Source organism: Bos javanicus, chromosome 16 (genome assembly GCF_032452875.1).
Source record: "Bos javanicus breed banteng chromosome 16, ARS-OSU_banteng_1.0, whole genome shotgun sequence".
In the NCBI taxonomy this organism is placed as follows: Eukaryota; Metazoa; Chordata; class Mammalia; order Artiodactyla; family Bovidae; genus Bos; species Bos javanicus.
In genome coordinates this window covers 54,710,009-54,782,097 of record NC_083883.1, presented here as the reverse complement: position 1 = coordinate 54,782,097, position 72,089 = coordinate 54,710,009, and the positions used below count along the sequence as shown (strand labels likewise).

General features: G+C 43.6%; 1 protein-coding gene across 2 annotated transcripts; it reads left to right on the top strand.

Moving 5' to 3' along the window:
* The first annotated feature begins 34,792 nt into the window (after positions 1–34,792).
* Positions 34,793–69,906, top strand: PDPN (podoplanin). Of its 2 annotated transcripts, XM_061383225.1 has the most exons (6): positions 34,795–35,144; positions 58,550–58,668; positions 60,289–60,457; positions 66,618–66,656; positions 67,203–67,311; positions 68,087–69,906. In XM_061383225.1, the coding sequence occupies exons 1-6, from the start codon at positions 35,078–35,080 to the stop codon at positions 68,091–68,093; spliced, it is 510 nt and encodes a 169-aa protein (XP_061239209.1). In that variant the 5' UTR covers positions 34,795–35,077; the 3' UTR covers positions 68,094–69,906. The 2 variants fall into 2 exon arrangements, with proteins under 2 accessions (XP_061239210.1, XP_061239209.1); XM_061383226.1 differs by lacking the exon at positions 66,618–66,656 and having other exon boundaries at positions 34,793–35,144.
* Positions 69,907–72,089: the final 2,183 nt, after the last annotated feature.

Sequence of the window (72,089 nt, the reverse complement as noted above, 5' to 3'; positions counted from 1 at the left end):
CCCAGGGACGGGGGAGCCTGGTGGGCTGCCGTCTATGGGGTCACACAGAGTCGGACACGACTGAAGCGACTTAGCAACAGCAGCAGCAACTCACCTACTGCCACCAGAATTGGAGAAGCCTACAGGCTGGCCCCACCGGTGCCCTACCCAGTACCCTCCTCCCCACCAGGACCAGGAAATCCTTTGTATTTCCGGTGTCCTGCAGAGTGCCTGGCACATGATGGTTTGTGCTCAATAACCAGTTGTCCAGTGCGTGAATGAACTTAATTCATGTTTAAAAAAAAAAAAAACAAGGCCCTGCTCCAACCAGGCAAATCTGAGCCTAGACCTTGACCTGAAAAAGAAGGCTTCTATTTCCAAACCCAGCATACTTCCCTCTCATTAGATGTCTTTTAAAAAAAAAAAAGAGAGAGAGAAAAGAAATCAGAAAAGGAAAGAGGAAAAGCTGACATCCGAGACTGCAGCACCCAAATTACAGCCTCTGACTACTGTTTATGCTATATTTGCCCTGTTTACAGGCGTCATCGTGGGGGACAAGGCTTAACATGCCAAATGGTCCCTCTGGCAGCAGCATTCCCAGGAGGAATGCTGCCCTCCTGCGCCCTCTCGTGGCCAGAATGCACACTGCATATGCTCCAAGCAATTTTTCCTAAGACAAGGAAGAATCAGGATGGTTTTGATGATGAAAACTTAGGAGGGGTGGGCTGCCAGAGAGGCCTGGGAGCTGAGCGTCTCTTGGGTTGGTGGCCTCCATTAACCCACAGCACGCCAGGCTCCTCTGTTCTTCACTATATCCCAGAGTTTGCTCAAATTTATGTCCATTGAGTCAGTGATGCTGTCTAACCATCTCATCCTCTGCCACTCCTTCTTCTTTTTCCTTCAATCTATCCCAGCATCAGGATCTTTTCCAATGAGCCAGCTCTGCGCATCAGATAGCCAAAGTATTGGAGCTTCAGCTTAAATGTCACTCTTTGCAATGAATATTCAGGATTGATTTCCCTTAGGATTGACTGGTTTAATCTCCTTGCTATCCAAAGAACTCTCAAGTCTACTTCAGCACCACAGTTCGAAAGCATCAGTTCTTCGGCACTCAATCATTTTTACTGTCCAGCTGTCATCCCCCAATCTCAGGGCTGCCCAGCTGTACATGGGTTGGAGGACAGCTCTCCTGGACAGGGAATAACAGCCCTTGCTGAAGGAAGACAGACACACTGAATCTTTACATGGTTTCTTCTGGTCTCTTCACAGAGCTGTTTTATTTACTCGCTGCATGGATGAGGTCTAGGAAAAACCCAGATCCACCATATAATTTGAAGCTAAGTACATGATGGATGCCCAGAGATTTAAAATTAGCCAAGTAAACTTAATACCGGGGCATTATGCTTGCTTTCAAGCGCCTGGATGTCTGTTAGGGAGGCATCAGTAGGGAAGGACTCTTGATAAAATAATCAGACTCTATCCTCCCTAGAAATTAAAAACAAGGACCCACTCTAAAGGGTATCAGTTGTCCCAAATGTCCTTCAACCAAAGCAATGAGTAGAGTTGGTTGTCCATGTGAGACTATTTTGTGGTTTGCACAAATTAAAGTGAGGTTTGGGGTGATTTCCAAAAAACAAATATGTATTTGCTGTTTTATAAACACATCCAACTCAGCTTTCAAAACTGAAGCTAGCTCTCCCCTGTGCTCTGGTAGGGGAGGTGATACATGGAGTGGGGCAATGAAGAGGCTTGACTCATGGCACCTCCTCCAAGTTCATGATAGGAAAAGAGATGATATCAATTCACATTAGAAGCTGGCATATGAGGGACTTCCCTGGTGGTCCAGTGGTAACGAATCCCCCTTCCGATGCAGCAACTCAGATTGGGGTTCTAAGATACTTGACTGGGGAGCAGAGATCCCACACGCTGCACATGAAGGTGAAAGGGAAAGTCGCTCAGTAGTGTCTGACTCTGCAATTCCATGACTGCAACTGTGCAGTCCATGGAATGTTCCAGGCCAGAATACTGGAGTGGGTAGCCTATCCCTTCTCCAGGGGATCTTCCCAACCCAGGGATCAAATGCAGATCTCCCACACTGTAGGTGGATCCTTTACCAGCTGAGCCGCAAGGGAAGCCCAAGAATACTGGAGTGGGTAGCCTTTCCCTTCTCCAGTGGATCTTCCCAACCCAGGAATCAAACTGGGGTCTCCTGCAATGCAGGCAGATTCTTTACCAACTATGGGGCAAATAAGCCCTTGTACCACAACTACTGAGCCCATGAGCTCTAGAGCAGGGGTCCCTAACCCCCAGGCTACACAGCAGGAGGTAAGTGGGGCAAGCAAGTGAAGTTTCATCTGTATTTACAGACACTCCCCATTGCCCACATTACCAAATAATCCCAATGAAGTAGTAATAGAAATAAAGTGCACAATAAATGTAACCTGCTTGAATCCTCTCAAAATCATCTCCCACCCCACACCCACCCCAGTCTGTAGAAAAACTATGTTCCATGAAACCAGTCCCTGGTGTCAAAAAGGTTGAGGGCAGCTGGTCTGGAGCACTTGAGCCACAACTAGAGAAATCTACATGCTGTAATGAAGACCCAGCACAGCCACACACACAAAAAAATGCCTAGAATATTAGGGAATGCTTATTCTTGTGCTCTTTATTTGCATTTTTTCATTTACTTCCTACAACTTAATGAGGCAGGTCTTATTATCTCCACTTATTATCTCCACTAAATGAAGAGGCTGAGCCTGGTTAGGTCACATGACCATGATCATGCAGGAGGAATAATTGCAGAACCTGGATTCAAATTCAGGTCTGCAGAATGGATGCACTATCATCCTGCACTATTTTATCCCAGAGTAGAGTGGAATCTGTCTTCACCGGGAGCTCAGCTGGTAAAGAATTCACCTGCAATGCAGGAGACCCTGGTTCAATTCCTGGATTGGGAAGATTCCCTGGAGAAGGGATAGGCTACCCACTCCAGTATTCTTGGGCTTCCCTGGAGGCTCAGACAGTAAAGAATCCACCTGCAATGCCAGAGACCTGAGTTCGATCCCTGGGTTGGGTAGATCCTCTTGAGGAGGGCATGGCAACCCACTCCAGTATTCTTGCCTGGAGAATTTCACGGACAGAGGAGCCTGGTGGACTATAGTCCATGAGGTCACAAAGAGTCAGACATGACTGAGCAACTAAGCCCAGCACAGAGTGGAATTCACCAGGTGTTACACCCCAGATCCTGCTCTCTGATGGAACTGCAGGGAGCCAGTCAATCACATCTTTTATTGCCCTTTCTAGTGTGGAAACAAGTGAGAAGTAGATTGCATCTGTAGTCTGTCACTGTATAACATGTGCTAAGTCACTTCAGCTGTGTCTGCCTCTTTGCAACCCCATGGACTGTAGTCTGCCAGGCTCCTCTGTCCATGGAATTCTCCAGGCATGAAGACTAGAGTGGGTTTCCATGTCCTCCTCCAGGGGATCTTTCTGACCCAGGGCGCAAACCCAAGTCTCATGTCTCCTGCTCTGGCAGGTGGGTTCTTTAACACCAGTACCAAACCTATGCCCAAATGTAGCAGCTTTAAGCAACAATGAACATTCAGTGCCTCACAGTTTCTGAGGGTCAGCTATCTGGGACCGGATGAACTGAATGACTGCAAGGCAGAGCTTCTTATGAGGTTGCAGTCAAGAGGTCAGCCAGGGCTGTGGTCAGCTCAAAGTTCATTTGAGGCTGGAAGATTTGCACCCAAGTTTACTCACTTGGTGTTAGTAGGAGGTCCCATTCCTTGCTATGTGGGTTTTTCCCTAGGGGGGCACTCATTATATGAAGGGTGGCTTCCCCACCATAGAGGAAGTGGTGGGGGACCAGGGGCTCAGAAGTGGCATAGAATTATTTTTCCATATTCTTGTGATCACAGAGACTACCCTGGTACAATATAGCACTATACTAGGGCACAAATGCCAAGAGGTACGGATTACTGGGCACCATCTTGGCCGCTGCCTATCATGTCAACAGAGAAGCTGGAAAGATGGAGAACAAAATGCTGGCTTTAAAACTGGAAAAGCTGTATCAAAGGATGCGGCATAAGGGACTTCTTAATATTTCATCTCTAAAATAAACAAACTTAGCCACCTGGTCACGGGTGTGACAGGAACCACAGTTCCCCTACACAAGTACGGTCAGTCAGTTCAGTCACTCAGTCGTGTCCGACTCTTTGCGAGCCCATGAACCGCAGCACACCAGGCCTCCCCATCCATCACCAGCTCCCGGAGTTACCCAAACTCATGTCCATTGAGCTGGTGATGCCATCCAACCATCTCATCCTCTTTTCAAATGAGTCATCTCTTATCATTAGGTGGGCAAAATATTGGAGTTTCGGCTTCAACGTCAGTCCTTCCAATGAACACCCAGGACTGATTTCCTTTAGGATGGACTGGTTGGATCTCTTTGCAGTAAGGGGACTCTCAAGAGTCTTCTCCAACACCACAGTTCAAAAGCATCAATTCTTCTTTCTTTACAGTCAGCTTTCTTTATAGTCCAACTCTCACATCCATACATGACCACTGGAAAAACCACAGCCTTGAGTAGATGGACCTTTGTGGACAAAGTAATGTCTCTGCTTTTTAATATGCTGTCTAGGTTGGTCATAACTTTCCTTCCAAGGAGTAATCATCTTTTAATTTCATGGCTGCAATCACCATCTGCAGTGATTTTGGAGCCCCCCAAAATAAACTCTGCCACTGTTTCCACTGTTTCCCCATCTAACTGCCATGAAGTGATGGGACCGGATGCCATGGTCTTTGTTTTCTGAATGTTGAGCTTTAAGCCAACATTCACTCTCCTCTTTCACTTTCATCAAGATGTTCTTTAGTTCTTCTTCACTTTCTGCCATAAGGGTGGAGTCATCTGCATATCTGAAGTTATCGATATTTCTCCCAGCAATCTTGATTCCAGCTTGTGCTTCATCCAGCCCAGCGTTTCTCATGATGTACTCTGCATATAAGTTAAATAAGCAGGGTGACAATATACAGCCTTGACGTACTCCTTTTCCTATTTGGAACCAGTCTGTTGTTCCATGTCCAGTTCTAACTGTTGCTTCCTGACCTGCTTATAGATTTCTCAAGAGGCAGGTCAGGTGGTCTGGTATTCCCATCTCTTTGAGATTTGCTACAGCTTATTGTGATCCACACAGCCAAAGTCTTTGGCATAGTCAATAAAGCAGAAATAGATGTTTTTCTGGAACTCTCTTGCTTTCTTGATGATCCAGCAAATGCTGGCAATTTGATCTCTACAGTAGGGACGCTGAACATGTGAAGGAGCAGAGTGTGCATGCTGAGAACAAGACACTCTGCAAAGAGAATGGGCTGAGCTGGGCAGGCTTAGCAACATCTCCTCACTGCCCAACCCAGGGCATTTCTCCTTACCCAGGAGGCTGGGAATGATATTCTAGTAGACTTGCCCTCACATTAACACATACTCAGAGAATGCCTTTGTCACTAATACCATCACTGGTCCAATAAGCACTCCATTCCACCACTGCCTGTACATCTCATGGATGTTTTATGGATGTTTGTAGGCAAAGAATGTTTTTTCTTGTTATTTTGTTTGTTTGTTTCTGTCCATGCAGCTTGCGGGATCTTAGTTCTCTGATGAAGCCCTGGCCCCAGCAGTGGAAGCATGCAGCCTTAACCACTGGACATCCAGGGAATTCTGCCTCTCCTTGATTTCAATGTCCCCAAAACCTAATGTGACCTGTGCCATCATCACCATCATCACCATTATCATCATCTGTGATTGGGTATCTAGCATGTGCCAGGCAGGGTACTGATTCCTTCACAGGAATGACCCCTATTCCATCACCACAACACTCTGCTGCAGGTACCATAACTACCTCCATTTAATGGAAAAGGCAGGTCGGCTTTAGAGAAGTCAATAATATGCCCACAGTCACACAGTTAACAGATGGCAGACATGGGAAACTGGAGCAAGCTAGTCTGACTCAATAGCCTCGCTCTTAAACCCCATGCCAAAGGCCATTCAGTTAATATTTATTGAAAGAGATGAATTCAAAAGTAACTTCTGATTTATATAAAGGAATGAAAGCCTGAATAAGTAAAGTTGGACCATAGCAAGTTTTAGAAAAAACGTAATCCCCACAGTAATTAGAGGGTAAGTAGTAGAATGGGGTTTCCCAGGTGGCGTAGTGGTAAAGAACCCACCTGCCAATGCAGGAGATGCAAGAGATGCAGCTTCGATACCTGGGTCAGGAAGATCCCTTGGAGGAAGAAATGACACCCACTCCAGTATTCTTGCCTGGGAAACCCCATGGACAGAGGAGCCTGGTGGGCCACAGTCCATGGGGTTGCAAAAGATTCAGACATGACTGAGCTTGTATGCAACTCCTACAGTGTTTTTTCTGGGTCGTAAGAATAAACTTAGGGTTGAAGAAAGGAACAGCATCTTGCAAAATAAATAATTGGTTTCCAGGAGGCAGAAGCTTAGGTCAGGACATGGCTTCCATTTCAGCATAAGGCTGCTTCTCACTCCCATTCACTTCTGTAGTTGCTGCTTCTGTGGCTAAAACAAGGGCTGTGCATGAGATCTGAGCAAGGCAAGAGTAAGTTGAGAACTTTGCTCCCCTAAATGTCCAGCACTGGAGGCTAGCACAGTGGTCAGTGCAGATGGCTTGTTGGCTGTCAGCTCCAGGAAGTGGGGTTGGGTTCATATTGTACTTCCCAGACCCAGAGTTTGTTTGCTTCTGAGACAAAAAAAATGAAAGGCCAGGAGACAAGATGCTTGGAGACTTAGTGCTTCCACTCAAATTGTTGGGCTGCCTGGGAGCAAGGGCCCACTTGCTGGTGTCTCGCCTGCCTCTGAGGCCACCCCCACTGCCCAACAGCTGTGGCCCTCTGGCTACATCAGCTCATTTCAATGTCCAGTCCAAACTAGAGACTAACAGCTACAAGAGCACCAGTTATGCATCAGACCCAGGGCAGGGCTTATGGAGAGACATGGAAGACAAGGAGAGGCAAGGTCTGCTGGAGAGATAAAAAGGACACTGTTCTGCCCTCAAATTAATAAATGATGGGTTTGTATTCAGTTTAAAAAAAAAAAATCTGACGGGGAGAGACTTCCATGGTGGTCCGGTGGTGAAAACTTCGCCTTCCAATGCAAGGGGTGCAGAGTGCACTGGTAGAGTACTGAGCACAGCTGCCTTCCAATGCAAGGTGTGAGGGTTCAATCCCTGATCCAGGAGCTAAGTAAGATCCCACATGCCTAGCAGCCAAAAAACCAAGACTTAAAGCAGAAGCAATATTGTAACAAATTCAACAAAGACTTAAAAAAAAATAATCTCATGGGGACACAAAGAGATGTAAGGGAACATCTACCCTGTGGGAAGTTGGTGTGGGTTTTCATTTGTCCTCAATGTGCTTGCTTCAGTCTTGGCGTGATTCAGGCATCATGGCACAGAATGTTAGGGTGACTTGCAGGAGACAAGCTAAGAGGCACTGGCCACAGGTTTTTGTTCTTCAGAGGAAGGAGGAAGCCCGGGAGGCTGGGTTGAGGAGAGAAACTTTTAGTGGGAACGTGAGATCTGAGGAACCGAGAAGATACTGTCCAGGGTTTCCCAATCCTCATTCTCACATGATTTTTGCAATATTTAACTACAGTCTGTGTACTACTATTGACTTAAAACTTTCATTAAACTGAATCATTTTTTAACACATAAATTGATTCCTCTTTAAAGGAAACTTTATGCCACACAGTAAATGGAAATCCAGTAACACTTTCCAGGTAGAATGTGGCCATAAGATAAAGATCATGAAAATTAAACAACAGTATTAAATTCTATTCAGATACTATTGTTGGCAAAGTCTCTGACTCTTAACAGGTGTTACAGAGGCAACACAAGAACACTTAATTCACACTTTCTCCTTGACATCATCCAAAGATTGGAAATCAACTGAATTCCTCTTGCAGGAGTTTGGCAAATCAGCTCCTCTGAAGGCCCTGCCCATCACACTATAAGCAGACTCCAGCAAGATTGCATATAATTGCTGGGTTTGTATGAATGGAGAGTAACAGAAACTCAGCTGTTGCTTAGGGTCAGGGAAGGGTGTCAACTAGAATGAGGAATCACTCTGGGGAACAATTTAGCATTATCTCACAAAGTTAGTGTCTTCGTTCATCCTGGCTGTATAATAAACTACCATAGGTTGGGGGCTTATAAACAACAGAAGTCTTTTCTCCTTCCAGCAATTCTGGAGGCGGTGATATCAAAGATCAAGGTGTGGGCAGATTCAGGGTCTGGTGAAATGGCTCTTCTGTTATGTCCTCTCTGTTATTTGGGTAGTAATCCCATTCATGACCTAGTCACCTCCCAAAGACCCCACTTCCAAACACCATTACTTGGGGAAACAGATTTCACCACATGAATTTTGCAGAGACACAAACATTTAGTTCACGGCAGTTAAATATGCATATTCAGTGACTTCCCTGCTGGTCCAGTGGCCGAGAATCCACACTCCCAATGCAGGGGACCTGAGTTCAATCCCTGTTGGGAACTAGATCCCACATGCTGTAAATAAGAGTTCATCCAGCATGCCACACCAAAGATTCCACATGCGACAACTGAAATACCCAGGGTAGCCAAATAAGTAAATAAATAAATAAATATATATATATATTTTTTAAAAACCCTGCACATGAAAATGCACATTTCCTATAATCTAGTAATTCCATTCTTACATTTATACCAGTGTTTCTCAGACTTCGGTGAGTATCAGATCTCCCTGGAGGACTTGTTAAAACCCAGTTTATCAGCACCCCTTCTCAGAGTTTTCAGTTCAATAGGTCTGGTTGGAGAATTTGCATTTCAAGCAACTTCCCAGGTGATGGTGCTGATGGTCCAGGGACCACACTCTGAGATGAATCAGTTTACGGAAATTCTCAGTTGTGGGCACCAAAAGACATGTACACTAATGTTCATAGCAGCACTGTTCATAACTGCAAAAAACTAAAAACCCAACCCAAATGTCCATCAATAGGAGCTAAAAAATAAACTGACAGGTCCACAGAATGGAATATTGCATAGCAGTGAAAATGGGTGAACAATGTTACATGCAACCACAGGGATGAGCATGAATACTGTAATTTTGAATGAAAAAAAAAAAAAAGAAGCAAGTTAAGCAAAAGGAGAAGGGGGCAGCAGAGGATGAGATGGTTATAGAGCATCACTGACTCAATGGACGTGAATCTGAGCAAACTCCAGGAGATAGTGAAGGACAGAGCAGACTGGTGGGCTAGAGTCCATGGGGTCAAAAGAGTTGGACATGACTTAATGACTGAACCACAGAAGCCTCACTTTTATCTAGATTTTGGGATTCTGCTCAGTCACTAAGCTCTGTCCAACTCTTTGCAACCCCAGGGACTATAACTCACCACACTCTTTGGTCCATGGAATTATCCAGGCAAGAATACTGGAGTGGGTTACCTTTTCCTTCTCAAGGAGATCTTCCCGACCCAAGGATCAAACCCAATAGTAGGCAGGTTCTTTACTACCGAGCCACTAGGGAAGCACCAGATATTGGGATCAGAGGGACTGAAACACTCTAGTTATCACTAACTCAATCTCTTCTTGTTTGGAACAGGCCCCTAGCATCTGTCCATGCTCTTTTAGGGAAATGCTCAATTTCTCAGGACTTCTGTTGCTGAATGATATCCGGATGCAGGGGAAGTTTTCGCATCTCATGAGGACAATGTCTGTGGCTATGAAATACGATGTGAACGCTCTGGCTTTGTCCTTTGGGGCATCCTCCTCGCCTCTGGGCAGCAGCCTCAATTCTTGCTGCATAGACTGGTGCTGTCATTGATCCTTCCTGCTCTTAAGCCACAAGCTGGCATCTGCTATTGCTATTGATTCTCAGCTCTGCCATTTGCTCCGGTCAAAGGGTCACTGCTGTCTGAGGTCTTCAGAGCCTGACTTGGGCTTCTATCAAGACCACTGGTCCTCTCAGCATCTCTTTCCTTGGAGAAGACATGAGGGTCTTTTCTCTGTGGGGAGCCAGCTGTGCCATATCAGGACCACTTACCTTGAACCTCTCCAGATAGCTCCCTCCACCGTATTTCTTCTTCCTCGCCATGTTGGATGTTTCTGGTCAGCCCATGTATTCTCAGGATATGCCCACAAACTGTCTGGAGTTTCTGCTTTCTTCCCATCACCCGCAACCTTGGGCAGAGCCCAGAGAGACCCAGGTAGCATCAGCTCTCTCTCTCTCCTCCCTTTGGGGTGTATTCTTTACTCTTTTTCTCACTTCCTAGTTGAGAGCAGTCCAACACCAGCTGGGCACATGAGCCTGGAACTCTAGTAAAGATCTGGCAGGAAACATGCATTTGAGAACCATCAGCACTGAAAAATCATAATAATTTTGATAAGAAGAGTTTGCAAAAATATATACCACTGGATCATTTGAGGCATTTTTTAGTTTCTGGAAAATACATCAAAAACTTATTACCAATGCTTATTGATGTTGTAGTTCAGTCATCAAGTTGTGTCTGATTCTTTGCTACCCCATGGATGGACAGTAGCAGGGCAGGCTCCTCTATTCTCCACTGTCTCCCGGAGTGTGCTTCAATTCATGTCCATTGAGTTGGTGATGTCATCCAGCCATCTCATCCTCTGTCTTCCTCTTCTCCTCCTGCCCTCAATCTTTCCCAGCATCAGGGTCTTTTCCAATGAGTCAGCTCTTTGCATCAGGTGGCCAAAGTATTGGAGTTTCAGCCTCAACATCAGTCCTTCCAATGAACACCCAGGACTGATCTCTTTTAGGATGGACTGGTTGGATCTCCTCGCAGTCCAAGGGACTCTCAAGAGTCTTCTCCAACACCACAGTTCAAAAGCATCAATTTTTCAGTGCTCAGCTTTCTTTGCAGTCCAACTCTTACATCCATAAGACTACTGGAAAAACCATAGCCTTGACAAGACAGACCTTTGTTGGCAAAGTAATGTCTCTTCTTTTTAATATACTGTCTAGATTGGTCATAACTTTCCTGCCAAGGAGTAAGCATCTTTTAATTTCATGGCTGCAGTCATCATCTGCAGTGATTTTGGAGCCCAAAAAATAAAGTCTGACACTGTTTCCACTGTTTCCCCATCTATTTCCCATGAAGTGATGGGACCAGATGCCATGATCTTAGTTTTCTGAATGTTGAGCTTTAAGCCAACTTTTTCACTCTCCTCTTTCACTTTCATCAAGAGGCTCTTTAGTTCTTCTTCACTTTCTGCCATAAGGGTGGTGTCATCTGCATATCTGAAGTTGTTGATATTTCTCCCGGCAATCTTGATTCCAGCTTGTGCTTCATCCAGCCCAGTGTTTCTCATGATGTACTCTGCATATAAGTTGAATAAGCACGCTGACAATATACAGCCGTGACATACTCCTTTTCCTATTTGAATCTAGTCTGCTGTTCCATGTCCAGTTCTAACTGTTGCTTCCTGACCTGCATACAGATTTCTCAAGAGGCAGGTCAGGTGCCCTGGTATTCCCATCTCTTTCAGAATTTTCCACAGTTTGTGGTGATCCACACAGTCAAAGGCTTTGACATAGTCAATAAAGCAGAAGTAGATGTTTTTCTGGAACTCTTTAGCTTTTTCTATGATCCAGTAGATGTTGGCAATTTGATCTCTGGTTCCTCTGCCTTTTCTAAAACCAGCTTGAACATCTGGAAGTTCACGATTCATGTATTGCTAAAGCCCAGCTTGGAGAATTTTGAGCATTACTTTACTAGCGTGTGAGATGAGTGCAATTGTGTGGTAGTTTGAGCATTCTTTCGCATTGCCTTTCTTTGGAATTGGAACGAAAACTGACCTTTTCTTATGATACACTCTGTATATAATTTAAATAAACAGGGTGACAATACACAGCCTTGTCATACTCCTTTTCCAGTTTTGAACCAATCTATTGTTTCATGTCTGGGTCTAACTATTGATTCTTGACCGGCATATAGGTGTCGACTAAAAAAAAAGATGTACAACTTGAGAGTTGTGAGTTAAGTTTTATTTGGGGCAAATGAGGACTGCAGCCTGGGAGGCAGCATCTCAGATAGCTCTGAGAGACTGCTCCAAGGCAGCAGTGGCAGAAAGTCAGTATACAAGGTTTTGGTGAAGGGGGAGTTCAAACACCATGAAGCACTCAATTTACAAAAGGTTTTTTGTTAGTCATGAGGATCTGATGTCACCATGAAGGGATTTAGTGCTTCTCTAGATATGAGGAGATGCAAGGATTGAGATCATAAAATCTGTTCCTGAAAACATTCAACTATCTAAAGACCTGTCCCACCAGATTCCCTGGGGCACAGAGATCCTCATTCCACCCTGGACTCCTTCAGGGGTTGTAGAAGGTTAACAGGTATAGCAGCATGGGGTTCAACCTCTGTAGAGTTCAGTTCAATTCAGTTCAGTTGCTCAGTCGTGTCCAGCTCTTTGTGACCCCATGGACTACAGCATGCTAGGCCTCCCTGTCCATCACCAACTCCTGGAGTTTACTCAAATTCATGTCCATTTAGTCAGTGATGCCATCCAACCATCTCATCCTCTGTCGTCCCCTTCTTCTCCTGCCTTCATCTTTCCAAAGCATCAGGGTCTTTTCCAGTGAGTCAGTTCTTCACATCAGGTGGCCAAAGTATTGAAGTTTCAGCTTCAACATCAGTCCTTCTAATGAACATTCGGGACTGAGTTCCTTTAGGATGGACTGGTTGGATCTCTTTGCAGTCCAAGGGACTCTCAAGAGTCTTCTACAACACCACAGTTCAAAAGCATCAATTCTTCGGCACTCGGCTTTCTTTATAGTCCAACTCTCACATCCACACATGACTACTGGAAAAACCATAGCCTTGACTAGACAGACCTTTGTTGACAAAGTAATGTCTCTGCTTTTTAACATGCTGTCTAGGTTGGTCATAACTTTTCTTCCAAGGACTTCCCTGGTGGCTCAGACAGTAAAGCGACATTCTATAATACGGGAGACCTGGGTTCAAGCCCTAGGTTGGGAAGATCCCCTGGAGAAGGAAATGGCAACCTACTCCAGTACTATTGCCTGGAAAATCCCACGGACAGAGGAGCCTGATAGGCTGCAGTCTATGGGGTCGCAAAGAGTCGAACATGACTGAACGACTTCACTTTCACTTTCTTCCAAGGAGTAAGCATCTTTTTATTTCATGGCTGCAGTCACCATCTGCAGTGATTCTGGAACCCCCCAAAATAAAGTCTGCCACTGTTTCCACCATTTCCCAATCTATTTGCCATGAAGTGATGGGACCAGATGCCACGATCTTCGTTTTCTGAATGTTGAGCTTTAAGCCAACTTTTTCACTCTCCTCTTTCACTTTCATCAAGAGGCACTTTAGTTCCTCTTCACTTTCTGCCATAAGGGTGGTGTCATCTGCATATCTGAGGTTATTGATATTTCTGCCAGCAATCTTGATTTCAGCTTGTGCTTCATCCAGCCCAGCATTTCTTATGATGTACTCTGCATATAAGTTAAATAAGCACGCTGACAATATACAGCCTTGATGTACTCCTTTCCTTATTTGGAATCAGCCTGTTGTTCCATGTCCAGTTCTAACTGTTGCTTCCTGACCTGCATACAGATTTCTCAAGAGGCAGGTCAGGTGCCCTGGTATTCCTATATCTTTCAGAATTTTCCAGTTTATTGTGATCCACACAGTCAAAGGCTTTGGCATACTCAACAAAGCAGAAGTAGATGTTTTTCTGGAGCTCTCTAGCTTTTTCCATGATCCAGCAGATGTTGGCAATTTGATCTCTGGTTCCTCTGCCTTTTCTAAAACTAGCTTGAACATCTGCAAGTTCACGGTTCATGTACTGTTGAAGCCTGGCTTGGAGGATTTTGAGCATTACTTTACTCGTGTGTGAGATGAGTGAGTTGTGCGGTAGTTTGCACATACTTTGGCATTGCCTTTCTTAGGGATTGGAATGAGGTAGATGGCAAATGTGTTTGTTGTTCAGTCATTGGCAATGCTCTTGGTAAGTGCCAATTTGTAGTTGACATAGCCCCCTTGTGGTCATAAATCTGACCATGCTTTGGGGCCATCTCATGACCTTTTTGTCCCGTGTTGCTGGGAAGGCTCATTCCCAGTTCTGAAGAACGTTTTTGTTGATAAGACACTCAATGTGCTATTACTGGACTAGGTGTTAATAATCGAAGATCTCTGAACACCGGTCCTCTAGTTATGATCCAGGAGAGTGTTTCCTCTCGTTGCATCTTTTCATACCTAGTGTTACACTGTTACAATCATTGATCATATGTAGAGCTATACCTTTGATCAACTGCTTCAAGTCTAGTTATCATTTCCGTTGGAGGCTCAGTTATATACTTGGTAATACAAGAAATAATAATCTTGTGAAACAAGCAAAATACAAATGGTATCATTAATAACATTAGTGGAATTAAAAGAAAATATTTTACCCATGAGCCTCTCACACCAGTTTTTTTTTTAAGATTGTTAAGACTAGGGAATGGGTTACTTAAAGCAGAAATCTGATTTTTCATGTGGTTCAAATGTATTACATTAAAGGATTTATCAGGTATGAAAATATAGCATTCAGTTTGAATTACAGCACAGATATCTCCCTGCGATGCTGTAAGGTGTCAAGGGCCTTGCAGTTGTGTAGCACTGCCATTCTCATCATAGAGATCTCAGAATTCAATAAGCTAATAACCCGGTTACTATCATTTAAAGTTTATGAAAGTTGTTGAGGCTTAGATAAGATCAATTTCATCCTCCAACCCCATTGAGGGCACACACACACACACACACACACACAAAAGCTGCTAAACGGTCATACCAGTAGAATATAGATCATTGACCCACTGGGATCATACCAATGGTAAATTGGTTGGTAACATGTATGACCTTAAATTCATGGGAATCCCAGGCTAAAGCTTCATATCCATCCCTGTAGATGTTGAGACCATAAATGAGTGCCACAAATCCACTGAGTTCCATACCAATCACTCTCTCTAAGGGTAATAATAGGCATAGTTCATAAAAGCACCCAGCCTTATCTCATAATTACCAGGTTGGTCACTTTTAGTATGATTTAACTGTTCCCAACACATAGGAGCCTTTAAACCTAAATGACCATAGCCTGGTGTTAACCATGTAGATCCTCCCCATAATTGTGGGAGTTTTCCTTTTAATAGATGAGAAGTTAATTTTTTAGAGACTTAGCTCATCACTCCAATTGAGTTTGAATGACCCTCCAATACTTTGGCCACCTCATGTGAAGAGTTGACTCATTGGAAAAGACTGTGATGCTGGGAGGGATTGGGGGCAGGAGGAGAAGGGGACGAGAGGATGAGATGGCTGGATGGCATCACTGACTCAATGGACATGGGTTTGGATGAACTCCAGGAGTTGGTGATGGACAGGGAGGCCTGGCATGCTGCAATTCATGGGGTCTCAAAGAGTCGGACACGACTGAGTGACTGAACTGAGCTGAACTAAAGAGAAAACTTAAATCTATGGCCAGCATCAGAGCAGATATCATTAATTGGCCAGGTGAGAGGATCCCATCTAGTAATAGCATGAATAGATAGAACAAGACTGAACATTCTTCTAAAATAAATTTCCTAGGGGGTATCCAATCAGTGCTCTAGAGAACAGAAATCCACCTAGAGAACAGGTAACCCAGAAGTACTAGGCACAGGTAATTGGCCACAACCCAACAATTGAATTGAGTTTTAAACTAGCATAGAATTGTGTCCATGATAGAAAACATGTGATTGATAGACATAGGTCCAAGGAATCAAGAAAACCTTATAAATGATCATAAAAGTTAGATCAGCATCTTGGGAAGGCTGTCTACTTCTGATGTCATCTTCTTCTTGTCCCAGTGTAGTGTAGTTTCCTCTGTTTGAGCATTGTTTTAAGGTGAGTTTGAGGTCAGCAGGCCTGTCTATGGACCAGTCCAGCTTAGGGGCCTTTGAAAGTGGGAGTTAACCTGAGTCAATTTCCTTTCAATTCCACTGGTCATGAGCTAGTTAAGAGTACCTGATAGAAAAGTCCTTCCATCCAGGTTGGAGACAGTTCCTTAAATTAGGTCTTCTTCCAGTCTTGATTGAAGGTCATGTATAAGGCATCTGATCGTCATCCAAAGGTAGATTATTGAGATAAGCTTCAGAAACAACCTTAGAGTGTCCTTTAATAATCAATTAAATTTTATATTAATATACCCTGACAGCAAAGAACTATCCAGGAAACGAGTCTTAGTAGATATAGACCTCCATTAACAACTTGGAATTTAACATTCATTGAAACATCTCTTTCTCCCTAAAATCACCATCATTTTTACCAAATATAACCTAATTAAGACCTGTTTGTAATATAGGTCTGGTCTCAATAAACTTGGCCTGATGGTTTATATAACCATAATTGATCATAGACTTTTTTACTTTGCTGAGAATTTATAGTCTCAGACTGAATTTTTAAAACAAACCTTTCAGGGCTAGGAAAGTCATACCAAAGGCTTATTACAGATTTTGCCCAACAGATCTAAGTAAACTCCTCCCTTCTCAAGGTCTCCAAAATTCCTTGAGATTTCTATATCTGTTATTGAGATAACTTTCCTCACTTATAATGTGGGAGACCTGGGTTTGATCCCTGGGTTGGGAAGATCCCCTGGAGAAGGAAATGGCAACCCACTCCAGTACTCTTGCCTGGAAAATCCTATGGACAGAGGAGCTTGTAGGCTACCGTCCACAGGGTCGCAAAGAGTCAGACACGACTGAGCGACTTCACTTTCACTTTCCTAACTTATAAAGTTAGTGGAAGCTTCCAATCTCCGGAGGGTTCAGAGAGAGAGAAAAGATAAATGTTTCAATTTGTTTATAAAATATAATTTTACCAAAATACTGTTATAATTAGTTTGATGGGAAGGGTTTTTTTTTTTTTTTTTCCTTACACTTAGAAAACACAGATTCAAATCAGTAATTTTTCAGATAGAAACCATAAAAGTTAAGCATATTCACCAGTTCATTCAGTCCTTTTGTTAACCTTTGTGAAATCATCAGGTTTTCTGTTAGAATCCTTACCCAGTTCAGAAGCTGGTATTTATCCAAAAGTCCTTTCTATAAATCTTCTTGAAGATGAACCTTCTTGAAGGTGAAACTTGGTTAGTGCTATGACAATATTTTGAGATAGTAACTAGAATTATGCCTGATAACACTTTACCCAAACATATCAGAATTTTAGGAACTCCATACAGTTTCTAGGATATCTATATTAGTAACATTTACCATACAATATAACCCGAGACTTACTACTCACTTGACAATATTTCCCATGTAATTCTATATACAAAACAAACATCATTAGTGTAATAGCTCTCTTTGGGATGTTTCAGGGGCCCTCTGAAGCATCCCAAAGTTAGCTAGAAATCTTCTTCATTAGAGTGATTTAAGAAGCTTTGTCAATAAATGTCAAAAAGTTTTAGAACACTCAGTCAGATAGGATTATAGGCCATTGTGAAGCAATACTATTCACTTAGCCAAAGTAAGTGAAGGTTCGTGACATTGTATAGGAGACAGGGATCAAGACCATCCCCATGGAAAAGAAATGCAAAAAAGCAAAATGGCTGTCTGGGGAGGCCTTACAAATAGCTGTGAAAAGAAGAGAAGCGAAAAGCAAAGGAGAAAAGGAAAGATATAAACATCTGAATGCAGAGTTCCAAGGAATAGCAAGAAGGGATAAGAAAGCCTTCTTCAGCGATCAATGCAAAGAAATAGAGGAAAACAACATAATGGGAAAGACTAGGGATCTCTTCAAGAAAATCAGAGATACCAAAGGAATATTTCATGCAAAGATGGGCTCAATAAAGGACAGAAATGGTATGGACCTAACAGAAGCAGAAGATATTAAGAAGAGATGGCAAGAATACACAGAAGAACTGTACAAAAAATATCTGTCATTTACATTTTTTAGAAGTTTCTTCACTAGAGGTAATTTCCTTGCTGACAAAATTGTAACAGATATAATAATATTTAACTTATATTAAATCTAGGTACAATGAAAATATTCTGCTTAATGTTAATTACTCTTAGACATGTCTACATTATTTAAATCAACAAATAAACATTAATATCAGGTATGTAACACAGAATATTTCTCAGTTCACATGAATCTGAAATTCATTTAGGTTAATTTCTCTTGTATTTAGAATTATTTGATTTGTAAGAGCTTACTTTCTTTTTTCAAGTCCAATTAGATTAGAGCTCGTTTACAAACTGATCTCAGCAATCAGCAATATTATTAAAAGAAAAAAAAAACAGACACACACTGAGACATACATACATCCATATAGACACAAGAGATCCTATAGCTTCATTTTCCAAACTTAGTTACGAATAAAAATGGTTGGAATAAGATTTTAAAAGGCTTTGTTCCCCTTTATTTTTTTGCTTTTGGTTTCAGAAATTAGATATGGTCTAGATAAGTGATCCAGAGAGCTCTGGTCTACAGGTATCAGTTCAGTTCAGTCACTCAGTTGTGTCTGACTCTTTGTTACCCCGTAGCCCACAGCACACCACGCCTCGCTGTCCATCACCTATAGGAGGAGTTTTTGCCTCAGGGCAAGAATTCTTAAAGAGATCATTTTTTTTTTCAAGCTTCCTCTGGAGTCTAAAGAATATTGTGACCACATTGTCAAAAATTGTATTTTTCTGGTGTGTGTGTATGACCATAGTTTTATAGCCAAAATTTAGACCTGCTAGTGCTCTACTTGGCCCTGATAGCAAGGGCAGATTGGTCCCAGCAAGGATTGTCCCTCTGTTTCCCATTTTAAGCTGAATTTGTCAGGGATAAAAGTCACTAGTGGACTTGTGTAGTAGGCCCACGTGCTCCCTGTGTGCTTAACTCCTCCAGGAGTCACCCCAGAGTCATTTCAGCTTGTCTTACGTGTCTCGAACTCTGCCTCCGGCAATGTAAGACCACCATGGCGGCTCAGGTCGCTGATGGCCAGTTCTTATGTGCAACCCCTGGACGAGCAAGTATTTTAATTAATGAGTGGGTTTTCCTATGGGACCACTGCACGGTGTGAGGACTAGGCCTCCAACACTCCCGTAAATTTCTCAGTCACCTGAGAAAACCGAAACTGGCCGGGAGGAGTCTTGTCCCTTTTCTTCAGAGCAAAGCTCTCATTTATTTTTTTCACTTTTATCCTGACAAATTCCATAATGGCAGTCAAATTGAGGAAAAGTGTCAGATCAGCCTTTTACTTAACCACTCAGCCAAGACCATTCAGTCCCCTACAATGGAGCGATCTCAGCATCTTTCAGCTGAGCCCCGGGTATTCCTCGATTTTTTTTCCAATTGAGCCCCCCCTAACCCAGTAACTTTCCATTGGGTGGGCAATTCTCCTGGCATCTTTTAGCCAGCCCCCCACCCAGTATCTTTTGATCAGGTGGGAATTTCTCAGTATCGTTCAACCAAGTCCCACTCAGTGTCTAGACCATGACTGGGTATGCCCCGGATGTTTCACCTGCCCCCCCCCACCCCCCACCCCCGCCTGCCCGCCCGCCCGCCAGTATCTTTCTTACCAGCAGGAGGAAGTTAACCTGCTCCATTGCCAAATAAAACTCAGAATCTCAACCAATACAGGAGATTCAAGAACCAGGAAAGACTTACCCAAATTCGTCTGCACTCCCGGAGGAGGCTGATGGGTGCAAGGGGCTGCTGCTGGTACCAAAGTTCTGATTCCTGGTGGAGTCCAGTCAAAGGAAGGAAGTCCACTCTGGGTCGCTTCCTCAGTTGATAGTTGTGAGTTAAGTTTTTATTTGGGGCAAAATTTTAACTTAACTCACAACTCTCAAGTTGTACATCTTTTTTTTTTTAGTCAACACAGGTTTATCACAAGACAAGTAAGATGGTCTGCTAGTCCCATCTCTTTGAGAATTTTCCACAGTTGGTTGTGATCCACACAGTCAGTCTTTCGTGTAGTCAATGAAGCAGAAGTAGATGTTTTTCTGGAATTCCCTGGCTTTCTCCATGATCCAACAAATGTCAGCAATTTGATCTCTGATTCCTCTGCCTCTTCAAAACCCAGCTTGTACATTTGAGAGCTCTCAGCTCACACACTGCTGAAGCCTAGCTTAAAGGATTTTGAGCATAACCTTACTAGCATGTGAAATGAGTGCAACTGTACTGTAGTTTGAACATTCTTATTAAACAACATGTATTAAACAACTACTAATTTGCCCGTTATTCTTTCACTTTGTTTAGTTACAAGTGAAAGTGTTAGTCACTCAGTCATGTCCAATTCTTTGTGACCCCATGGACTGTAACATGCAGGCTCCTCTGTCCATGGAATTCTCCAGGCAAGAATACTGGAGTGGGTTGCCATTCTCTTCTTCAGGGCATCTTCTCAACCCTGGGATCAGACCCAGGTCTCCTGCATTGCAGGCAGATTCTTTACCATCTGAGCCACCAGGTTGGATGTACTCAAAAAACAATTTGGAAAATAAAAATATTTCTTATTTCAAGACTCCTTTGCCAATGTAGTTAAATAGATTGATTTAATCTGATCACACACTTTTCATATATTTTCACAAAACCCCACAGTGCTGTGAACTATGTTCATTGAATTAATGGGAAATCTCTGCCAGGAAACTTAATTATTAATACCAGCTCTTTATCAAACCAGACTTTTCTTCTGTCAGGAGTCTAACTTTATTTCAGTTCAAAATGATGAACTATTACACATCTTCTTGAGAATTCTGATTCTTCTGAATTCTAATTCTGACATGGATTTATGGATCTGGCGGGAGTCTTGTCCATGAGTTTGGCTCCTGTTTGAAACAGGGAGTCCTTGCTTCTCTTCATCTTCCCTTCACTTTTGTCTCTCAGGGCTCTCCTTCAGAGCCATGAATCTGGGTCAAGAGCCAGAGCATAGAAGAGGCCAGGTCATAAAATTGAATCAGTCATCACTCTGGCCAGGAGACCCGAGTTCGGTCCCTGGGTCGGGAAGATTCCCTGGAAAAGGATATGGCAACCCACTCCATTCAGTATTCTTGCCTGGAGAATTCCATGGACAGAGGAGCTGGCAGGCTACAGTCCATGGGGTTGCAAAGAGTCAGCCATGACTGAGTGACTAACACTAATGCTTCAGTTCAGTTCAGTTGACCAGTTGTGTCCGACTCTTTGCCACCCCATGGACTACAGCACACCAGGCTTCCATGTCAGGCTTCCCTGTCCATCACCAATTCCCAGAGCTTGCTCAAACTCATGTCCATCAAGTTGGTGATGCCATCCAACCATCCGACACTAACACTTAACACTGCCCAATACAAATTCAGAATAACCTAACTGGGGTCAAAATACCCCAATTCTAAAGCTAGATTTCACCCTTCATAGAAATATCCTTACAACAAGAAAAAACATAAACTCTTTGGTGGGTTTATTGTGTTTTAGTATATGTGCTGCCAAAGCGAGCACTTGGGTTTACGGTGTTTTGCCCATAGGAGGTTATTCAGACACCATCTCAAACTGTCCCTCACTTGTCTTTGTCTGTTGCTGTTTAGTTGCTCAGTCTCTTCGTGACCCCGTGGACTGTAACACCCCCACCCCCACCCCTGATCTCCTCTGTCTGTGAAATTTCCCAGCATGAATACTGGAGTGGGTTGCCATTTCCGTCTCCAGGGGATCTTCCCATCTCAGGGATCTAACCCGTGTCTCCTGCATTGGCAGGTGAATTCTTTACCGCTGAGCCACCTGGGAAGCCCTTAGGGGGTTTTACATCCCTTAGGCAATGCATCTTTGAAGGATGAAGGAGGACTAAGAGGCTTGTCTTCCCACAGCAAAAGAGAAGAAAAACAGTTGTGGAAGAGGCGTAGATGCATGTTAGCAAACAGAGCACATGTTCATTGGGAAGCTGGAAACTGATACCCTTTAAACTTTCTTGTCTGCGTGTGTCCCCTTGGCCATTGCCACCCCCAGCGTTGGGCTTCCCCACTTGGAAGACTGCTACTCTGCTCCATGGACTTTTTTTTTCTTTCATAACCCTCAGCACAACCTTTGCATACCTTATTTATTTCCTTGTCTATTATCTGTTTCTCCTCAGCTTCTCTGGTGGCTCAGACTGTAAAGAATCCACCTGCAATATAGGAGACCCAGGTTCAATCCCTGAGTTGGGAAGATCCCCTGGAGAGGGGAATGGCAACCCACTGCAGAATTCTTGCCTGGGAAATTCCATGGAGAGAGGAGCCTGGTGGGCTACAGTCCATGGAGTGGCAAAGAGTCAGACATGACTGAGCGAATAACACTACAACATGGAAGAGGTTCAGAAACATCCATCTGGATGCCTTGCTCCCTGCCATGTCCCTGGAGCCTGGAACACTGCCTGGTATACACTTGGATGTTCAACAGATCTTACTGAATGAAAGAATAAATCGTGTGTCTTATAGCTCCCTGCTGTCAGCGCTAGTAATAAAAAGGTGACCAGACTCCCTAGCTCTTCCAAGGAAAACAGTTAAATCTCCTAGAAACTCCCCTGTGCCACTTACCCGACTCCCAAACCCTGTGAACATGCTGCTCCAATGTAAGGATAGTCCTTGCCCTGTCTGAAGGCAGCTGGGGACACGACTGGGGGCTCAGAGGCTCTGACTAGTGCACTGCTAACATAAAAGCTGTTTGCTTCCAGCTTTATTAACTTCTAAGCCTTTTCCTGTTTTCCCATCATGGCCAAACCCAACTCTTGGCAGACACTAAAATCCAAATTTTTGAATTAGATTCCTGAACAGTGATTAAAACAGATTTGTGACCTCAACAAAAGAGATTTCAAACTACCAACAATATCCAGACTATTCCAAAGAAACTGTGCCCCATGGAGGAGGTGGGGTGGGGTCTCGTCCGGTGCGTCTCTTGGCCTCATCTCCGGCGACCGCACCGTCTCCTCTGGGCAGGGGATTCCAGGCTGGCATAGCACAAGGTTTGCGGTGGGGCTGCTGTCATTACCAGGCATGTGTGCAGGAGCTGGCAGGAAAATGAGTGAAGCTGCTGTTTTTTTCACTGACTCACAGCAGCCTTGCCCACCAGCATTTTCACAAGCCCACTTTCCATTCAGGGAAGCTGAGAGAGAGAAAGACCAGGATTGATGTCTTCAAGGCCACCACCCTTCAAGAGAGCAGTAAGATAAACACCAGCCTCCAGCCCTGTCCCAATTCGACTTCCCAGCCTCCCATACTGAGATGCATTCATTCAGACTGTTTGCCAAGCAGTGCTGAGTCTCCATAATGAAGAGCCCTCTGAACACACCAATGAAAGGAGCTTTCTGTGTATATTGGTCTGAATTGTAAAAACGTCCTTCTGCCCCAATGCTTGTCTGTCCGTTAAAAACTCAGTATTGATCAGGAAAAAAAAAAAGAACAAGCCGACAAAATAAAACAAAACAAACAAAAAATGGACTCTCTGCTCTCAACCCATTAAAGGAATCAGCAACCCTTGTCTCCGAACCATCCAACATATCTGAATTCAAACCCATTGGTGGAGTCAGTCAGCTTTTTCTTTTGGGTGGAGGATAGAGGAAGGGTTGTACATAAATAAGCAATTTGTTGTTGTGAAAAGAAAAAGTTTCCAGGGGCCTGTGTATATTGTTTTTTCATTTCTTTGGTGCAGTGTGGAGCCAACATCAGATTCTGAGTACGTCAAATGGGGCATTTCATCTCCCGGGGGAAGGGGATGTTCACACCCAGGCCAGGCCTGGTCAGAGCTCTCTGTTCTCCTGGAGTGTGTGGATCCCTCTCTGTGTCTAGCAGAGAAGCCCAAGGCCGCCCCCACCCCACCTCCCCCACAGGACAACAAAATTCATAGGAGCCTATTGATCCACAGAGCTGAATGTTTTCCTTATTGCTTCAAGCAAAAGCACCATGCTTTTAATAAACTAGGGGAAAACTGTGAAGTGAAGGGAAGTGAAGTGGAAGTCACTTAGTTGTGTCTGACTCATTGTGACCACAGGACCTGTAGCCCTCTGGGCTCCTCTGTCCATGGGATTTTCCAGGCAAGAAAACTGGAGTGGTTTTTTCCCCCATTTCCTCCTCCAGAAGATCTTCCCAACCCAGGGATCAAACCCTGGTCTCCTACATTGCAGGCAGATTCTTTACCATCTGAGCCACTAAGGAAGCCTCAGACTAGGGAAAAACTGAAAATCGTTGCTCGGCCCAAGACAGCTGCAGGGCCCTGCATGAATGACGAAGACTCAACTTTTCTCTACCAAGATGAGGGATAAGAGTGGAGAGGTTGATGGTATGTGAGGTGAGATTAATGGTAAGGACAGCTAGGGGACAGCCAGGTCCAGGCAAACCTCACATCTTCGCTGTTGGGCAAGCAGTAGGTCCTGAATGAGCCAATTAATGAGTTACAAGAGTGAATGAATGAATGACAGCATAAATCCTGAGCCACTGTGAGACCAAATGAAATTATGAAATGGCTATAATGTGTCTTTGGCATCCCAGAGCTTTTTATTTTTGTGCGCCGTCTTCTTCTTGGCAATATCCAAGAAACTAGTCTCGTCGTTAGCCACTCAGTTGTATCTGACTCTTTTGCAACCCCATGGACTGTAGCCCTCCAGGTTCCTCTGTCCATGGGATTTCCCAGGCAAGCATACTGGAGTAGATTGCCATTTCCTCCTTCAGGGGATCTTCCCAACCCAGGAATCGAACCTGTGTCTCCTGCACAGGCATGCAGGTTATTTACTTCTGAGCCAACGCAGGAAGCCCTCTAATCTCCTTGACATCTTATCAAAACCTGCTCTTGGGAAAAGGAGAGAAAGCCATTCACAGCAAACTCTGCCAAACTGATAGTGCTACATGCCATCTTTGTACGTAGACTTGCATTCTCAAAGGAATCAGGTTTCTAGGAATGTAAGCTAAGGAGTGAATACTGTTTATGGAACTTTCAGCTCTCAGGCAGTTTGCAAGGAGACAAAGGTATGCACTGAGATTTGGAGAGGTGCCCCCAGGGCTTTTCAAGCATCCCAGAAACCTTAAAAGTCACCTGATCATTTTGTCTTTGTATCATCAGGCTGACTGGAGGTTTATCATGTGCTGTTGACTCACCCTCCTGGCTGCGTTGGGCTGGGATTCCTCAATGGTGAGGATCTTCTAGCAGGTCCAACAAAATCACAAGTCTCCCTTCACAAATACTGAAGGAGAACATGCCAGAGGAAGATGAATGTATCAGCAAGCTCCTGACTGCAGGGAGCTCAGGATATCCTCTGCTGCCGTTTAGTCACTAAGACATGCCCAACTCTTAGCAGCGACCCCGTGGACCATAGCCTGCCAGGCTCCTCTGTCCGTGGGATTTCCTAGGCAAGCATACTGGAGTGCATTGCCATTTCCTTCTCCAGGGGATCTTCCCAAGCCAGGGATGGAACTCACGTCTCCTGCATTGGCAGGTGGATTCTTTACTGCTGAGCCACAAGGGAAGCCCTGAGTGAGATGAGGTGACCCTAATGCTGGGAGGAGATCCAGCCAAGCAAGGGGACAGGGTAGGGTCTTCAAATTGTGGATGCACACAGCTTTCCTTGGGGGCGTGCCAGCAAGGGATGGAGTCCTCAAATTCTCAAGGTTCATAAGTTTTCCTCTAAAACTCCTGGGGAAAAGTGATGCCATTGTGATAACCTTTTCGCCACTTGCAGAAGAACGGCAGCTCCCTATCCATCCTGAATTTTGTTTATGGAGCATTTTTCTGGGATGAAAAAATCTCTATCACCAGTGTGATAAACTGTCTTTTTTTATTTTTTGTACTTTCTCACTTAGAAATGAATTCAACTGGTTCTATACTCAGTAAATCTTTGCTGGGCATTTTTCTTTCACTCTTACATAATTTTAACTATAAACTATGAAGAAGATCAATTTTTATGGTGACCTATTTTCTTTATTTTAACTTACGCCACAATGTTAATCACTAGTTTCTAGTCTGATAGATACTATTTATAAAGGAATAAACCTCTTAGGAGGAAAATAATTCTTAAATAAAACATGAAAATTTAGCACATGCTTGAACATAGTCTTGATCCTCTGCTTAGCAAAAGGAGGTTTTTGGTCATCATTATAATGCCCTTTGGGTGTGATATTAGTGGACTTTAAAAATTACAATGAAACTTCATCAGGCAGCCGTTACTCTTACATCAGGGGCTTCCCAGGTGGCTTGGTGGTAAAGAATTCTGCCTACCATTGTAGGAGACACAGGAGACACGGGTTTGATATTTGGATCAGGAAGAGCCCCTGGAGTAGGAAATGGCAACCCACTCCAGTATTCTTGCCTGGAAAATTCCATGGACAAAGCACCCTGGTGGGTTACAGTCCACGGGATTGCAAAGAGTCAGACACAAATGAGCACACATGCATTCTTGGATTAATATTCTTTCTGCTCTGAATCCTTAGTGGAAACATATGCTCTTTATTAAATATTTAAAAATTTTATACTGGTTTTATTGTCAAAAACCTGTGTAGTATTTTAATAGCAAATAAACGTTCACTTTAAAGAAACATCTTTTATGAGGAATTTTTGAAAAGAAATTTTAATAAAGTTATATAATTAGTACTAATAATTGACTGAACTGGACTTTCCAGTTGGCTTAGTGGTAAGGAATCTGCCTGCCAGTGCAAGAGATTCAGGTTCGATATCTGGGTCAGGAAGATCCCCTGGAGGAGGAAATGACAACCTACTCCAGTATTCTTGCCTGGGAAATCCTATGGACAGAGGAACCTGGCAGGCTACATCACGGGGTCACCGAAGAGTCAGACATGACTGCCTGAGTGACTGGATAACAACAACCAATGTCTTGCCTTGTTTGTGTACCTGCTGTTAAGAGCGGGGTTTGGCTCGGGTTGGGGTGTTCTGAATTTAGGATCGGGGTCCTTAACAAGGAATGAGTTAACACTCAAGTGTTGACATTGTGAGATGACATCAGGGGCTCCGCTGGTGACACACTGAGAAAATGCAATGGTCTGTGTTCATCCAGCCAAAAATGCACACCTGAATCTAAACACGAGTACAGATCAGACAAACCCAAACTGAAGGACAGTCTACGAGGGAAGTAGCCTGTCGTCTTCAAGAAGCATCAGGAAAGATAAAAAGAGGCTGAATCAGAGTTCTGAGATCTGAAGACGAGTGCAATATGAGGTCCTGTATTAGATCCTGAAAAAAAAAATCTGTAAAGGACATTATTGGTACAATTGTTAGCATTTGAATATGGATTGTGGATTAGACCTTAGTGCTGTTTCAATATAAAATTTTATGATTTTGCTAATCCTACTGTGTTTACAAAAGAGAAGATCTTTGTCCTTAGGAAATCCACTCCCAAACATTTAGGGCTAGAGGACTTGATAATGAAGCCAATATGCAAATATCTGTAAACACAGAGATAACTGATGGTGCAAATGGAGTAAAGGACAAATTCATGAATCTAAGTCAAGTGTATATGGGAGTTCTTGAACTGTTCCAGCTTTACTGTAAATTTGAAATTATGTCAAAAGAAAAAGTTGCAAACATACAAGGAAATCTGAGCATATGATGATTTTTCTATATTCCTATTTTCTATATTTGTTTTATGAATGTATATTTTCGTAATAAAAATTAATACATGCGCACCATTTAAAAAATTTGTGAGTGATGCTGACACTTTGACGTATAACTGGACAATTTTCCAGGTCTTGTATCAAAAAACATCAAGATGTATGGGTAAAATTTCATAGGTAAAATTTTTATTTAATTTTTTCATGATCAGTGCGCTTATTCATTATGTTATCAAGTTGCAACATGATTTTTTTTTCCAATTACAGTCAGACTTCATCTTATTTCTCTTTATGATATGTTTGTTATGTTCTACTGAAATAGTTTGGGTATCATTAGGGGGGGCTCCAAGGAGTTCTGATAAATAGTCCTTCATGTCTCAGTACAGAGCAGAACTCAGGGAGAGACAAAAGTGATAGATAAGAAATGATTTGTTAAAATAGGACACTTGTTCGGTTTACCTTTGGGTGGGTGAGGGGTTGCCACACCCCAAGAACTTATTGAACTACAGTTCTATAGTCAATGGAAAAGTTAGGTGGGGAAGAACTTCTTTGTCTTCCTTAAGTAGATATCATGCTTCTGTATTAGCTCCTCCTCAAGGTTGAGCAGGGGTATTTTCTTGTCCCTACGTGGTCAAATTAGGTCCACAAATTATTGTTTTTTATGTGTGCAGAGAGCATGTCCTAGGGATAATTAACTTGATGACACCAATGGGCAGATTGTAAGCTTTATTCTCTACTATTGTTTTATTTTTTGGGGGGGTGCTGCTGCTGCTGCTAAGTCACTTCAGTCGTGTCCGACTCTGTGTGACCCCATAGACGGCAGCCCACCAGGCTCCCCCGTCCCTGAGATTCTCCAGGCAAGAACACTGGAGTGGGTTGCCATTTCCTTCTCCAATGCAGGAAAGTGAAAAGTGAAAGTGAAGTCGCTCAGTCGTGTCCGACTCTTAGCGATCCCATGGACTGCAGCCTACCAGGCTCCTCTGTCCATGGGATTTGCCAGGCAAGAGTACTGGAGTAGGGTGCCATCGCCTTCTCCGTTGAGGGGGTGAGTATTGTGCAAAGAACATGTCTTACAAGCCAAACAGCATGCTTGGGGTTCACTAACTCACTGAGCTCACTAGGCAGGGTGTAGGTTTCATGCCACCATTGTTTTATTGTTTGGGGGCATGTCTCGTGCTTCTGTTGCATGGTAATTTAGTTGCTAAGCAAGGTAGCTTGATTCCACTGTTAAGCAAGCCAATCTGGCTTTGATGCAAGTGATTTGTTCTGTTTTATAAGTCAAGCAAGGGCTTGCCAGGTGAACTTGCTTGCCAGTGCAGGAGATGTAAGAGATGTGGATTGGATCCCTGGGTCTGGAAGATTCCCTGGAGGAAGACTTAGCAACTCACTTCCAGTATTCTTGACCGGAGAATCACATGGAAAAGGAGCCTGGCAGGGTACAGTCCACGGGGTCGCAAAGAGTCGGACCGATGTGACTGAGCATGTACACATGCACAAGTCAAGCAAGCCCGCACTGTTTCAGAATTTTCCCATTACTTTCTTCAGTGATCATTAATCTCATTGTAGTCTCCCAAAGTCCTCTAAAGTTCCATCTCTATCTACAATTCCCTCATGGGGTTTCTAAGCTAACTATCTCAGTCATGTCCAACTCTTTGTGACCCCATGGACTGTAGCCTGCCTGGCTCCTCTGTCCATGGGATTTCCCAAGCAAGAATACTGGAGTGGGTTGCCATTTCCTCCTCCAGGGCATCTTCCTGACCCAGGGATTGAACTTGTGTCTCCTGAATCTCCTGAACTGGCAGGAGGATTCTTTACCACTGAGCCACCTGGGTAGCCCTACTTCCCATTAAAAATATACTTATTTAATTCTATGATGAAAAGAGAGTTGGTACCTGGTTTTTCAAAAAAGTTTTAGGGAGTCAAGCAAAATTGTGTGCTGCCCATTGAAACAGGGCGTGTGACAATTTGACTCGGACAGTAGGAGGGGTACTCAGCATTGAGGCGACTCCTGGAGAGAAACGGGCTACTCTGGCAAACAGAGGTAATCCAGTGGGTCAGAAAGCCACGCCAGTTCCCCAGTAGTGGGATGGCAGGAACCAGCCACCTGGTGGGGTCTTGATGTGGAACACTGGTTCCTGAGTAGAACTGGGAGATAATCAGGTTTTCCAGAAGGGACCCTGGGCTCAGGGAGCCAGACGGGGATCCAAGAGACTCAGGAAGCAGACTCAAAGTGAGGGTTGGACTAGCAGGGGATGAGTTCATGCTGAGTTCCTGTTCATCTGGGTTTCCTTAGGCCAAAAGGAACCAGTTCCATAGACTCCATGTCAATGGACATCCCTGGGGACTTCCCCAGGAGTCCAGCGGTTGGAACTTCACCTTCCAATGCAGGGGGTACAAGGTCTGTTCCTGGCTGGGGAGCTAGATCACATGTGCCTCACAGCCGAAAAGCCAAAACATGGAACAGAAGCAATGTTGTGGCACATTCAGTAAAGACTTTGAAAATGGTCCACATAAGAAAAAGAACCTCTCCCCTGGAGGCTAGGCCTGGCTGAGGGTTCAAGGACATAGATGGTCACTGGAAGACATGAGAGGCTGAGAACCAGGTTAGGCCTGGCAGAAAGACCAGCAAAGCAACCAACTGCAACCACAGCAATCAACTGCAACCGTAGCAGTTCTACTCTGAACTGTGCATAGAACCCTCCAAAGTGGGAATAGCTCACCATTTCAAAGAAGCAGAAACTGAGGCTCAGGTTGACTGAGACCAAGGTGGAGCTGAATTGTGATTCCTAAACAGTGAGGCTTTTTCTAGTAAAGTGGGTTCCTTCAGCCCCAGCACAACTCCCCACCCCCCACCCCATCCCCACCCCCACCATCCCTACTCTCATCTTCATCCCATACTCCTGCTAGATACATTTGAACCCAACTCACTCACCTAAGCCCAGCATTTATCCCTGAGTCACAGAGGTGCCTTTAATATCATTTATATCTCAGCTCTGGAGCCCTTTGTGTTGAGAAGCAAGAGAAGATGCTGAGAAGTCTTCCCGGGGAAGCTCTGCCTGCTGCCCTGAGACTGTGCAGAGGCCTCAGGGAACACAGGGCACAGCATTGATCCTAACACTCATTCTCCAGCATCCTTCAGGGAGGAGGGTCCCAGGCTGAGGGTTCTGACTCTGCTCCTTCTGCACCTTGGGCTCCCACCTGAGGGTGCAGGAGAGGATCCCACTTCTTAGAAGTGACTTACAGACCTCTCTTTCCAGATCCTTAAGCAAGAGAGCACACTACCCAACAGGTTCAAGTCCTGCAACAGAGGGATTGCGGCTCCACCTGTCATTCCAGGAGAGCAGGAAAATCTGTGTGGTCTCTAAATGAATGAATCTCCAAGTGGGGCCTGAGAACTTGTTAGAAAGGCAAATTCTTAGGTACAACCCCAATCTGTGGGTCAGAAACTCTTAGAGTGGGGTCCAGCTCTCAGGGTCTTAATTTCTTTCCCAGCATCTTAATCTTAACCAGGCACATCTGATGCACACTGGCTTTGGAAGCCCCTTGGGAAACCATACTACTTTGAAAATCTGTTTCCTTGGATGTAAAATGGGTATTATCAGTGTTTTTAGTGCAAAGGATATCTTGAGGTTAAAAGAGATAATTCCTAAGGTCCCAGAGTTCCTGGTTAAATGTCACTGTTATTTCGCCAGTTACCCCTCTAAGAGCTCAAGCTGTTTCACAAGAATGTAGAAATCTGGGGCTTTCCTGGTGGCTCAGTGGTAAAGAATCTGCCTGCCAATGCAGGAGACATGGATTTATTTGATCCCTGATCCAGGAAGATCCAGGCAGGCTGGTTCAAAATTGGTTCAAAACAACGTCAAGGCTGTATATTGTCACTCTGCTTATTTAGGTTCTATGCAGAGCACATCATGTGAAATGCCAGGCTGGATGAAGCACAAGCTGGAATCAGGATAGCTGGGAGAACTATTAATAACCTCAGATGTGCAGATGACACCACACTATGGCAGAGAGCGAAGAACTAAAGAGCCTCCTGATGAAAGTGAAAGAAGAGAGTGAAAAAGCAGGCTTAAAACTCAACATTCAAAAAACTAAGATCATGGCATCCCGTCCCATCACTTCATGAGAAATAGATGCAGAACAATGGAAACAGTGACAGACTTTATTTCTTGGGGGCTCCAAAATCAGTGCAGATGGTGACTCAGTTCCGTTCAGTTCAGTTGCTCAGTTGTGTCTGACTCTTTGCGACCCCATGAATTGCAGCACACCAGGCCTCCCTGTCTATCACCAGCTCCCAAAGTTCACTCAGACTCACGTCCATCCAGTCAGTGATGCCATCCAGCCATCTCATCCTCTGTCGTCCGCTTCTCCTCCTGCCCCCAATCCCTCCCAGCATCAGAGTCTTTTGCAATGAGTCAACTCTTTGCATGAGGTGGCCAAAGGACTGGAGTTTCAGCTTTAGCATCATTCCTTCCAAAGAAATCCCAGGGCTGATCTCCTTCAGAATGGACTGGTTGGATCTCCTTGCAGTCCAAGGGATTCTCGAGTCTTCTCCAACACCACAGTTCAAAAGCATCAATTCTTCGGCGCTCAGCTTTCTTCACAGTCCAACTCTCACATCCATACATGACCACAGGAAAAACCATAGCCTTGACTAGACAGACCTTTGTTGGCAAAGTAATGTCTCTGCTTTTGAATATGCTATCTAGGTTGGTCATAACTTTTTTCCAAGGAGTAAGCGTCTTTTAATTTCATGGCTGCAGTCACCATTTGCAGTGATTTTGGACCCCAAAAATAAAGTCTGACACTGTTTCCCCTGTTTCCCCATCTATTTCCCATGAAGTGATGGGACAGATGCCATGATCTTTGTTTTCTGAATGTTGAGTTTTAAGCCAACTTTTTCACTCTCCTCTTTCCCCTTCATCAAGAAGCTTTTTAGTTCCTCTTCACTTTCTGCCATAAGGGTGGGATCATAGAAAAAGCAAGAGAGTTCCAGAAAAACATCTATTTCTGCTTTATTGACTATGCCAAAGCCTTTGACTGTGTGGATCACAATAAACTGTGGAAAATTCTGAAAGAAATGGGAATATCAGACCACCTGATCTGCCTCTTGAGAAATTTGTATGCAGGTCAGGAAGCAACAGTTAGAACTGGACATGGAACAACAGACTGGTTCCAAATAGGAAAAGGAGTATGTCAAGGCTATACATATTGTCACCCTGCTTATTTAACTTATACGCAGAGTACATCATGAGAAATGCTGGGTTGGAAGAAGCATAAGCTGGAATCAAGATTGCCGGGAGAAATATCAATAACCTCAGATATGCGCTACAGCCATGAAATTAAAAGACGCTTGCTCCTTGGAAGAAAAGCTATGACCAACCTAGACAGCATATTAAAAAGCAGAGATATTACTTTGCTGACAAAGGTCTATCCAGTCAAAGCTATGGTTTTTCCAGTAGTCATGTATGGATGTGAGAGTTGGACTATAAAGAAAGCTGAGCACTGAAGAATTGATGCTTTTGAACTGTAGTGTTGGAGAAGACACTTGAGTCCCTTGACTGTAAGGAGATCAAATCAGTCAATCCTAAAGGAAATCAGTCCTGAATATGAATATTAATTGGAAGGACTGATGCTGAAGCTGAAACTCCAATACTTTGGCCACCTGATTCAAAGAGCCAACTCACTGGAAAAGACCCTGATGCTGGGAAAGAGTGAAGGCAGAAGGGGAGGACAGAGGATGAGATGGTTGGATGGCATCACCGACTCGATGGCCATAAGTTTGAGCAAGCTCCGAGAGGTGGTGATGGACAGGGAAGCCTGGAGTGCTGCAGTCCATGGGGTCACAGGGTTGGACACGACTGAGTGACTGAACTGAAATGAATGCAATGACACCAATAAAATGCATGAACGTGATGGGGAAGTAAGTTCAGATTACCCTATCTACAGTTTTCTCTTTATGTTTCCAACCCCTGCACTCTCCAGGGTCTCTTCCTCTCCTTATTTCAGGTGTCAGAGCCTATCTGAGAGCCCCAGGACAAGACTTCACCTGGGAGAGTGTTAGAAATTCAGAATTTCCCCAGGAAGCTTTACAACATTCTAAAAGTGATTGCCTGGGTCACGGGTGTTTGAGAAGGGCTGCCCAGGGCTCTGTTTACTAAATATTCTTGGGGTTTCTGCCTTAGGAATTCCCTGAGGGTCTGATTACAATCTCCCCATATGATTCTTACGACAAAGTAAATTTGGAATCTAGGGGTTCACCTTCTCCTTAGGATCCGAAAAAAAAAAAACCAATTTTCACCCCAGGATGGAGCTTTGGGGCATTCATCTTCTGGCTCTTTTTGTTGAATGGAACTTATGGCATTTGGGAGTGGACCACCTTTCCAACGCCTACCCTTAAGAGAAAAATATTTAATTCCAAGAGTTCGAAAGGAAATAAAACAAATTCTCTTCTTGTTGCTAACATCCAGTACCTGAGATCAGAACCAGTAAAATGGGGATTAGGGGGTCAAGGTCCGGGATTAGAAGGGACGAGCCCCAGCTGGAAGTGCCCACAGGTTGGTGACCGGGTGGGTCCTTTTGACACCCTTGGGCTGTGGCGCCCCACCGACTGAATGCGCGGGTGGGCCCGCGTCCCGCAGCGCTGAAACCGAAGTAGGGAGAGGTTGGATTGAGCGCTCAGCATTTTCCCCACAACTGCCGAATCCCACGAGCCTGCCAAGCTCCCAGCCAGCTCTCTAGGGATGCACCCCCGACCCCCTACGCCAGCCAGAGCCCGCCCGCTCCCAGCCCCCAGACAAGGGCGCAGTTTACCAGTGGGAACCGCCTCTGGCCCACCGACAGCAGGAGGACGGCCGCATTTTTTTTTTAAATGCCATCAAATTCAATATTTACAAGAACAATCCCATGTTTGGTGCTAAAATGACTGGCCACACAGGAAACAGTTTACTTCTTATAAGAAGAAAAACCCAAGCTTGTGCCTTACTCTTAAAAAGAGAGAGAGAATAATAAATACAGTTTAAAAATTACCCCCCCAAATCGCTTATTGCATGCGCCCCCTTTCCCTCTTTTCGAGGAACAAATAGAAGCAACTTTGCCGGGACCCATCGGCGGGTCCTAGCAGCCCCCGCAGCTGTGGCCTTGTAACTTTAAACCTGGCCTGAGGTCATCGTTTTCGCTCTGGCCAAACACAGGCAGGGGGCGGTCCTAGCGAACCCGAGACTGGGACCACCTTAGCGCGCGGACTCACCCCGCCCTCGCCCTCGTCGGAGAGATAAATGCTGACTCCGATCCGAAAGTTCCCAACTGCAAAGTTTGCTTCTCCGGCAGCTGTTGCGAGCTAAGTAACTTGGGGATTCCCTCCCTCGCTGGGACTCCGTTTTCCAGGCCCCACGTCTCGCGCGCTCCATCAAGGGAAGGCCCCTGGCTACGGAGCTTTTTCATCTTTCCCCAGCCCAGAAACTAGCTGCTCGGCCCCCCACCCCAAAGAACAAGTCAGCTAAGAAAAATGTGGAAGGTGCCAGTTCTGTTCTTCATTTTGGGAAGTGCATCGTTCTGGGTCTTGGCAGAAGGAGGTAAGGCCAGCGGGCGGAGCTCCCCGAGCAGCTAACTGGTGGGGACGAGCGAGCCGGGACTTGCGGGTTGCCGGGGCCTGGAATGTGAGGTTGCCCGGGGGAGCAGTGTGCGCGCCGGGGTCTGGAGGCCCCGGGAGAAGGAGAGACGGCGGCTTAGCCGGTGCCAGGTCCCAGGCAAAGAGCTGAGCGGGGTGCCAGGGAAAGACCCCGAATCCACAGGTAGCAGGTGGGGAGCAGAGGGTCCCTCGGGGCCGACCCACCTCCTGCCAACCCTTCCTGGCTCCCGAGAGACAGAAGGCTAGCAGCCAGGCGCCTTCCACTGGCGGTGATGGGATTTTCTCAGGGCTGTGTATTGGAGACATGCTCATGGCCTCAGAAGTACTGGCCCCTTAAAACTGTGAGGGTTGGGGATGAGGGTGGGATATCCCTGTGCAGCGACGGCCTCCCTCTGGGGGCTGCCAGTCTGTAAGACAGCACGTTGGACACACTCAGGGGGGATTCGTTATCCTCTGTGGAGAGGGTAGTGTGTGGGCGTAAGAACTGAACTGGAGGGTCCTGAGTGCATGAGGGAGTGGCCCATTATTAACGCTGATGTTTAAGTTCCTTTGGGGCCACGTGTGGAACTTGGCCAACAGTGTCAATGACCGCGTGTTGGTGACTCCTTAGACCTTCACTTCTCTAGAGCTGAGAATGAGGACACTGCTTGCCCATCACTCTCATTATCTTCTCCTTCTTCCCTCTTCTTACGTCTCCTCCTCTTGCCCCTTGCTGCTGTGTTGGTAGCCTCCAGTCACATTGGTCAGTGTTTTCTTTTTCTTGGGTTTTTATTTTGATCTGTTTCCACTGTAGAATATAAGCTCCTGTGGACACAGCTGTGTCTTCACCTTGATCTCCAGGGCCAAACAATATCCGGCCCTTAGTAGTTGCTCACTGAATGTTGGTTGAAGGCATTGTAAGCTAACTAGGGATCTTTGCAGTTGAAGCTTGAGGAAATGAAACTCTTTTACATTTTGCAAATTGAGGATGGAGGTAGCCCCGGAGCCAGAGGAATCCTGCTTGAAGGGAGGGGCTTGAAGGAGGCCTCCACACAAAGACAATAATACCAGCTCCAGCCAGTGAGTGATTCAGGGTGTGTTTCCCTGTGTGCGCTGCTTGGAGACTGAGGTGCTCTCTGTGCTGTGCATGTGTGCTCAGTTGTGTCCAACTGTTCTGTCAGCCCATGGACTGTAGCCCAGCAGGCTCCTCTGTCCGTGGGATTTCCCAGGCAAGAATACTGGAGCAGGTTGCCATTTCCTCCTCAGGGGATCTTCCGGACCCAGGGATTGAACCCGAGTCTCCTGTATCTCCTGCAATGGCAGGCGGGTTCTTTACCCCTGTGCCATCTGGGTGGGAAGCCCTCTTTTTGCTGGGTGGTGAGCTATTCATGGTGGTCCTGTCTTTGGAACTTCTCTCTCCAGAGCAACATACATGGCTCTTCATTTCAGTTACATTTCATTTTTGGCCAGACTGCAAATGACACCATTTTGTGCTCAGCAGGGCAAGATGTGGGAGGCCCCCAAATTGAGCCTCGTCCCAGCTCTGCTCAGGAAAGAGGGCCACTGGGTGGCATCCTCTCCCCTCCCCTAGCCTCCACCACCCCCCGCCGACTCCCCTGCAACCCCCTTGCCCCAGGGAAGAGTTTAGCTGTAATTATCTTTAAGCCAATTCTGAATATCAAAGGTACTCCTAAAAAGAAGTAATAATTTAAAAAAAAATTGTTGTGGCTGAAAAACCAGCCACTTCTGGTAATAGCAACTCGATTGGGAAAGACTGAAGCACCCTGGCCCTGTCCCCGGGGGCTGTGTGTCAATGCAGAGTTACTGGGCTGCTGGCTAAGAGTTGAGGCCCAGGAGGGGTTTTGTCTGAGGATAATGAGCGAGGCAACTTGAATATGGATGAATAACTTCTTTGAGCTGAGCCATTGTGGGCTCTTGTCGGGGAGTTGAGCTAGGGGTAATTATGGTGATGAATTTTATTATCCTTCTCTTAGGAGTCTACTCCCTACTGGGCTTCCCTCTTCTAAAATTATAATCTGGTTCAGTTGTACAATCTGGTCCTCTGGGTTGAGATGTCCTCTGGGTCTCATGAGATATTAGTGGATTTAAAGGAGCTCAGTGGTCCACACATCTGGCATTTTCCTCCACTGTCAGGCCCCACCTTCACTCTGAACTTTCATCCAAGACACGTACACAGGTCGCTCCGTAAGATCGTTTATTTTGTGAAATTCTGCAGGCTGCTGCTTGCTGAAAACTCACATGTGCTTTTTCCCGGACCAGTCCACCCAGGATTAATCATGCGATGAACACATTTCCCTGTGCTTTCCCCAAAACTCTTGCCAGTTTCGGAGGCTTGGAAATCTTCACGAGTTGCTAAGAGTTTTGTTGCACTTAAGGTATCTCAGGTCTGTTAGAGCCTTCTCGAGGGAGGCTCTGATGACACTGGCATGTGAGATCCAAGATAGCATTTAATATATGAAAGCACGTTTCTAAAAAGTATCCTCGCTTGAGAAGGCTAAACTGGGACATGGCAAGAGGGAGGAACCCAGGCTGATCAGAGGTACACGGCGGCCTGTCCCCGCTTCCTCTGGCCTTTGAAGTGAGTAACCAGTGAGTAAGTCTATACTGAGAATTACAAGGACCCCCAACCTTGGCATGAAGGTGGATGGTGTGACCGAGCGGGAGGGACACCACCTCTCTCCAATGCCCATCCCCCACCACATGCCAGGAATGTCATGGTTATTAAATCATCATGCATCCTTAAATTATACATTATTATCTTCAGAATATGCCAGATTCCAAAAACAGGCCTAACTCCAAACCTCAAGCTTTTTTTTTTTTAACCTGCATTACACATTGGGGGGAAAAAAAAAGGTTGAACTTGAAATTAAAGGTTAACCTTGCTTTAAACTCCTTAAACATGAAAACAAAAAATTTTCAAGGTATATAAAGTTCTTTACATTTGATACTTACCGTAATATTCCTTTTAGAATGAAAATGTCACGGTACATTAAAATAGGATTTGTTCATGCTTTCCCCAAATAGAAACTCAGCATCTCCTGATATGCTGGATATGAAATTCTAAGCACTTTTGAGGAAGGCACACCTAACGTAAAGCATTGCACTTGAGTCCTTACCAGCAAAACGATGAACGTGTGCTTTAAATTCCACTGGCTTATCTGAATATTTGTCATATTTCTGGCTTCCAAGAACAGGCGTGCCAGGTTACAGCTTGTGGAAATATTATGGGGGAGGATGTTGAGAGAGGAGAGGCTCATATAGCTGGCAGTACCTTTGTGAGACTTGAAGAAGTTAAATCAACTCCTGTAAGGCTCTCTAAGGACCCTCCCACTCCTTGGGTATTCCAAAGAAATACTCAGTGAGAGTGTTTTGTTGGAAGAGAATCAAATGAGTGGGGTCATCGGGTGGGCTACAGAGATAAATCTTGGGATTCCCACAGGGGTGAGCAAAAGAGATAAAACACCTTTAAAAAAAATTAAGTATTTATTTTTGGCTGCGCTGGGTCCATTGCTGGACCCTAATTGCTGGACTATGCTTTTCTCTAGTTGAGGCAAGCCAAGGGCTACCCTCTAGTCACGGTGCACAGGCTCCTCACTGCAGTGGCTTCTCTTGTTGCGGACACGGGCTGTAAGGTGAGCAGGCTCAGTGTTGCAGTCCCCGTGCTCAATAGTTGTGGTGCCCGGGCTTGGTTGCTCTGCGGCATGTGGGACCTTCCCAGATCAGGGATCGAACCCATGTCCTCTGCATTAGCAAGCTGATTCATTACCACTGAGCCACCAGGAAAGCCCTAAAAGCACCTTTTGAATGGAGTTCTGAATCCTTTCCCTACTGATTTCCTAAAACCTTGGGGGAAAGGGAAGTGATGGGGCATTTTATCTGAGGGTTATGAGATGGAGCCAGGTTAGGGAGCAACTGGAATTCTGCCACCTTCATCCAAGGCAGGAAACTGAGGTGACTGTTTTCCTTCCCTCGAGACTCACCCCAGTGCCCACCAGCCCGCCTGCTCCTGGCGGCCAGTCCAGGGCAAGCGTTCCCTGGAGCTTCAATGGGTGGGGACGGATGGGTTTTCCCGATTTTTCACCTGGCCCAGTGCCTTTGCCTCAGGAACTGCTCAGGGGAGATGGGTTTAATCCTCTGAGGGAAATTTGTAGATCTGGCCACTTCATATACCTACTTGTCTGAGGAGCTGCACACTGAAATTGTCAGGGCAACACTAAATTTTATATGGGGGCGGGGAACCCCACAAAACACAAAAACAACAAATTTAGCAATAGGATAATCACCCTTCCGGAAGGTGACCTCTGTCCAGAGGGTCAGTGTTCCAGATAGTAAAGAGAGAATGTCACTGAGCCCTGGGGGAATGGAAATGATTGTCACTGTTACATTTGTAGCAGATAGGGAAGGGCCTCTAGAAGATGCGTCAACATTACTAATGAGAGTATTTCCGTAATTTATCACGCTGTCTTCATCTGGGTGTTGAAACACGACTTACTTAAGCAAAATTGTGATCCAATGAATGGTATCCTGCCTGGAGGAGTTTGTCTGCCTAGAATCTAGACAGGGAGGGGAAAGGAGTAAGGACTAGATGGTGTGAAACTTGTCCTGCCTGAGGAATGCGTTTAGTTAAATATTGACTGAGTAACTTCTTTGTGAGTCAGGCAAGGTAAACGGTATCCTTGCTAACGGCTACTGTAAGGTGTCCTGTCTGGTGGCTGAAGGGTTCTGGTCTCAGTCCAAGTGCCCCTAGAACTGTTCTGTCACAGTCTGGAGATGTATTCCCCCTACGTGCCCTTAGTCTGTGTGCAACAGACAGCATTTCAGGTATTTCACTCTTGAGAAGGGCATGCCTGGGATAACAAATGTGGGCAGAGACCACTGAAGAACTATTTCCCTTTGTCGATAAGCTATTTGAATTCCTGGACTCATAAGAGCGTGGCTAGGAAGATCAGTCCTGGATGTTCATTGGAAGGATTGATGCTGAAGCTGAAACTCCAATACTTTGGCCACCTCACGCGAAGAGTTGACTCATTGGGAAAAACCCTGATGCTGAGAGGGATTGGGGGCAGGAGAAGAAGGGGACAACAGAGGATGAGATGGCTGGATGGCATCACTGACTCAATGGGCATGAGTTTGAGTAAACTTTGGGAGTTGGTGATGGACAGGGAGGCCTGGTGTGCTGTGATTCATGGGGTCGCAGAGTCAGACACGACTGAGCAACTGAACTGAACTGAGGGAGAAAGGATTTCATGTGATCTAGATCACCCTATAATAAGATTAAATTTCTGAATCTGTGTAACTAAAGGAACTAGATTCTGGATGTGCAGTGTTCACAGCATTAACTGTATATTAGCATTGGAATGTGAAACTGTTAGTTGCTCAGTCACGTCTGGCTCTTTGTGACCCCATGGACTGGAGCCCACTAAGCTCCTCTGTCCATGGGATATCCCAGGCAAAACTACTGGAATGGGTAGCCATTCCCTTCTCCAGGGGAATCTTTCCAACCCAGAGATCAAACTCAAGAGATCAAACCCTGCATTGCAGGCAGATTCTTTACCATCTGAGCCATCAGGGAAGCCCAGTAAATGGATGTTATTGTTGTTCAGTTGCCCAGTTGTGTCTGACTCTTTGCGACCCCATGGACTGTAGCACACCAGGCCTCCCTGTCCCTCAATATCTCAGGAGTTTGCCCAAGTCCGTATTCATTGCATTGGTGATACTGTCCAGCCATCTCATCCTCTGATAGCCTTTCCTCCTTCTACCCTCGATCTTTCCCAGCATCCAGGGACTTTTCCAATGAGTCAGCTGTTTGCATCAGATGAACAAAATACTGGAGCTTCAGCTTCAGCATCAGTCCTTCCAGTGAGTATTCAGGGTTGATATTCCTTAAGATTGACTGGTTTGATGTCCTTGCTGTCCAAGGGACTATCAGGAGTCTTCTCCAGCACACAGTTCGAAGACATCAGTTTCTTGGTGTTCTGCCTTCTTTACTGACCAGTTCTCAACCCTATGTGACCACTGGGAAGACTATAGCCTGACTATACAGATCTCTGTTGGCAGAGTAGCATCTCTGCTTTTCAACACACCATCTAGGTTGGTCATCGCTTTCCTGCCCAAAAGTAACCGTCTTCTGATTTCATGGCTGCAGTCACCGTCCGCAGTGATTTTGGAGCCCAAGAAGAGGAATCTGTCACTACTTCCCTGCTTCTATTTCGTATGCAATAATGGGGCCAGATGCCATGATCTTAGTTTTGTTTTGTTTTTTAATATATTTAGTCTTAAGCCTGCTCTTTCATTCTCCTCCTTCACCCTCATCAAGAAGCTCTTTAGTTCCTCCTCACTTTGTGCCATTAGAGTGGTATTATCTGCATATCTGAGGTTGTTGATGTTCCTCCCTCCTCTCTTAATTCCAGCTTGTAACTCATCCAGCCCAGCATTTCTCATGATGTGTTCAGCGTATAGGTTAAACAAACAGGGTGACAGCAGACAGCCCTACTTCTTTCTCAATCTTGAACCAATCAGTTGTTCCATACAGGGTTCTAACTGTATGGAACTATATAATAGATAATATAATGTTATTATAATATAATAACATTGTGTGTGTGTGTGTGTGTGTGTGTGTGTGTGTGTGTGTGTGTGTGTGTCCTGTGCTCAGTTTGTCCCACTCTTTGGGACTCCATGGACTATAGTCTGCCAGGCTTCTCTGTTCATGGAATTTTCCAGGCAAGAATATTGGTGTGGGTTGCCATTTCCTCCTCCAGGGGTTCTTCCTGACCCAGGGATCACACCCGCTTCTTTTGAGTCTCATGCTTGCCAGTCAGATTCTTTATCACTGCCTCACCTAGGAAGTGAGTGCTTAGTGTCAAGCACTTTGCAAGCCCTACTTGATTAATCCATCCAACATAACTTGAAGATAGGAACTATTTGTATTTTATAGATAGGTAAAGAGGCTCAGAAAGATTCAGTAACTTACACACAGAGCCAGAGCTAGTAAATGACAGTGGTGAGACTTGACTCCAGGCAGTCCAACCCCAGAACCCATATCGCTAAACATTCAGCACAACAGCCAGCTATTCTTAGATTGAGGCTGCCAAGGACTCTCAGAGTTGTCAGCCAGTTGATTTCTTCAAGCAACTTTGACAGCATAACATCACAGTTATTTGCTAGACACATAATTCAGATTGAAGAACTAGACCTATATTGGGGTACCTAGTTAAAGGACATAATCCCTGTCCCCGTAAGCGTTTATAGAGTACATATCTTAATAAGAACTTTAAGAGTTAGAAAGGAGTCGTACATGGGATTACGGTTCACACAGGGAAGCAAGGCAGATGTCTGTGGCATATACAGATAAGAACAGAAAAAGTGGTGTAAAACGGCATGTCCTGTGTGACACACAGCATTACCAGATGCAGGTTTGGAGATGAGATTCTTGTGGGCCTTGGGAACTGGAAAAACCCTTCAGGGGAGGATGGGACTTGATCTTGGTGGTGAAAAATGGTGGGGTTGGTTGGACAGGGTGGTAGGGAAGGGCATTCTAGGCAGGAAGGAATGCTCAAGCAAATGCACAGAAATTAGAACAATCTGGAGTTTGTGTGGGAAAAGGTATGGGCGTCCAGGGCGGGGAAAAGCCATGGAGGCTGGCTGGAGTCAAGGGTGTCGAGTTGGGGAATTGCAGGAAATCTGTTGAGAGAAGGCTGAATCCAAGGTGAGTGTGAGCTAAACCTTTTCCTGTAATATAGCCAAATGGGAGCAGAGTGGGCCATGAATAGTGGCTGTCGGGGGGAAATGTAATGATAAGGGCACCACATGGGATTGAATCTAGTTTATGGGGGACTAGTCTGGGGGGAAGGGGAGAATCAGGAGGTAGAGAGACTAAGTGTAATGACAACACACGGGAGAATGAGATCAGATTTGGGGGAATGAGAGCCAGCAAGACTTACAGCACAGTATTTCCAGGCTTCTTTTTTCGTTTGTTTTTTGGGCTTTGCTGGGGCTCCCTTGCTGCACACAGGCTTTCTCTAATTGTGTCGAGCGGGGGCGACTCCTTGTCGCAGTGCACGGGCTTCTCATTGCGGGATCTTCCCGGACCAGGGATCAAACCTATGTCTCCCGCACTGGTAGGCGGATTCTTATTCTCTGCCACCAAGGATCCTCCAGGTTTCTTATTATTCTTTCCTCATTTCCCGATTTCTTATTCACATCTTATAACATTCATCACTATATTAAAATTTTTATTGATATGTAATTCTCATGTTGTAAAATTAACCCCTTTAGAATAGACAGTCCAGTGGGTTTTAGTATATTCAGAGTTGTGCAGCCATCACCACTGTCAGTTTTAGAATATTTTTATCACCCCTTCCTCCAAAACCCCAAACCATTAGCAGTTGTCCCCATGTCCCCCCATCTCCCCCAGCAACCACTAATCTGCTTTCTGTCTTTATGAGCTTGCTTATTTTAGATATTTCATATAAATGTCATCATATAGTACACGGTGCTTTGTGTCTGGTTTCTTTTACTTAGCATGGTGTTTTCAAGGTTCATGCATTTGTAGCATGAGTCTGAATTTCATTCCTTTTTATAGCTGAATAATACTCCATGGTGTGGCTAATACTGCATTTTTCTTATCTGTTCATCCATGGATGGACATTTGGGTTGTTTCCACTTTGGGGTTATTATGAATAATGCTGCTATAAACATTCATGTACAAGTCTTTGTATGGACATGTGTTTTCATTTCTCTCAAGGATACATCTAGGAATAGAATTGCTGGGTCATATGGTAGCTCAGGGACTTCCCTGGTAGTTCAGATGGCTGATAGCTCAACTGGTAAAGAATCCACCTGCAATGCCGGAGACCCCGGTTTGATTCCTGGGTCAGAAAGATTCCCTGGAGAACAGATAGGCTACCCACTCCAGTATTCTTGGCTGGAGAATTCCATGGACAGAGCAGCCTGACTGGCTACAGTCCATGGGGACACAAAGAGTAGGACATGACTGAGCGACTTTCACTTTTACATGGTAGCTCTAGGCTTTCCAGGTGGCTCAGAGGTAATAGAATCCTGCAATTCAGGAAACATGGGTTCGGTCCCTGGATCTGGACGATCCCCTGGAGGAGGAAATGGCAGCTCTACTATTCTTGCCTGGAAAATCCCATGGACAGGAGCCTGACAGGCTACAGTCCAAATGGTTGCAAAGAGCCAGACACGACTGAGTGACTATGCACACACACACACGCTCTGTAGCTCTTTGTTTAACTTTTTGTTGTTGTTCAGTCACTCAATCACGTCCGACTCTTTGCAACCCCATGAACTAAAGCACCCCAGGCTTCTCTGTCCTACACTGTCTCCTGGAACTTGCTCAAACTCGTGTCCATTGAATCGGTGATGCCATCCAACCATCTCATCCTCTGTTGTCCTCTTCTGCCTTCAATCTTTCCCAGCGTCATCTCTTCTAATGAGTCAGCTCTTCACATCAGGTGGCCAAAATATTGGAGCTTCAGCTTCAGTTTCAGTCCTTCCAATGAATATTCAGACCTGATTTCCTTTAGGATTGACTGGTTTGATCTCCTTGCTGCCAAGGGACTCCCAAGAGTCTTCTTCAGCACCACAGTTCTAAGGCATCAATTCTTCACTTATCAATTAACTTTTTGAGGAACTGCCAAACTGTTTTCCAAAGTGGTTCCATTGTACATTCCTACCAACAGTGCCAAAGTTCCAATTTCTCTATATCCTTGCCAAATCTTGTTATTTCCCATTTGGTTGAGTGGTTGGTTTGTTTTTTTAAAATTGTAGATATCCTAATGGGTATGAAGTGGTATCTAATTATAATTTTGATTTGCATGGCCCTAATGTCCAGTGACATTGTACAGCTTTTCATGTGCTTAAAGACCATTTATATATCTTCTTTGAAGAAGTATCTAATCTTGTTTTCTCATTTTAAAATTGAATAGTCATTTTTTATTGTTTAATTCTGTATGTATTAATATTTTGGGTACTAGACCTTTATCAGACTTAGGAATTGTCAGCATTCCTCCCACTCTGAGTTGGCTTTTCAGTCTCTTGATAGCATTCACTGAAGCACAAATTTTAAAAACTGATGAAGTCCAATTTATCTATTTTTTCTTTTGTTGCCTCTACTGTTGGTGTTTTATCTAGGAAGCCATTGCCTAATCCAAGGTCACAAAGATTTACTCTTATATATTCTTCCAACAGTTGTATGGTTTTAGCTCTTACATTGAGGTCTATGATTCATTTGAAATTAATTTTAATGAAGTAATCGTGGTGTGAAATAGAGGTCCAACTCCATTCTTTTGCATGAAGAAGACTAGTTGTCCCAATACCATTTGGTTGAAAAGATGATTCTTTCCACTGAATTATCTTGATACCTTTGTCAGAATGATTGCCCATAACACATGTACCCCAATGTTCACTGCAGAACTATTTACAACAGCCAGGACATGGAAGCAACCTAGATGTCCATCGACAGATGAATGGATAAAGAAGTTGTAGTGTATATATATATATATATATGATGGAATATTACTCAGCCAAAAAAGGAATGAATTTGAGTCAGTTCTGGTGAGGTGGATAACCCTAAATCATATTATTCAGAGTGAAATAAGTCGGAGAAAAACAAATATCATGTATTAATGCATATGCATGAAATCTAGAAAAATGATACTGATGAACCTATTTGCAGGGCAGGGATGGAGACGCAGACATAGAGAATAGACTTGTAGACACAATAGGAGAAAGAGAGGATGGGACAGATTGAGAGAGTAGCAGTGAAACGTGTAATTGCCGTATGTAAAATAGATAGCTGGTGGGAAGTAGCTGTATAACATGGGGGCTTAACCCAATGCTCTTTGACAACCCAGAGGGTTGGGATGGGGGATTGGTGGGGGGGAAGATCAAGAAGGTTGGGACATAATCTATACTTATGACTGATTCACATTGTCCTATGGCAGAGGCCAACACAACATTATAAAGCAATTATCCTCCAATTAAAAATAAATTTAAACAGTCACTTTCCCAGAAATGTGTGGGTTTATTTCTGGACTCTCAATTCTATTCTATTGGCTTATACATCTATCTTTATGTCAGTACCACATGGTCCTGACTACTGTAGTAGTACTTACTCTTTGTAGTAAGTTTTGAAATTGAGAAGTGTTAGTCCTCCTCTTTATTCTTTTTCAAATCGCTCTGGCTGTTCTTATCACTGTACTTTAACTGTCTGATATATATCTCTCACTCCTTGGAGACGAGAGGAGGACCCATCTTATTCAGCACTTAAAAGAACATATGGTTGGTAAAAACATTTGGCAGGAGGAAGAGGGGAAGAAACCCAGCCTTTTGGCAGGAATGACAAGAAGGCAGGTGATAGAAATCAGATTGGAGGGATGAGAGATAAGGAACCAATTTGATGAGAAAGAACAGTAAGTTATGCACTCTCTTATAGACACAGTGAGTTTGGGGTAATAGTAAGACATCTAGTCTGATGTAACTGATGGGTTCCTGGGGAGAAACTCAGCTAAAACAGCACAGAAATAATAAGCCCTACTTTGCTGCCTGAATTCCCCATTCATCGGAACAAGGGGAGAAAGATGGCAAAGAGGGTCAGAAGAGTATTGTTTTTAAAAAATTTTACCGAAGCACACTTCAAACTCCCAAACCAGGCTTCAGACCAAGGCCAAGAGCAGTCAGTGGAAACACAGCTACATCCTGTACATTCCTGGAGGGCCTCATCCTCCTGGGCTCACAGCTGAGCTGTGTGCAAGCTGTATGCGTGGATGGTGAGGTCAGAGCCAAAGGGGCTTCTCTTTTCACTCTTGCGAAATCAGGGCCTGCTCAGCTGACAGCCCTGCATGAATCAGAAGCTCGGTTTCCGAGCAGATGGTGAGGGTTTCCCAACACAGTTGAGATGCTGTGTTCCAGGCCAGCACTTCTAAAGCCTGCCTTAGTCATTTGATTATTCAAGTATTAATAACTAAATAGTTCTCCCTAAGAGGTGGCCTCCTGGCCAGGTTCCGGAAAAGTTATACAAGAGCGTTGATTCCAGTCTTCAGCACTATGGACTCATTTCCTCCTTTACTGAGAACATTCTGCTTTTGGTTAAGAGAGAGACCTTCCCTCAGGTTGAGTAATCTTGATTGAGGTTGTAACCAACAACCTCTAGTTTTAACATTTGAAGAGGGGTCCTGAGCCCTGTTTGCAGTTGGAGTGGGTGGATAAGCTGATTCATTCTCCTCAGTCCTATAAAGTGTAAATACTCATCCATTCATTCAGCTATCAGAGACTGCTAGCAGGAAGAAAGTTTTGAATGCAGAGTTATCAAGACCCTGGTGCTAAGAAAGACTGAAGGCAAAAGGAGAAGAGGGCAGCAGAGGATGAGATGGTTGGATGGCATCACCAACTCAATGGACGTGTTTGAGCAAACTCCGGGAGATGGTGAAGGACAAAGGAGCCTGGCGTGCTGCAGTCTGGATAAAATAAAAATAGCTAGTGGGAAGTTGCTGTATAACACAGGGCGCTAGTGAATTGAGTGTACATGAATTAAGCTTGCAGAGTTAGACATGACTTTTAGCGACTGAGCAATAGCAACACCAGTTTAGAGGAGGGTACTTCCTCCTGACACCTTGGTGGGGGGTGTTGGGGAGGAACGAGCGGTCTCTGAAGAAAGAGATGTTTTACCTGGAGCATAGGTAGGGTCTGGATGGGCAGTGATGGAGTTGAGTTGGGGAGGAAAATGAGTGGGAGCTGTGGAAAAGTGACCAATACGCATGAGGGCTGTGTTGCACAGTGGTTAGAGCCGGGGATTTCTCTGGAGTCTGACAGATCCTGATGTGTAACCCCTGCATCACCCCTTGCTGACTACATGGGCAGCTTACTCTCAGCCCCACCATCCTCATTTACAAAATAGGGATGATGTTAGTTTTCAAGGCTTTTTTGAAGATCAAAAGAGAGTGCTTGGCACAAATGTTTGGTCACCATTATTAAAATATCTGGGGCTTCCCTGGTGGCTCAGTGGTAAAGGATCCACCTGCCCAGGCAGGTGAATGGAATGGCAACCCACTCCAGTATTCTTGCCTGGGAAACCCCACGGACAGAGAAGCCTGGTGGTCTACAAAGAGTCGGACACAATTGAGCAACTAAACAACAAAAATTAAACTAATTTCCTCATGGGAATTAACTGGGAAGATTGGTAAAGTTTACGCAGTAGGTCTCAATTCCTTTCCCTCCATCGAAGGGGAAAGAATGGATGTAGTTGGAGACATATATTATGGGCTGTGAGCCTGCACCTTCCACCTGCCAATGACTTGGCGTGAGTCCTTCCTTCTGAAATGAAACAGGAGTCCCCAGCCATCGGCAGCCCCTCCCCTTTCTTTATTGCTGTGCTCAGCTGCAGAGACTTTCAGAACACTGCCTTCAACTTTGGGAGGTGACCCAGAGGGGTGACCCCACCCACAGCCCAAAGAAAACTGCTCCCCCCTGAAAGGCATCCTTGGGGCATTGAGCACAACAGCCCCTTCTCTGAAGTCAGGGGATGGTCGCTACTCCAAATATTAATGTGTAGCGTTTCTTCTGATTTCTCTAGAGGAACTAGTGACACTTGTCTGATCTCTGCAGCCTTGACATGTTTCTCTTGATTTTTATGGGAGAGGAACACATTGCCGATGCCAGCAGTGAGCAGTCTCAGCCCTGTGTTGGAGGGACTGACAGGACCGGACACAGTTAGTGGGCAGGCTGCTGCTCATTAAAAATCAAAGAGCAGAGCAGCAGAGTTCATCCTTATAGGAAAAGTATCCTATTTTCAGCCCTGCTGTCTCTTTCATCAGGAGAAGGCGTTTGACAACTCATGGGTGAAGCACAGGGGACAATGGCAGGAATGTTATAAGGGATAACTCAAAGGAAATCTCCTGTTTGGTTAGAAGTGTACTCGTTCAGTCAGTCACTCAACAAACCCCTACTAAATACTTAACCTATGGTGCCAGGCATGGGGAAAAGGGGATGGTATGTGCTGTGAGTAGTACTGTACTGCCTGGAGGAAAATTAAGAGTGCGTTCATCCCTGTGGAATGCTGAGTGGTGGGGCCAAGCCCTCTTGGAGTTGCCTAGATTTTCCTTGTCCAAACTTTGATCCACTAAGCAATTTACCAGGATCCTTGGAAGGGGTGGAGGTGGGTGGGAAACCCATTGACCATATCAGTGATTGTACTGACCACAACCCTGGGTCTGCCAGGAGTTGACGATCAGATGTAGGGCCCTGGATTAGCAAATGGCTTTCAATATTCCCAAGAAAGGCTGGCTGTACAAGGTCTGGATGTGGGCCAGCCTGTGAGACCAGAGGGGTCACTCAAGATGTGATAAATAAAAGCGAAGTCCAAATACCTTTTATTCCAGTTGCAAAAACCCAATTCATGGTAATTTAAGGGAGCACTATGAAACAGCTATTTGGGATGTTCTGAATGAAGATGACAGATAGTATAAAGATCTGAGTTATCTTGGAGATCACGGTGGGTGGTCTGCAGAAAGTTGGAAAACATTGGAGATTGGCACCTCCCTGCAGTTTGGGGTGTGTTTGTTTTCAGGCTTCTGAGCACAGTTTCGAAACATGATAGAAAAATAATACGTAAAAGCCTGTGCCTGGGCAAAGGATGAGAAGCAGACTTTTTGGTTTTGTTTTCTACATAGATGTTTTGACCTCCCTCTAAAAACATTACGTTCTCCCAAACTTCATTGGAATTATTTGTTTGTAAGCTATCTTACAGTTTTTCCTACAGGGAAAATCCAGAACTTCCTAGGATGTTGCAAGAAAAGAAAAAGAGCATTCTACTTCTCTATGGCCACAAAAGTCATTCCAAGGCCATGCAGTCATCCATCTTCAAAGGGTTGTTTGTGCATTTACGTGCTGGAGCAGCTTAAGATGCTAGAAAATCTAGACAGCATGAAAGATGTCTTAATCTACCAGTTTTCTTTGAAAGCCTGAGGGTAACTCAGCTTGACTTCTTTTAAAATCAACTTTCCCACTTTAATCTCCAGCCGCTCAATTCTGAAGCTTCAGGTCAACAGAAAGGACTACAGGGAACTTCTCCCTCACGTGGAGATGGAAAGTGGGCAGACGCTCTTTGCCAAAACTTAGGAAGGAGACTTGGGAGGCTGTCCTCATAAGACACAGTGGAATCCCAGACTTAGAGAATGAGCTTGTGGTTGCCGGAGGAAAAGATGGCAGGAAGGGATAATTAGGGAATTGGGGATGGACAGGTACACACTGCTGTATTTAAAATGGATAATCGACATGGACCTACTGTGTAGCACAAGGAAATTTGCTCAAAGTTACGTGGCAGCCTGGATAGGAAGGAAGTTTGGAGGAGAGTGAAGACACATTTATGTATAGCTGAATTGCTTTGGTGTTCACCCAAAACTATCACAACATTGTTAATTGGTTATTGTTGTTCAGTTGCTGAGTCATGCCCAACTCTTTGTGACCCCATGGGCTGCAGCATGCTAGGTTTCCTTGTCCTTCGCCATCTCCCAGCGTTTGCTCGAATTCACATCCATTGAGTTGGTGATACTATCCAACCATCTTATCCTCTGTCATCCCCTTCTCACTCTGCCTTCAATCTTTCCCAGCATCAGGGTCTTTTTCAATGAGTCAGCTCCTTGCATCGTGGCCAAAGTATTGGAGTTTCAGCTTCAGCATTAGTCCTGATGAATACTTAGGGTTGATTTCCTTTAGGATTGAGTTCTTACCGCCCTCCAAAAAAAGCACGAGGTAAAATCTAGTAAAGGACTCAGCACCGTATGGGAACAGCCTGCTTTACTCAGTTCATCCATTCATATTCTAAATGTTGTTATCCACAGAATGGCAACAGATGGTAAAAGTCTCGCCTCTGAGGTTTCATGCTTATTTCTGTTTGTTGGGATAGTGACTTTAGATGCTTTCCAGTTAATACCTGTCCAGTTCTTTCCCTTCCTGCTGCTCTGCCCTGGTGTAAGCACTGCCTACTTCTGCCTGGACAACAGTCTAAGTGATGCTCAGCTTCAGTCTGACGCTGGCACCTTCCCCAACACCTACATCTATTCTGTGGCACTAGAGTGGCTCCTGGGGCTGGAGTTAGGTCCTTCCCACACTCAGAGCATCTTCTGGCTATAAAATTAAGTTCAAATCAAAAGCCCTTCATACAGAATTCCACCAGTCTGGCCCTCTACCCCTCCCCGGTCTTGTCTCTCACTGTCCAGCCACATTGATCAGCCTGCTTCTCAAGTGTGTGGTGCTGCATTCTGGGCTTCAGGGTTAGTGAGACCAGCTTTTCACTTAACTGGAGATCACTCAGTCATTCGACAAATACTGAGTGCCTACTCTGTGCCAGTATCGTAGACAATGGGGACATCAAGATGAAACAGCCTTTACTGAGCTTGTGTTCTAGAGGGATAGTCAGTTAGTGAATATACTAATTCACTAAATAGTATGTTATGATTTCAGTGGGTGGTCAAGAAGCCTCCTGAGAAAATGCCCTTTAAGCAGAGATCTGAAGTGGGTGCAGGAGCACCAGCTTGAAATTTTCCTTGTCTGCCTGTTGAGAGTCCCTCCTCCTATCCCACCCCAACAGTACCCAAATCCATGAGAATGGAGACCTCACCTGGGTCACTTTTCTGTTTCCAGTGCCGAGAATGGGGCCCAACATGCAGGTATCATTGTTTAGTCACTCAGTCAAGTCCAACTCTTTTTGCAACGCTGTGGACTATAGCCCACCAGGCTCCTCCATCCATGGGATTTCCCAGAAAAGAATACTGGAGTAGGTTGTCATTTCCTCCTCCAGATTCCAGGGGATCTTTCTGACCCAGTGATTGAACTCACCTCTCCTACACTGGCAGGCAGATTCTTTACCACTGAGCTATCAGGGAAGCCCCCAGCATGTAGTAGGTGTACAATAAGTATTCTGGGAAATAGAGGTGAACTCAGAAAGGCTCCAATCTCCACCCCATCACTGCTGCTGCCTTTTTTTGTAGAACCAAGAGTACCTCGGCTCTGAGAAGTATAGCCTTTGTAAGGCAGACCACGCCTGTCTTCTAATCTGCCACTTCTGAAACCTCAGTCCTAGCAAGGGAACTCATTTGAGGAAATAGAAATTGTGGTCACTACATAATTAGACTGAGGGATTCTAACAGATGGTGTCTCATAAGGGGAGGTGAGATGCTCAAGAAAGCAACTGCTTTCTATAACCAGGATTATAATTTAAGGGAGAGTGAGGATGGGGGTGAAAAGGAAGGATGTCAGAACCCAGGGAAGGGCATTTTCCAGGCAACAGCTACCCCAGAGGCACAAAAAAGGGTTTGAGGGGCCAATGAGCAGTCTAAAACACTTGGCTTTGCATCTGCTTACTGACCAGGCCAACTCAGAAAATCGTTAAACTTCTGACCTTGTAAAGAAAGTTATTCTGGCACTTGTTCAAACAGTTGGAAGATTTTATTCAAGACTATTGCCTCAGGGAAGAGAGATGGGGTTCAACTCTGAGTACAGCGGGGACAGCTGAGGATTCATAGCCAAGAAGCAGAGAGAGGGGCAGTGGATGGAAAATTGTGAAGAAGAGACCTCAAAGGTAGGGGATTCTTGCTAAACTAGCCTAACAGGATTCTTGCTAAAGGCAGGCCAGGGATTTAGAAATCAAAGGTGGGAGATGGAGAACTTGATTAGAGAGAATCAAGTGATTCTCTATAAACTGACTTAGCAGGGTTCTTGCTGAAACTAGACTCTGTAATGATGAACACTGAAGCCGGAGGACATGGCCTCACTGAGAAGAGGGCTCAGGAGTTTCAACAAAGGTTGGTCAAGGAAGGTCTCTGTCAGCCTCACTTTGCTCATCTGGTAAGTGGGGACAAACACACCAGCTTAATTTTTGGATGAAAATCTAATTTATATTCCCATTTTACATCATGCTTCAAGATAAACACAGGACAAATAGATTCAGTGTAAAAACAAAAACTTACAGAAAATGTAGATGAATATTTACATAATCTTGAGAAAGAGTTTGTAAGTATGATATTCAGAGAGACAAAACAAGCTTAATCAGTTTGACTAATGGCAGACCTTGCCACTTATAAGGTATGTGCAAATGCCAGTTAATTAAAAAAATTATTGCAGCATCTATTCCAAAGAATATATATTTTTCTCAATTTTATCACTCTATTCTACCCCAGAAAACTTAAAGAAATAAGCTTTATTTCCTGATTTTGTTAAATAAAATGCAACTTGAGCTTATGTTGCATTTGTTCATTTCCTTCTTCCTATTGATATTTCAGTTCTCTGGATTAATTAATTTATTTTTATGTACTTTGGACTGGACTGAATCTTCACTGGTATGTGAAGGCTTTCTCTAGCTGCGGCAAGTAGGGGCTACTCTACTCTCACCTTGCAGTGTGTGTGCTTCTTACTGCGGTGGCTTCTCTTGTTTTGGAGCACAGGCTGTAGAGCACAGGCTCAGTAGTCGTGGCACACAGGCTTAGTTGCTCTGCGGCGTGTGGAATCTTCCCAGACCGGGGATCAAAAGTCCTCTGTGTTGGCAGGTAGATTCTTAACCACTAGACCACACCCTCTGGATTAATTTAATGGTGCCAGACAAGTGCTATGAACCAATTAGCCATGTAATATATTGACTGGATGCCATAAAAGGTTATATATTAGTTCCCTGTCATACAGAGTGAAGTAAGTCAGAAAGAGAAAACATACATATTAACACGTATATGTGAAATCTAGAAAATGGTACAGGTGAACCTATTTGCAAAGCAGAAATAGAGACACAGATGAATAGAACAAATGTATGGACACCAGGTGGAAAGAGGCTGCTGCTGCTGCTGCTGCTAAGTCGCTTTAGTCGTGTCCGACTCTGTGCGACCCATAGATGGCGGCCCACCAGGCTCCCCCGTCCCTGGATTCTCCACTACTATGTATAAAATAGATAACTAATGAGAACCTAAAGTATAGCACAGGGAACCCTAGTCAATGCTCTGTGGTGACCTAAATGGGAAGGAAATCCAGGAATATATTCTTAAGGCATAAAGAAGACTTAAAAATTATTTAAAGATGAATACCATAAAAGAAAAATGATCATAAGAGAAGACACTCCCATCAACCAGCAAACATAAGGAACAACTCAGTACCGCAAATCAGAGAAATGTAAACAAAACCAAAAAATTGAAAACACTTACTCAAAGGCTTAATCAAGAATTTGGGACTGTTGTAAGACAATCACAGTGACAGTGTAACTAATGTTCCATCAAATTCTAAATATTGTAAATGAAATGCCATCCCATAAATATATGGAAACTAGAATGATTTCTTTGGGCTATTAGATTTTGATGCAAAGATAAAAATGATTCACTTGTGTTAATATTTAGTTATATCCAGCAGCTTCAGCTGCATGCAGCAAATTCTGATAAATTCTCATTTCATTTTTATTCTGATACAAATATTCTCTAATTTTCCTTATTATGGTTTCTTAGATATACCTATCATTTAAAAGTGGACATTTCATTTCCAAATACATGAAGTTTTTAAAGTATCTTTGGTATTAACTTCTAAGTTTGATAGTTATCATTTAATGGTTCCTTCTCTGTAATCACCCTGTGTGTTTTCAGTGTTTTAACTTTATTGAGGCTTTCAATGGCTAAATCAAAGATCTCTCTTGGTAAATGACACATTGTATTTGAAAATATCTGGGCTATTTTCAAATATCTTTTGATACTGATTTCTAAAATAATTCCACAGTGAGAAGAGGACAGACTCTGAATGATTCCAATACCTTTAAGCCATGACATTTTTGCATCTTGTTTTATGCACCTGGATATTTTCCAGTGTCTCCTGGTTTATAGTCTATGGGAACTTGAATTTGTATCCTGCTATTGTGTGAAAATTGTATAACTCTTAATTATGTTGAATTGGTTCATAGTGGTTTTCATGTCTACTATATCCTTCTGCTTTTCTGTCTATTCATTCTATTAAGTTTTGAGAGTTTGATATTGAAGCTCCAACTAAAAATCTTAATTTATCTACTTAAAAAATAATTGTAATATGTAATTTTAATACATATGAAAATGCAGAACAATGTAGCTTTGTTATGTATTTTCCATATCTCCTGTAAATGTGTTGTCATACTTTCATAATTAAAAAAAAAACAAACCAAAAAAATGATTCATAACTAGCACCTTCATCCCTGATACACATCTCTTCAGTGCTTATTGGCTCTCAAACTTAAACACCTTAGGATCAAATCAATTTATCACATCATCTTCTTAGAAGTAGTAGTTTTTAAAAGAATAACATGTACACACCAACTCCAAAGCACGTGGATGGCTTACAGACAGAGTTGAAAATTTCCACGGGTTCTGACCCACAGGCTGGGGGAGGCTGGGAGTGGCAGGGAGGTGTTCGTGTGAGCACAAGGGGACGTCGCTCTAGAACAGACTCTGTTATTGCAGGTCCGTCACTGCATTTACATAAGCAGTTGTGTGTGTCGACTATGTGCACACGTGTCTTAGGAAGAAGAAAATGATTGGAGAGGAAAGACAGCAACACATGATTTGAATTTCACCATTCAAGAGAAAAGGATGTCAAATGCTGGCTGGACACTCAGCAGTTCATCCGCAAAGCCTTCAGCCAAAGTAATGAGAGGGACAAGTGAACATCCCTTGTTAAAGATCAACTTTCCCAGGGAGCAAAAAGAATGCCAGGGCGGTGAGACAAAAGACATGCCTCTTCATCATGAGTGTCGTTCATAAAATGCCCTTTTGTCTATTCAGAGCGATTTTAGTCCTTGGCTCTGTGGGCCAAGGGTAGAAAAGAGCAAGAAGGAATTTTTATCATTAGGCTTTCAATGAACTGAACTTTCTACAAAAGAATTCAACTTTGACTAACTTAGTCCTGTACTTATTTTTTTTTAAGCAAGGGTGGTTTGGTTTTGCTTTTTAAAGCTAGAGGATGCCATATGGTAAGTGATTTTGCTGAACACTGCAGAAAATGTTTTTAAATGGATGGTTTGTTAAGTGTATTTGAACCTGGAGTGGAAGAAAAGAAAATAGAATGCTAAGTTTTTTAATAAAGACTGCTTGCCTGGCAAAGGGATATTTCCCCTTGAAGTTGATAAATACATTCAACATTTGCTGAGATCATAATCTTAAATCCTTAATGAGAGCTGATCACTACCCCTACTCCTACCCCAGCAGCCAGCCAGAAAGGGAGCAATCTATTTGCTGGCACTGAGGTATCAGTTAGTTGCTAACTAATGAAAGCCTTTCCCCACCCCAGATGAGAAAAAAATGCACACACTTGGGAAGCACTGATTGGCAGCACCAGGTCTGTAGTACTCAATGCAAAGAGAAGGCTCATGAAATAAGAGAATTTACTCTAGAGGCTTCCTTCCTCTGTGCATCAGCAAAGAAGCTGTGATCAAATATTTATTAGCTGTGCCTTTGGCTGAGCTATCTAAGCACAAGAGAAAGAGGGAGTTTTAAGGCAAGGGCCAGACATCTGCTCTTTAATTAAGCACAGAAGTCTCCAACCACCCCCTCCCTCTTGCTCCTGAGCTGTGTGTGCTTACTTATTTTGCAGCTGTATTTAGTCACGAAATTTCTTCCAGAGCCACTCTGAGTCTGGGGAGGGAACCCATGACCAATGAGTCAGATTTGTTTTAACTTGTGAAAAGGGTTATTGATGAATTGAGATGGCATTCCTACTCGGTCAGGATAAACTCCAATCATTGTGGTAGAGGGTGAAGAAAAGCCCACTTCAAGTTGTCCTCCCCGCGTCCTGGAATTCAACTTGCGGTCCCACCCCCACCTACTCTCTGCTCCTCTGGAAACCTTTCTCATTGGCACAACAGGGTCATTCGTCCAGTGGTAATACAGAAAAGCCGGGGCCAGGGGCCGTCAGGTCTCTCTTTAGTTTAGCTCTGGGTGCACTAAAAGTTCTGTTAGTTATCTCAGCACTCTTATCTTACTGATCCTCCCTTGTAGATGATGATCTACAAGAAGAGGTTGAACTCTAGTGTCAACCTCTGTGTCTATGTGTATGAGATCTGTAGTTAGAGCCAGGGAGTTTAATCATTCAAGCAGACAGCAGTCTCAAAATTCAATGGAGCACGAGGTTGATGTTAACAAGAAGGAACCCCCGCCTTTGGACATTCTGATTTAGTAGGTTTGGGATAGAGTCTACTAATCAACTTTTTTTTTTAAGTTTACTATCTAGCTTTGTTTTACTTCATTTAAGTTTTTTTTTTAATGTATTTATTTTTAATTGGAGGATAATTGCTTTACAATGTTGTGTTGATTTCTGCCATACATCAAAATCAATCAGCCATAGGTATACGTATGTCCCATTGCTCTTGAACCTTCCTTTCAACTCCCACCCCATCCTACCCTCTGGGTTATCACAGCGCACTGGGTTGAGCTCCCTGAGGCATACAGAAAATTTCCACTGGGTATCTATTTTATTAATACATGTGGTAATGGATGGGGCTTCCCGGGTGATTCAGACGGTAAATGCCTGCAATGCAGGAGACCTGGGTTTGATCCCTGGGTTGGGAAGATCCCCTGGAGAAGGGAATGGCAACCCACTCCAGTATTGCTTGGAGAATTCCACGGACAGGGGAGCCTGACAGGCTAGTTGATGGCGTGTCAGAGTTGGACACGGAGTGACTAACAGTTTGACACTTTCATGGTAATGTATATATGTTAATGCTACTCTCTCAATTCACCCCATCCTCTCCTTCCCTCACCGCGTCCACAAGTTTGTTCTCTACGCCTGTGTCTCTACTGTTGCCCTACAAATAGGTTCATTAATACCGTTTTCCTGGATTCCATATATATGCATTAATATATGATATTTATTTTCCTCTTTCCAACTTACTCAACTCTTTATAACAGAGAACCTGCTAATCAATATGTTCAAAATCTTTCCAGACTCTGAGAATTTTTCTGGGTCTATATGAAATTCTATTAATCTAAATGCATTAATTATTTATATGAAATGGCACCAGAAAGAATCAGGTTCATTATTGAAAGAAAAGTCAAGGTGTAAACACACACGCACGCACACACACCGCACTGTCCAGCACGCCTCAGTGGGAACCAGGGAGGGTCTGGCTGCTTCACCTTTTTGGAGTCCCATCTTCCTTTCTTTTACAATGGAGATGACCAGGCTGTTCTATATATGTAGAATGATTTGTTAAGCCAGAATGAAAACTCCCTAAAAAGGAAAAAATACCCAACAGAAATGAAAAAAAAAACCTGATTGTAGCTGACCAGTTAGGTCTGCCCATATGATTTCACCTTGAGGTCTGACTCAATCTCCCCTTTTCAGCCAGCACGGTCCGGCCAGAAGACGATGTGACTACAGGTGTGACAAGTGAGAAGACGACCCTGGGTGTGGAAGATTACACGACAACCCCAGCTACCAGTAAAGAATCCTTGGCAACTCCGGTGAGTGTAGCAGGAAGAGAGGAAGTTGCTTCATAGGCATGTGATCACATGCAGGGATATTTTGAGACTGGCTTATTTCAGTATGCTTGAGCATAATGCCCCCAGTGTTCATCCATGTTGTAGCGTGTATAAGAATATTTTCCCTTTGGAGGTTGAATAATATTCCACTGTATGTAAGTATATATTACATTTTCTTCATGCATTTGGATTGCTTCCAACTCTTGCCTATTGTGAATAATGCTGCTATGAACATGGACGTGCAAATAGCTTCCAAACCCTGCTTTTAATTCTTTTGGGCTTATACTCAGAAGTAGCATTGCTGGATCATATGCTAGTTCTATTTTCAATTTTTCTAAGGACCTCCATTCTGTTTTCCCTAACGTTGCAACCATTCTACGACCCCATCAACAGTGCACAATGGCTCCAATTTATTTTCTGTTCTTTTGATAGTAGCCATCCTAACTGGTATGAGGTGATAATCTCATTGTGCTTTTGATTTGTTTTTCTCTGATAATTAGTGTGATTGAGTATCTTTTGTATGTTTTTTGGCCATTGTGTACTATATTTGGAGATTGATTTACTCAAGTCCTTTTTCCATTTTTAAAATCAAGTTATTAGATTTTTTTGTTATTCCTTTATAGGAGTTCTATATACTTTTATCAAATAAGATGATTGTGAGTATTTTCTTCCATTCCGTAGGTCGCCTTTTCATTCTGCTGATTGTGTCCTTTGATGCACTAAGTTTTTAAGCTTGATATAATTCCACTGATCTGTTTTTGTTTTTGCCTGTACTCATTAGCTTGTTGAATGCTATATTAACATGAACTTTAGAGTCAACAGAACCATTTCCAAGTCTTGTTCTGTTGCTTGTTGGCTATGTGAGCTTGGGCATATTATCTTATCTCTCTAAGCCTTGTTCATATAATAGGGCTAATAATAGAATTTACTTCTTGAAACTTCCCTGGTGGTCCAATGGTTAAGAATCTGCTTTCCAATGCAGGGGATGTGGGTTCAGTCTCTGGTTGGGGAACTAAGATCCCACATGCTGTGGGGCAACTGAGCCCACGTGCCACAACTACTGAACCTGCGCATTCTGGAGCCCTCGAGTCACAACTAGAGAAGCCTACACCCAGCAAGGAAGACCCAAAGCAGCCAAAAATAACTTACAAACAAAAAAAAATAGAACTTACTTCTTAGGGTTTTTTTGTGGTGTTAATGAGGATGTATTTAGAGGGCATGGCAAATGGTAAGCTCTGGGCGAAAAAGAGCATTAAAAATAATACAACATAATATGTGCTGAGTAAACGTTACAGGAAAAAAAGTACCATTCACGTTCAAGGGAGGAAAAGAATTAATGCCTAGTGACCCAGTATTTTCTAAAAAGTTACACCTCAGGAAGTCAGCATGCTCAACATTTGGGATTTATTTCTGGAGTAGACATGATTTTATTCCTGTCTCCACTCTTGTTTCTTGTGTGTGTTATCTTGTTTCCACTTTAAATTTATGTCATCATATAGCATATACATTTATGCTCCTTTAAGTCCATTTCTGACATAAGATAGAATATATATTTTACAATATTAAGTTTTATTTCTGTTTTTCCTTTTACATCTCCAATAGATGCCAGCAGGAACAGAGAATGTAACACATGGTCACGGAGAAGATCTGCCAACTGCCGAAGGCACAACAGCCGAAGGCACAACAGCCAAGAGCACGCCTGCCAGGAGCACACCTGCCAGGAGCACAACCACAGTCCTTACCCGTGTACCAGCGACTAGTCACTCCCAGGGTAAGAAAAGCAGTCACCCCAGTATGGGTTGATCTTCTTTACAACCATCAGTGCATTCCCAAAAATCCAGGGACAAATATAATCATCAATATGGCACACGCTGGAATGTAAGCACTAATTTTGAACCAAGCTTTGTGAAGTAGGTTCAGAGTTCATATTTACTGGGTTGTTGAATTCTGCTCTCTACTTCGAATGACAGGTAGTGATAATGCCCCCACAAAAGTAGGTGAGATAGTTACCAGTGTCATATTGCTGACCCTAAGCTGATATAATGCTACACAAAAAAGCTTTGTGTTGACGCCCAAGAGGGTAAAAGTTAGCCAACCTATGTATATCTTAGTAGATTCTGTCCTAACATTGAAACTCAACATTCAAAAAACTGATCCAGTCCCATCAGTTCCTGGCAAATAGAAGGGGGAAAAATGGAAGCAATAACAGATTTTATTTTCTTAGGCTCCAAAATCACTATGAATGGTGACTGCAGTGAAATTAAAAGACACTTGCTCCTTGGAAAGAAAGTTATGCCAAACCTGGATAGCATATTAAACAAAAGTCTGTATAGTCAAAGCTATGGTTTTTCCAGTTGTCATGTAAGGATATGAGAGTTAGACCATAAAGAAGGCTGAATGCCAAAGAATTGATGCTTTTGAATTGTGGTCCTTGAGAAGACTCCCTTGGACTGCAAGGAGATCATACCAGTCAACACTAAATAAATCCTGAGTATTCATTGGAAAGATTGATGCTGAAGCTGAAGCTCCCAATACCTGATGCAGGGAGCTAACTCATTGGAAGAGACCCTGATGCTGGGAAAGATTGAAGGCAAAAGGAGAAGGGAGCAGGAGAGGATGATATGGTTCCATAGGATCACCAACTCAACGGACGTGAATTTGAGCAAACTCCAGGAGATAGTGGAGGACCAAGGAGCCTGGTGTGCTGGAGTCCATGGGATCACAAAGAGTTGGACACAACTTAGCGACTGAACAGCAATAACATTGCTAACATTTACTATCTTACTGTACATTGAGTTCATATCTGTACACATGATGCAAGAATCTATTCTAAGCCTGTCTTACCAGGCTTTGGGGTTATACTTTACAGCTGGTATATGCAGCAATGTGAATGGAGGCGCACCTTGGGGAGAAATTCTGAAGAACAACTTTGAGTCTGCATCACTATTATGAGGTTTAGACCATCACTAATGATTGTGAGGAAAGATGATTGCCATTACAACTTAGTAAGAGGAAGAGCTTCCTATTTCCAGAGTTTTCTTGAAAGAAATTCAGTTATTTGGGATATTTTTTAAATATGCCTTATTTTGTAGTAGATAGGGGTGGAAGAGAAAAGGAACTAATCTAGTAACTGCAATGAATGCTTGCTAACTTGAGCAATTTCCTATCATATGTACCTAGTTAGGTGTTTTCATCTTTAAATTAAAGTAAACATAAGGACCTCCCCTGAACCCAAGATTCCTAAAACCAGTTGCACAGCTGAACACCTAGAAAGTTATTCCTTATTGTTTGATATACAATTCCCAATCACCAATCTGGTTTTTAAAACTCTAAAGCACTTCTGCAGATTTTTTAAATGCTGTGTATTTGTACACCTATGGTCACAGCAGCATTATACACCATAGCTGAAACATGGAAGCAACCCAAGTGTCCACGAATAGATGACTGGGTAAACAAAATGTGTCATATACATGCAATGGAATATTAGTCAGCCTTTAATAAGAAGAAAATTCTCACACATGCTATAACATGGATGAACCTTGAGGACTAAATGGAATAAACCAGTCACCAAAAGACAAATACTCTGTGATTCCACTTAGATGAGGTAAATAGAGTAGTCAAAATTACAGAAAGCAGAATGGTGGTTGCCAGGGGTTGGTGCGGGGAGGGAATGGAGATGGGTAGAGAGTATCAGTTTTGCAAGGTGAAAAAGAGTTGTGGAGATGGATGGGGCTGATGGTTGCACACCAAGTAAATGTACATAATACCATCAAAGAGTATACTTAAAAATGGTGAAGATAGTAATGTTTATATTATGCGTACGTTACTACAAAGATAGAAAAGTTTCATAATATGCTTAGAAAATGATCCCTAAAGGTTACTCTAAGATATTAAAGAAATGCTTGACATTAAACACCAGAGCGAACTAAATAGGGTCAAACAAGGAAAGAATCAATATAATTAGTCATTGGAAACATTTCAAAATTTTGGAGAAGCATTGATCGTTTGTAACAAGTGCTGACAGCTTATTCATGGCAAGCCGCAAATGGAGCATTCCAAGTTGAGTATTTTTTTTATATCATACCAGAATATTTCTCCTATTCCTTAAAAAGAAAATGTCTCAATTTCCTGGAAAATACTCATGATTACTTTCTTGTCTGTCTTCTTCCCCACCCTTTCACAAACACTGTGACTTACGGCACATTCCTACTTCATGCATCAGTGTTCCAAGAAATTTTCACATGTGAGTTAAAATGTAATTACAAACACTTGGCTTTTTAAGAGGTAATTTTATTAGGACTGCAAATGCCTTTACCATCAAACGCCCAAGTTTGATGATGTTCATGTGCATGATACATTCGAGTGATCACAGTCAGTGTAATTGGGAAGAGGCTTAGGGAGTATAAGTCTAGTAAACTTTAATTTAGTGATGAATCATCCACAAACTTTATTTTGGTAATATATTTTGTGGAAAATGGTGTCATTGATGGTGATAATGTTGTGTTATGAGCCCAGTATGTTGTGTCATGAGCTACCATGTTAAGACATGAAAAACAAATGTTGGACCTGCCTCTACTGGTAGTTGTCAGCCAGGTATAACATTCAGGGAGTTGATAGGATGACACCTTTGTTCTGGGCAGGCCTCAAACCCAGAAGTCTCCCAACTGCTTTTTTGAGTTGGTGTGATCAGCTTGAGCTTCATGTAAATGTTCTAGAGCCATGGGTTCAGCTCATGCAGGAAGAGATGGGTTCAAGGACCTGTACTCTGGGGCCATGAAGTTAAAAGACACTTGCTACTTGGAAGGAAAACTATAACAAACCTAGACAGTACATTAAAAAGCAGAGACATCACTTTGCCAAAAAACATCCATGTAGTCCAGTGTTCTTGCCTGGAGAATCCCAGGGACGGGGGAGCCTGGTAGGCTGCCGTCTATGAGGTCGCACAGAGTCGGACACGACTGAAGTGACTTAGCAGCAGCAGTCAAAGTTATGGTCTTTCCAGTAGTCATGTATGGATGTGAGAGTTGGACCACAAAGAGGGCTGAGAACTGAAGAATTGATGCTTTCAAACTGTGGTGTTAGAGAAGACTTTGAGAGTCCCTTGGACTGCACAGAGATTAAACTAGTCAATCCTAAAGGATATCAACCCTGAATATTCATTGGAAGGACTATTGCTGAAGCTTCAGTATTTTGACCATCTGATGCAAACAGCTGACTCTTTGGTACAGACCCTGATGCTAGGAAAGATTGAGGGCAGGAGGAGAAGGGGACGACAGAGGATGAGATGGTTGGATGGCATCACTTGACTCAGTGGACATTAGTTTGAGCAAATTCCTAGAGATAGTGGAGGACAGGGGAGACTGGCACGCTGCAGTCCATGGGGTCTTAAAGAATCAGACACAACTTAGCTATTGAACAATGACAACTCTGGGGCCATCTTGAAAGGATGTCTTTTTTTTTTTTTTGGAAGATGGACCTGATACAGAGTGGATAACTTCTTTTCTTTCCAAATCAACCATTAGAAAAAGTAACCATCTTATAGTTGATGATTGGCTGGTTTCACTTTTGATTAGGAGAGTATTGGATATCTGATATTTTGCAAATCGTGAGCTAAGGTTCTAGGGGTGAGCCTGATTAAATCACATCTCTCTGTTGTCTCATTAAATTAAGGCCTCTCAACTTTTTCTTTATAAACAACTACCACCTAGAAGAGTGAAGGGCTCAGTATACCAACAAGTTGATGGGAGAAACAAAAGGCCTATATTTTTTAATAGAATTGTGTAAAAATTATCTGAAGAAAACAATGTTATTTCTTACTTCCAGAGAGGTATTCATAGTTAAGCAACTTATATCCACATGCTAGGTAAATAAGAATATTCATATTTGAACCACTAAATTAGAGTTAGCTGCAGATAGAAATCCTATAATAATAGTGCCATAAATACAAAGGGAATTCCAGAAAAACAGCTACTTCTGCTGTATTGACTACGCCAAAGCCTTTGACTGTGTGGATTACAGCAAACTGTGGAAAACTCTTAAAGAGATGGGAATACCAGACCACCTTACCTACCTCCTGAGAAATCTGTATGCAGGTCAAGAAGAAACAGTTAGAACCAGACATGAAACAACAGACTGGTTCCAAATATGGAAAGGAGTACGTCAAGGCTGTATATTGTCACCCTGCTTGTTTAACTTATATGCAAAGTACATCATGAGAAATGCCAGGCTGGATGAAGCACAAGCTGGAATCAAGACTGCTGGGAGAAATATCAATAACCTCAGATATGCAGATGATGCCAACCTTATGGCAGAAAGCGAAAAAGAACTAAAGAGCTTCTTGATGAAAGTGAAAGAAGAGGGTGAAAAAGTTGGCTTAAAACTCAACATTCAGAACACTAAGATCGTGGCATCTGGTTCCATCATTTCATGGCAAAATTGGGGAAACAAATGGAAATAGTGAGAGACTCTATTTTTGCTGCTGCTGCTGCTAAGTCACTTCAGTCGTGTCTGACTCTGTGCGACTCCATAGACCGGCAGCCCACCAGGCTCCCCCGTCCCTGGGATTCTCCAGGCAAGAACACTGGAGTGGGTTGCCATTTCCTTCTCCAATGGATGAAAGTGAAAAGTGAAAGTGAAGTCCCTCAGTCGTGTCCGACTCTTCGCGACCCCATGGACTGCAGCCCACCAGGCTCCTCCATCCATGGGATTTTCCAGGCAAGAGTACTGGAGTGGGATGCCATCACCTTCTCCAACTATTGTGGGGGGGCTCCAAAATCACTGCAAATGAAATTAAAAGACTGCAGCCATGAAATTAAAAGACACTTGCTCCTTGGAAGAAAAGCTATGACCAACCTAAATAGCATGTTAAAAAGCAGAGATGTTATCTTGTCAACAAAAGTCTGTCTAGTCATAGGTATGGTTTTTCCAGTAGTCATGTATGGTTGTGAGAGTTGGAGTATAAAGAATGGTGAGCACTGAAGAATTGATGCTTTTGAGCTATGGTGTCGGAGAAGACTCTTGATGGTCCCTCGGACTGAAAGGAGATCAAACCTGTCAATCCTAAAGTAAATCAGTCCTGAATATTCATTGGAAGGACTGATGCTGAAGCTGAAACGCCAATACTTTGACCACCTGATGTGAAGAACTGACTCATTGGAAAAGACCCTGATGCTGGGAAAGATTGAAGGCGGGAGGAGAAGGGGACAGAGGATGAGATGGTTGGATGGTATCACCAACTCAATGGACATGAGTTTGCGCAAGCTCCAGGAGTTGGTGATGGACAGGGAAGTCTGGTGTGCTGCAGTCCATGGGGTCACAAAGAGTCAGACATGACTGAGCAACTGAACTGAATGAACTGAAAATACAAAGGATGTAGTCTCTTTAAGCTTAAGTGCCCTGTAAGATCTGGATTTTCTATGAAAGAAAAGGAAATTGATATCATAAGATGGGTGATATCGCAGTCTTAACCACAACTTTCAAAACATTTTGCTCTCAAAATGATGTTTCTTCAAAATAAACCTCCTCCCAACGGGTGAGTTTTTCATGATCTTGACTTTGGACCAAAGATCAACAGCCTTGGATTCTTTTGTTACCCTAACTTCTGAAATCTTTGGCCATTTATTTAAGATCTCTCTGGGCGAGTTACCTTGACTCTGCTCTCTACAGTGGGTGGTGAAAAAAGTAACGTTTACCAAAAAACTATGGACTCATAGGTATGAAGAAGCATTCATAAATTCAATAAATAATAGTTTTAAAGACAGGATCACATCAGAGCCTGCTTAAAAGTCCCCTGATCCGATTTACTTAAGAAAGTATCCTCTTTGCTTATGTTTTGCTACCTTCCACTTAGAGTAAATCCATCTTGTGCCAATTGTTAAATTATAGTTATTAACTCCTAATAATTCTGTATCATTGCAACTCTCTCTTTATAGGGAAAACAGATGGAGAAAAACCAAAAAGCACTCAGAAAGGTGGGTTAGATTTTGTTATCAAAACATTCTTATGGGAGTTTTTAAGAAGGTTTCTTTGAACTTTAATCTTTGTGATGAATTAACATTCTTTCCTGGATTGTAATCAACTGGGAGCAGAAAACCTTTTGAAAATGTTTCAAATCTCTTAAGAGAGAAAAGGGAATTGCCTGTATTTGAAAATAAGCAAACCACAAGTGAGTCTTCACAACAGCTGTGGAGAATGGTGTCATATCACAATTTATGGTTCCCAAGAATGGAAATAGGGGCTAATTTATTAGCTGTGTGTACACAAAAGCTACCCAGTAATTAACAGTGAAGCCACTTAGTCAGAGTGGTATGCTTCTTGATGTATCTTGAGGTCCAGAAATCTTTCCATGATTAGATTAACCCCAGCTTTTCTCCCCTTCTAAGTCACCTCCTACTAGATAGATAGAGGACAAACAATGTAGAGCATCCTTTGTTATCTACGGTGGGCCTATGGCGTGGCTTATTGGTGCTGTATTGTTAATCTGGGAACTCTGCTTTTTTTTTTTCTGTGTCATTCAGGTGGCTTGTCAGTGGGGACCCTGGTTGGAATCATTGTTGGGGTCTTAGTAGGCATCGCAGTCATTGGTGGAATCATCTCTGTGATTGTTCGGAAAATGGGAAGATACTCGTAAGTATAAACCTTAGGCTCTTGTGATAGGTAAATGAAGGGAGTGGTTTCCAACCTTTGAACTAATAGACACTCTAAATAAAGATCATGTGCAGAAGCCACCAACCTCCCTAAGCAAAGAGAGCACCCCAGATGGCTCTTCAGTAGATTTCCATTGCAATCTGACCCAATTTGACCTCTTAATTTTCCAACTCAGTGAACTTGAAGGAAAACCCAACCAAGTTTTAACGATACCCAATCACCCTACTACCAGTCATCAGAGGTAGGTGGTTCTCAGAAGAACATTAGTGCCAGAGCAAGGACCCTATTCTGATGAGGAATTCCGCTGGTGCTGGGGCCCCTCCCTCCACTCCTGACCTGCATGCACCCATGCACCCAAGGAAAGGAATTATTTCTCCATTAAAATTTCCTAGGAATTCAGAACATTTCAAATTCATAGCCAGAGGAAAACATTTTCTTAGTTCTGTTGGGGAGACATGACTGAATGGGGAGAGGATAAATGTTATACAACTCGGGGAGGGGGTGGTCAAGGGACATAAGCAGCAATACAGTTGCAGATTTATGTGTCTGGAAACGCTCGGGAACCTGACCCTAGGTCAGGCCTGAATTTGATCCTGAGAATCAGGCCTAGAGGAGGGATGAGCAGGGAGAGAAGAGCCCCAGGACCCAGAACTGGAAGATGTAGACAAAGGACCATCAGAACAATGACTCACCAGGTTAGTAGGCACAATGCCAGTAAAAGAAGTGACAGTCACCTTTCTCTTTGTCTTCACAGGCCCTAAAGTGCTAAAGAATTGTGCTGTTCTGCCAGTACATTTAAAAAAAGAGTTTCCGACATCCCGCCCTGCGACGTCCCTGAGCACATGGAGAAGATGACCCGTGGAATTGCTTCACCACCACACTCAAAATCCACGGTGATCCCTCCACTCGTTAAAACTAACCGAAGGAAAGAGTATTCATAAGACGTGCTCCTCTAAGCCTTTGTCTTTTGAAAAAAAAACTATTGTTTTAATATAAATTTTGTGTGTGATTTAAAAGGCAAAATGCATAGAAAATGGAGCAAAGCTGTGTTAAACCTGATTTGTAACTAAACAGACAATAGATTGGGTTGGCCAAAAAGTTTGTTAAGGTTTTACCGTAAGATCTTACAGAAAAATCTGAACAAACTTTATGGCCAACACAATCAGTGAATGTCAGAAGCTGTAATTGTCTTTGTTTTTGTCTTTGTAATTAGCCTTTGTTTTGACTCTCCTCTGTTATTGTTAAAATGCAAAGGAATCTGAAAATATTTATACCAATGGCGTCCCTGGGGATAGAGCTATGTCAGTTAGTGGCATAAGGGCTTTGCAGTTTCTGATCTGTTAAAACATACACATTCCAGTCCAATGGGGTCCGTTTTTAGAGCCTGATTTGGTATGGATAATGAAGTAGAAAATTTATACTTGTATAATATGTAATTAGCAACTGGATTTCACCGGTCCAGGTAAAGCATTTCAAAGACATCTATTTTAGATCATAAATAGAAGTCTTACTTCGGGGAAGGCATTTTGTTTCTCACACCAAGGGTCTCGGTGTACTCTACTGTCTTCTCCATCGATGACTTGATGAGTCAAAGGTTTGTTTGTACACAAGCATACTTGTGCACAAGTATAAATTTTTTACTTCCATTTTCCTCAGATGATAGAGATCCAGACCTGACGGGGTGGCCTTCTCACTTCCCGATCACCCAAGTCCTCCCTATTGGCTTCTTTGTTCTGGAGTATGAGGACCTCAGCCCCGGAGGCCCAGTGATGCCAGGGGCTCAGGTGTTCCAGGGACTGAGCTGCAGTGGTCCCCAAACCCTGCGTGTGCTTGTGACAAACAAAACCTGTCGGCTTCCTAGCATTTACTTTCTGCTTCAGAGGAAGGAAATGGGAATGCTAATTTTTAAAAGGCAACTGGATTTTGAGACTTTATCTTAAAATGGAAGCTGTTTCTGATTTTCACGAGATCCCACATATTTCAGTGGGGTCATGATTGACAATTCTGTATGGGCACCATCCAGCCAGGACATTTCTTCCCGTAGGCCAACTGAATTCTTTCCCCTGCACAAAAAGGTTTTACGCTGAGCAGATGCTGTGTCACAGTTGCGGTTATACATTTCTGATAGCCTCTGAATTCATCAGGTCCATAAAACAGGAAAAAGTAGACTATCAGTCAGAAAGCCTGGCCTGTTCCCCTACCTTTTGCAGTAATGGGTGGATGTAATTTGAAACAGTATGCCCTTGTGTCACTCAAGTCCAGCTAGTCCAATATCCCAGGTTCAATATTTGAACATCAGCTGATGGAGGAAATGGGCTTTGGAAATGCTTTATGAATCTCTTAAATACCCTTCCATTTCATCACTCAGATTTCTGAACAGGAGTTGGAAATAATGCTAATTTCCTCTTTCTTATTCTCTTTTTTTTTTCTTACTGTGAAAAATAATAGTCAACCCCAAGTCATACACTGGACCTATCACCTGCTGGGACAGGGCTATGGGTTTCCTGGTCACATCTGTGTTGTGCTCAATGCAGTGTAGACATGTTTTAAAATAAAACAGATGATCGAGTATAACAGTGAGTCAGATCTGTGATTGGGAATCTCCATCAAGGTTGGATCACCCCTGAGTACATCTCCAGATAAGATTACACGTTATATAAACATCTGCCTCTTGGCTTGATTGGGAGTGAATTATAAATGGTCATAGGAGGTACATCCATGGGGAAGAAATATAACTGGACCTTTTGCCCAGGGCTCTGGCAAAGTAGGAAAGTTAAGGTCAAGTGGAGGAATGGGAGGAAAAGTGGCACTTTGGGATTAGTTTTGCTCACTCTGGTCACAAATTGTTAACAAGGTTTTGCCTGGCTCCTGATTTCTCTGCCCTGGAGACTGGAGCCAGGAAAGGGAAGCAGTTATACCTTGCTCCTGCCAGCCTACCTGGGAACCTGACCTCAGGTGGGTAGGGCTTGACCACCTAAGAAAAGGTGGTAATAACCCTTGTGAAGTTTTTCTAACTGCCTATGGCCTGGGATGCAATCGCTGCAGAATTCCTGTTCCTGGGACATCTCACTGCTTCTTGACCATAGCGCAAGCACTCTGCAGAGTCTAGAGACTGGAGCAGCCAGGCCCTCTGTCCCTCTGTCAGTCTACCTACTCCGCACCCCCACGCACAACGCCTCATATGGAACTAATGCCACACCTGTGTCTCTCCCCTCCAACCCTGTCTCTATTCATAAAGGCTGGATTTAGCATCATACCTTCCTCATAATACTCAGTTTTTGTTAAGGCAGAGTTGTTGAATTTGCCAGATGTCTGGAATCCTGAGTGCCTGTTTCTAAGTGGCGAAACTAACAGGAGAGGACTTGAAACTATGCATTTTCTAGCAGAAAACTAACCACATCCACCTAAGTCCCACAGACTTCCAGGCCATCAGCTATGTCAAGTGTCAATTTATACACGCCACCCGCAGGAGACTATTGGGACCAAACAGACTGCCAAGAGCACTGGGACTTTAAGGAAGCAACTCCGTCCTCTCTTCTCTTAGAGATGCCTGGGGACCAAGCAGTGCTGAAGTTAACTGTGAGGTAGCAAAGCATCGTTTGGGCTTCCCTATTGGCTCAGATTGTAAAGAATCTGCCTGCAATGCAGGATACCTGGGTTCGATCCCTGGGTCAGGAAGATCCCCTGGAGAAGGGAATGGCTACCCACTCCAGTATTCTTGCCTGGAGAATTCCACAGACAGAAGAGCCTGGCAGGCTATAGTCTATGGGGTTGCAAAGAGTCGGACATGACTTAGCAACTAACATACACACAAAGCATCGTCTTAACCCTTTTTTTTTCTTTCAACCTGGGAGAACCAGGTTGAAACCAAAAACAAGACTTAGTTCTGCTTTAGTGAACAAAGAATGAGTAACTTAACCTCTTACTCTTTCCATCTTTAATTTATATTGATTTAGTATCCAGGGTTGCCCCTGACAAGTGCTTTGATGGGGCATAATGCATATTCTGACATAAAAGCTTTGCTGATCTGAAGTCCAGTGGAAGTAGAATTTCTCTGAAACAGAGCTGGATCTTAGCACATACAGTTGGAGCACACAGTTATCTACCTGTGAGCATCAGTGAACTTGGCGTTCCCTGAAAGCAAGCATTTCTCTTTGCTCTTCCTCAAAGCTTGAAGCTAGGTTAGATGTAAATAGACCTTGTAACATGATTACCACAATCAAGCTATCTTAACGTCTATCACCTCACATGTTACTTTTTCGTGTGCGTGGCGAGAACACTCACTGTCTTAGTAAATTCAAGAATACAGTGCAGTATTATTAACTATGGCTTTCCAGATGACACAGTGGTAAAGAGTCCACCTGCCGATGCAGGAGACCCGAGAGACATGGATTCCATCCCTGAGTTAGGAAGATCTTCTGAAGTAGGAAATGGCAACCCACTCCAGTATTGCCTGGAGAATTTCATAGACAGGAGCCTGGCAAGCTACAGTCCATGATGTTAACTATAGTCACCATAATGCACATTTGATCTTGAGAATTTATTCATCTTGCATAACTGAAAGTTTGTATCCTTTGACCAGCATCTTCTATCAAAACATGTTGTACACCTTAAATTTATACAATTTTTACTTCTCAATTATACTTCAATAACATTGAGGGGAAAAGCCGGGTTAGGATGTATAGTGGATCCATGGGCTTTTAATTTAATAAACGCACAGGATGTAACCACAGTTCATGGGCAATATGCAGGATAAA

Coding starts and splice junctions, on each gene's coding strand:
- PDPN (XM_061383225.1), top strand. CDS start 35,078: ATGTGGAAGGTGCCAGTTCTGTTCTTCATTTTGGGAAGTGCATCGTTC. Junction 60,458..66,617: donor AGCGACTAGTCACTCCCAGG/GTAAGAAAAGCA, acceptor CTCTCTTTATAG/GGAAAACAGATGGAGAAAAA. Junction 66,657..67,202: donor ACCAAAAAGCACTCAGAAAG/GTGGGTTAGATT, acceptor TGTGTCATTCAG/GTGGCTTGTCAGTGGGGACC.